Source organism: Pinus tabuliformis, chromosome 5_1 (assembly GCF_031772625.1).
Source record: "Pinus tabuliformis cultivar Carrire ecotype Pingquan chromosome 5_1, CPIR1, whole genome shotgun sequence".
Classification (NCBI taxonomy): Eukaryota; Viridiplantae; Streptophyta; class Pinopsida; order Pinales; family Pinaceae; genus Pinus; species Pinus tabuliformis.
This window is the reverse complement of record NC_142305.1, coordinates 23,694,827-23,766,915: the sequence shown is the minus strand read 5'-3', so window position 1 is coordinate 23,766,915 and position 72,089 is coordinate 23,694,827. Positions and strand designations below refer to the sequence as shown.

Genomic DNA, 72,089 nt, shown 5'->3' with positions numbered 1-72,089 from the left:
TGTACATTAATGTACCATAGTTTATGTGTAACAATTTTTAGCAGTTTTTGCAATTTTTTGCTACTTCTCCTGCTTATCTTCTGTTACACTTGATTTGCAGATGTCGACATTCCATCAGACTTACATTGGCTTCACTAATGGCGTTAGTCAAGTACTCAATTCATCTTCCGCGGCCTGGGTCATTTATTCGCCCACATATGAGTTAGTTTTTATTCATGGGATATGCCTTGGTCAAACAACGAACAATATTGCAGATTATAGCATAGTGATTGAGATATTATATGATGCCATTGCATTTGAAGTCCGTTCGTTGATCGTTAGGTTAGATTCACAACTCATGGTATTACATTTGAAAGGTGTTTATTGAGTTAGAAATGCTTCCATGTTAAGGATATTTTTGCGGCTTTGTCTCTTGGAACGATAATTTGATTATATTGAGTATCAACATATTTCAAGAAATTTAAACACATTAACATATGCATTAGCTAATTATGGGTTAAATTGGCACTTGTAAAACATTTTTAAAGAAATCAATGCAATATTCATTCACATATTGTACAAGATAGTCAAAAATAAAAGTAGTATATTTTTCATTACATAAAAGTCTGTAAAAAAGTGTGGTTTTACAAAAAATGTCATCCAATGACATGAGGCCCTGTGACATTTATTTTATGAGCATGTCGATACATCATCAAAACTAAAAAATGTAGCCCTCAGACTAGTCACTACGCATGACGATGATCATGGTATCATACAATAGCACAGGCTACTTGTGGTAGCAAATGACTAATAGGACCGAAAACTCCTACAATATGCCTCTGGTAACGGAGAGGCAAATCATCTATAGTGGCATCTAGAATGTCCAGAGTCAACCTCTCAAGGTTGTTCTCTATCTCTGTCAGTGTCTATGCCACATCCAGGTTTTGTATTATGAGAGCAACTGGCTACTCACCATGTCAGTCATATCTACGTAATCCAGTTGGTCTCACTGGGGCCACATCTACATGATCATTTTGGATAATTAGTTGGATGCCAAAAATAACAAAAAAAATGAAAATATCAAAATCAACCAAAATGTGAAGTTTTACCTATAGCACCCCACTGCATCCTAGGAGGCAGTGGCATATCTGGATCTCCTGTGTAGTCCATCCCTACATACAAAAATTCCTCGATCATGATGATCTAGCTTTCTAGCCACTCGAAGAAGTCAGGAGTAAATTTGTCTGTTGGTCCTTCACCACCTCCATGGTGTGCCATAAGTGTACCCCATTTTAGTATGCGAGGCTCACGAGGCCATCCCCTCTCTACAAATACCTGTGGAGCTGAAGAGGAATCCGCTCCAAAGAAAAAGAAATAATGAAGGTTCTATACCCAAAGTTTTTGAGTTCTCCTATTCTGACCGAGTCAGTTGCCCTTCCAAGTTGGTAACTACAACCTCACTCTAGTTAAATATGGTACCATGAAAACAATCCACAACAGTCTGCATCTGATCCTTTGTGAGAAAATGTAAAGTTGCACTACCACACAACCATGCAATAGTAAACCCGATGGCTTTCAAAGGAATTTGAGCTATGGTCTTGATATCAATCCAGCCATCTTTGAGAGTATCCCTCTCACTGCAATCATTTGTATCAAATAGGAAACATTGGTCTTTCCACCACGACTATGGCCATATAGGTTGATTTTCACCCTCTAACTTGGAAGCCCACTCAGGAAGTAAATGTCATCAACATCGATGACAAGTCTGTGGTCTTTGACTATGAAACATTCTTCTTGAACATTCCACTTGCCCACCATCCATTCAAGCAAGTCTAATTGGGCCCTCATGCCCAAAATGGTAAAAAAAAATTATAACCCACAATTTTCGAGGGTTTGTATGGTTGCTAGATCATTTAGAACAACTATATCTTGTTCTTTGTGCTCATGTTCTCTCCATTCTATGTTCATGGTTCAAAATCCTGTAATTAAACATAAAATATCATTAGAATCAATTATGGAGAGATTTAGCAAAAGATTTGGGGCATTTTCATTTCATTTTTCTTTCCTTTGATGTTGTGCATAGACGACTTTGATAGACAATGTGCATGTGCATAATTTATTTCCTTGAAATTGCGCACATAGCATTAAAATTAATGTCAGTGTGTGTAGGCCCAATAGGGGGTACCTGTGCACATCGAGGGTGAAAAACAATTTAAAAAATCTCCCCTAAAAACCAAAATCCACAGTCACGAAAAGCTAAATAAATAACATGAAAATGAAGAGCTTGGATAAACCGTTTACCTGGAGAAAATGGCTCGCGATTTCATCCAATGGTTTGCCAGAAATTAACTTCGGAAGTTTCCGGAAAGAATGACTTATATCTCTCTAAAAAGGGTAAAAATGCAAATGGTGAAAACTTTTTACCTTTTTTTTTTTTAAATTTTTATAAGTTTTTAGGGTTATTTAAATATTATTTTGTACATATTAACTTTTTTAAGTCCGATTTTATAAATGTTTTCATTTTATTTTTGAGTAGAGATAATTATTTTGAGTTTAAGTGTGCAAGTTACAAGATAATTATAGAAACAAATAATTTTGGTACTGAGTACATTTTATCGCTTTTTCAAACTCATTAAAACTTGCGAAAAAAGTGAAAACATGGAGTTTTATTTACGCCCTTTTCAGACTCCTTAAAAAACAAAAAGATCGTTGAATACTTGATTGTTAGAACTCGTAAAAGTAAATGAACAATCGTCCATTCAGTATATGTTTACCCCTTTTACGGACTGAACTAGACTATTTATGAAAAAGGTATACGTTGACTAATCATGGTCAATAGAGTTCTCTCTTGCATTATTTTTTCCTTTTTCGGGTTTGAGAGACTAAGCTTACGAAAAAGCACATTGTGGAGTTTACTTATGTTTTTCTTCTGACTCCCTAAAACTGAAAAACATCGAGCTTTACTTTCTCCGAGCTCGCTAAAATTTTACAGTAAAAGAACTGAATGAGTTTCCTTCTCATGTATTTTCAAACTCTTTAAACATGAAAACGACATCAAGTTACCCCTTTACTGGACTCGTTAAAATTAAATAATACAGGACTTGTTAAGCATAACTAGACCAAACCACTACTTATTAGGGTTCGTTAAAAATACTTTGGAGGAATTGTCCCAAGGATGAGCTTATAGGACAAGCATATGTTATCCTCCTTCAGCTTGTAAAAAATAAATAGGTACTTGTTAGTAATGGTGGGGGAAAAGTGAGAAAGAATCTTTGTTTTGTCTTTGTAAAAGACAATATGTCACTCTTGAACATGACACTCCGTCACTTTTGTGTTCGGCTTGGGAAATCCATTTGCCTCTCAGTTGACCATACCTCATTTGAAAGTCTTTAGTTGGTTTGGATTTTATTTTTGAGTCAAACGATGCCAAGTCATCATGTCGTGTCTCTGATATGTTCGAGAGAAGTTAAACCTTAGTCAAAATTAATTTGTCAGTCTTATCTTTCAATTGCATCGACTATCCCTGAGTCAGTCTTTGGTTACTCCAAATTATTGTTCTTCAAAAATTGACATGAGTTTTGTGGTGTAGGCCTTCCCATGATGGGTCACTTCCTATCGACTTCAGTTCATTATCTAGTAAGTTGATTTAGAAACCTTCAGTACCTTGAGGCCTGCATGCCTTAATGGCAAGTTTCTCGCCTTCGACGACATGTTCTCATCATTGTCCTTCGATCGAATGATTCTATGAGTGTTCAACATCAAATCATCTATTCAAACTTCATAGGTTGTACTGGAAGTACCTTGAGAGCCATTGTCATTATTGGTGGTTTCTATTGCACTTGTTAACGGTTCACATCTTTGACCGGTAATCAAGTGGTTTCTACCATGTTCGACTTTGAGACATTCACTTACAACGTTAGATTCGTACTACAGATCGAGAGATGGAGATCAAGACCTTGGATCTAGTTTGATCCATCCAAGTTGCGTGGAGTTATTAAATATTTATGATTGTAAACATAGATCCATTGATGGCTACATCCATATTATGTCATCTTTTGACATGGATCTTCAGATGTATTTTTGTACTATGCTTTGAGACATGTATGTTATATGTATGGGAATGCCTGTACCTCAGTGATGATTTTATATATTGCGTTGTAACATTTGTTTGATTGTTTCAGGTCTCCAACTACAGTCTCTAACTGAAACCTTTGCATGATAAAGCACTTCAGTCATCAAAATATTTCTTCTAACTTTGTACTTTAGGGGGAAATTTGTTACACGTCATTTTGTCACATTAGGAGAATGACCATTGGTTTGGATTTATTTCCATCCAAAAATGTGTCCCGAACTACTCCCTTGGGAAGTTTAAAGCTAAATTATCCCAAAGAAAGTGGAATTTCTAGATCCTATGGTACAAAACCCTGATTTTGGCTATATTCACAGTTTCCTAGCCGATTCCTACACATACGCCGGGAGGACCATTATATGCATAAGTATGCAATGTCTTGCACTTAGATGACATGCGAACATGACTTGAAGTACGTAAAAATAAAAAGTAAAGTCTAGAAGCATTGGTTGTTGCATCTATCCCAACCAACAAGCTTCGAATGAGTTCCTATTCAATACCGATCCCTCGCATCATGGAGTAATTCCCATTCCTTTGTGGTGCCTCTATCCTAGTAATATTGGATCTTATCCCTTGGAGAGTGGATCCATAACTTCCCATCCTTGGCCTATAAAGCTAATATAGGTTTGAGGATTGAAAGAGGACTGTTAGAAGTAGGTTTATGTTGTTGAGACTAGGTAGGAAGGCTTTCCTTGCAAGGGGGAGGGTTGGAGATTGCAAAATGGGCTTGAAACATCAAGGCTACATGGTTGTAAGGATTTTCTCCAGTTTTATGAATATAAGCAATTGTTCTTTCTCAGTTACATCTCCATTGATTTAATTTGTAGGATTCCTTGATCACCTACATGAGTTTTGGTTGCATAATTAATCATTTCACATGTATAATTGGTTAATTAGTTCATTTATCTCTTTGATTATATGTTGTATGCTTTGATCTCTTGTTTTTCTCTGTCTTTGCAGATCTCTTTCAGGATATTGCAAAGAAGTTGTTGAGAACGAAGCAAGGACACTTAGAGCATCAAAGAATGAGTGATCAAAAGCTTTGAGGGACTTCATCAATCAGTTCGCTAAACCAGTAAGAGGCCTCTTTCATTCTATTTGCTTTCAAATGATCAGAACTTAGAGAAAAGTAGCAGTTATTGTGTGTTTTTTACTAGGGCTATTTGAAGTCTAAGGAGACTGCCCTTGTCGTAAGAGGGATTTGTCCACATAACAACATGGTTTTCATATGCATGATGATTATGATAATTCCAGTTAAGATATTGATGTTATTATGTATCGTGCTAATCTATATTGGCATGTGGAGATGGTTATGGTTATCATATTTAGGTATGAGTCAATATATTTGTGATATTGTGTCGTACTAATATGGACTGACTTTTGCAGATGTGAGGGCCTCCACTGAAATACACTGAGGTATTTGTTTGATTGTGTCTTCTATTTGGTTTATCTAACATGTTATGTTTACAGGTTGTCTTAATGTTTGATTAATTAAATGATGTTAGTATGTGTTTATAAGATTGCATGAAGGAATGATCTTGTTTTAAGACAATTGTACTAACACAATATGCATTGAGACAATTGATATGCACTTGAATGTAAGTGGGTTCTAGTTGTAGTATTATGATTAATGATTGTGAGTTGATTATGACATGGTTGTTAGTCTTGGTAAAGGTTGATTTCAAATTAATAGACATGATGTCTTGATATTTGGAACATGTGACTGACATGTGTGAGCAGTTGCAAAGGCAATATGTTTGTTATTAGCATGAGAAGGTAACAATTGATTTTTTTAGATAAGTAACAGTGGGTTATGTGATAGAACCTAATAAGACTCAATTGCAGCAAGGTAAAAGGTAAAAGAAAGGAATTGGGTGAGAATTCCTTTGGCTATGTTTGGGAACTACAATTCCAAATGAATGAGTACCTTGCATGAATACATGAAGTCTTCTCAACCTTGATTTTGTCTGACATTATGTGGGTATGTTCTATATTCATGAACATGTATTTGATAGTTATATTAGATAGTTTCTAGTTATAGTTGGATCTGTCGAGGAATTGGAGTCCCTTCAGAAATGATATGTGTATGTGTTCAATTACAAGGCAGTGTGCTTGACACAACAAGTTAAGGTAACCCATATGTTTTAATATTTATTTATGCATTGACATTTTTTTGTTTATGACAGTATGATGCAGGGGATTACATGGAAAAAGAGAGTGCCATGAAATCTTGAAGAAGGCTCGGGTTGAGCTTTTCCCTTGGAAGCATTGGGAACCCATGGGGATTTAGTCATGGTGTTGAAAGTTTTGTGCTTTCGATGTTTTGTGATTTATTTGTGCTTGATTTACAACTTTGATTGTGTCTAGTGCATGGCCATGCGAATTTGCTTGTGGTGTCGTATTGTTATTGATTTTTCATGGTTTTCTCCTATTTTTCTTGGTCTTGCCTTTTATGTTTTGAGGGTCTCAGGAATTGGTTGAAAAAGGAGGAAATTTAATGCAGCTCGGGAAGAGCTAGATGAAATCCAATAGATGGTGTAAGACTCAGATGAAGCCAATGCATGTATAAGGTAGCTGAAGGAAAGAATACAACAGTCAACTAGATTTGGTTTGTCCATTGGAATAAATGGATGGTGGCAGGACAATCATGAGAAAGGTAATGAGGAAGGGTAAACTGAATGGATTTTAGGCATCGGATGCCTTGGCTAAATCCAGCTAAATCATGAATCGTTGTTCTTAATGTTATGCATGTGATGCACAGATAAAGGGAGTTATCTTCACTTTGACCTTATGATATTCGGTAATTATGTTGTGATCATGATTATGTTGATATATATATATATATATATATATATATATATATATATATATAGATATATTATATATATATAGTTGTATGACAAGGTCATCAAAGATGATAATTGCTTTATGCTAATGTTATATGTATATATGCATGTATGTATGTCATTGTTTGATAGGGTTGTCAGGGATCATTCTCATGGAGGAATGATTGCTTATGCAGGTGAATGACATAAATAGGTTCATGGTTTATGAGGAATCAAGTGGGAAGAGTAGCCCTAACAAATATATGAGGTTAGCATCATGTGGATATGAATTGATATTATGTGATTATACTATGTCTATGTTTATGTTATTGATAGGTAATGCTAAGGGATACATCAACGAAATGAAAGCAGTGTGATCTGCAGCATGCTGGGACAAACATGGATAGTGGAAAAGACACTAGAAGCAAGGTTTCTTGGTAGAGTTAGTGTGTGGTCTCTATATGTACAATACTATTGTTGTGTATCTGCTGTACATGTTGTACCTATAGTGTTGTATGCATGTTGCATATGTGGTACTGTGTATATAGGGTGTTGTGTGCATGTTGTATGTGTGGTATTGTGTACATATAATGTTGTGTGCATGTTGATATGCAATACTATGTACATATAGTGTTGTATGCATGTTGGATATGAAGTGTTGTGTACATATAGTCTTGTGTGCATGTTCTATGTGCAGTTCTATGTACATGTGGTGTTGTGCGCATGTTGTATATGCGTTGCTGTGAACATATGGTGCGTTGTGCATGTTGTGCATGTGGTGTTGTGTGTATGTGATGATATGTACATGTGGTATATGCGATGCTACATGCATGTGGTGTTGGGTACACATTGTGCAAGTGGTGTTGTGTACATGTCATGCAAGTGGTGTTGTGTACATGTTGTGCAGGTGGTGTTGTGTACACATTGTGTAGGTGGTGATGTGTACACGTCGTGTAGGTGGTGTGGTGTACATGTGGTGTTGTGTACACATTATACATGTGGTGATGTGTACAAGTTGTGTAGGTGGTGTTGTGTACATGTGGTTTTGTGTAGTCGTTGTGAAATAAGTGTTGTGTACATGTGGTATTGTGTACATATCGTACACGCTGTGTAGGTGGTGTTGTGTACACATTGTGAAATAAGTGTTGTGTACATGTGGTACCGTGTACATATCGTACACGTTGTGTTGTGTACATGTGGTACTATGTTATGTGTATTATGTAGTCATTGTGTCATGACATGTGTATTCATTGTATTGTATGATGTGTTCGTATATGTATTGCGTTGTACATCAGGTGTAGGTGTATGTATTGTGTTGTGGTGTGCACCAGGTGTAGGTGCATTTGTTGTGTTGTACACCAAGTGTAGGTGTATGTGTTGTGTCGTATACCAGGTGTAGGGTTATGTGTTTTATTTTACACCAGGTGTAGGTGTATTGTGTTGTGATGTACATCGGGTGTAGGTGTATGTATTGTGTTGTGGGGTAAATCGGGTGTAGGTGTATGTGTTGTGTGGTACACCATGTGTGGGTGTATGTGTGATGTACATTTTATGCATGTGTACATGATTGAAGAGAAGCGAAGGCAGTAGGTGCTTGCCGCGTGTGGAAACTGATTCAGTGTGTGTACGGAAAGGATAACAGACAAAGGTAGAAGAAAATAATTATTTGAAGGATAAGTATCCATATTTTCTTTCCAGATTAATTATGCACATGATCTATTATTTTTATTTACGATGGTTGATTTTTGAGCTAACCGGATGTGATATGTTTATTCATGATGATTTGATCAAACAACTAGTTTGACTTGTTGTGACAGGAAGTGAATAGAATTGCAAGTGTACCTTATTGACGAGCCATCAATGAGATATGATTTGAGTTTATTTAAATTCATTTTAAATCTAATGGAAATTATGTGCTTGGTACAGGAAAGCATGGAAATGATAACTTTGGGGGGTTGAAATTGACTGAAATAATTAGAAACAACAACAAACAGAATTGGAATAGGCAACAATATGCTAGAAAAGCACTTAAGGAGCAGGCCATTGTGGTGCATTGGTGGCCAATAGTGTCCATTGATTTCCATGAGCATGCTATGACATGTATGATGGTTTTGAGGGAGGGATATTCTTTGGTTTTTGGACATTCCAGTGCGAGGAGACCTTGCCAAGGGAAGGGTCGCCCGAATTGTGCAGTAAAGAGGGGAATTCCCGCAGAACTTGGAAGGTGTGTGACTGCATGGAAGGTGGTGACCAAATTGACCGAGGGACTGTGTAGCAGAGAAGGGAAATCCAGGGAATGCATTTATTTTGGTCATTAGCATTTCTAGATGGAATCATAAGCACGTTAGGAGTGTGCCCTGGAACAATGAGCCGATAATTGTTTTCTGAGAGGACAAGTGGTGTAGGATTGTAATGCTAGACATTGGATGCAAACTTTGGCTCTGGTAGTTGAGTATGGATTGCTTAGGAAGGAGGTGAATCCTCGTACTACTTTGAGGGTGGAGGTGTGAGCCTTTGGATTCCCTTGTTGATTGATATAGGTATCATATACTTTTATTTACTGGTTGAGAAAATGTGTATATGTATATGTGTATGTTATTGTAAATACCGTAACGAAGTAGATTTATAAAGCTCCATAGACATTATGGTTATTTGTTGGTTGAAGAAAATGTGCATGAGTGTATATGTGGTTGTTATTGTAAATATCGTAATGAGTTCTGTTATAAAGCTCCAATAAGCGATATGATTGTCATGTTTGCAATAGTGGTCATTGTAAATACTACAACGAGTTGTGTTATAAATCTCCATGGGCAGTATGATTTGTTTTCAGCGGTTTGCTAGTCATATGTGTCATTGAACACTGATGATAGTGTTCCCCCAAGGGGGAGGGTTCTATAACAGTGCCTGATTGAATTTCCATGTAAAAAGTATATAATACCAAGTTCATGGGACATGTATTCCAAGTTAAATGTTGGGCAAAAACATCCCGGTGGGTGTCACTCTTGTTTTCTTATGGCTATGGAAATTGGAAAGGCATTGGAAAAGGAAAAGAGGCATTAATTGGCATTTTATTTACGAAATTAATGGAAAATAGGAGAAAAGGAAGGTGAAAGGTCACAAAATTGCATGTGAGTAAAATTAAAGTAAAAATAGAGGAAACTGAAGAAAATGGAGGCCTCGATGATAAAAAGGCTTCTGAGGATCAGTTCATGGCTTTCATCAGTTGGGATTTTTGTCAGTGTTAGCTTTTGTGAGTTCAGTTTTGGAGCTCTCTTCTATTATCTCATTCTCTCACACTTAGAGCATGATTGGAGAATTCTAGTCTCACTCGGATTTGGAGGAAGAAGGAAAGGAAAAGTAGGAAAGCACCAGGGGACAACGAGATCAACAACTATAGTGGGATTTCTTTGTAGATATCGAGTTGCATGTATGTTTTCCTTGCTAGTTGTGGCATGCATGGTACATGCATGTGGTTTCTTGGTTATGATCTATCATAGGCATGGAGGATTGCCTAGATTGACAATGGTTTTGCCTAGCCATGGTGTTATGGGTTGAGTTACTAGTTCCTAGAGCCTTGGTTGGAAAAACACTTTGGAAGCCTTGGAACAACTTGGGTTGAGTTACTAGTCCTGAAAGCCTTGGTTGGACAAACGCTCTAGAGCCCTTAGTGGGTTGAGTTATTAGTCCTAGAGCCTTGGTTGGAAAACGCTTTGGAGACCTGCACAACTATGGGTTGAGTTACTAGTCCTAGAGCCGAGTTGGAACAAACTCTCTGAAGCCCTAGACAACTTGGGTGGAGACTGATTTCATGATGGTTAGTGATGTCTGACCGTGAGGTGCAATCATTGGTTGAGGCTTCAGGTGCTTTGGCCTCTGGAAGCCTTGTTTTGTTTTTTTTCTTGTTATTCCATGAGATCCCACATTCATGCTTGGAATATGACACGAGGGTGATTAGCTGGAAGAAAAATTTGGTTCATCCCAATCTATGGTCAGGTGGTACGTGGAAGTCCATGACTTGGTTGGAATTTCCATATTTTAATAAGAGGTATTATCATATGTATTTATTATGATGGTGATATTATGGTTGAGATTCCATGGTTTATATGTTGGTTATTTGTTGGCTTCTATGCTTGTTATTTGTTGGTTATATGATGTATAATGTCTATGGCTCTTGACATGTTTGATGAACATATGAATGGTTGATTAATGCATGGACTAAAAAATGTTATTGTAGTTATTATGAGTGGGCATTAGACCTTCTTGGTGAATCTCAGATATGTTTTAGACCACTATGTTTAAATATGCATTCATGACCTGTAGATTACATGTCTGCCATATGTTTGATGAAATTTCTGTCATGGTTAGGCTTGGTTAGGTTAAGTACTTGATCAAGTTTTATGTTAGCGTCTTTATATTTGTGTCATTTATTGTTTTGGAAATTCTCATCAAGTTATGGGCAATGATTTGGAGTCTAGCCATGAAAAGGTGGCACAAATTTCACGGTTGCAGGCAAAGAATTGAGAGATTGCAGTTGCTGGCATGCAAGAATATACATATGACTGGAGGCCTACAGTCACATGGATGTAGGATTATGCATGTGTTGGCCCTCGATTTTGATCAATTTTTCTTATTAAAAATCCACTTAACTTCCATCATATTCCACCTTAAATCATCCATATATGCCTTATTTTGACCTTATTATGCATATTCAGGTAAATAAATTATGTTTTTCAATTTTTAGATATTTTTGCAAAAAAATGGTTTTAAGAGTATTTTTGGACAGAACTGGAAATTCTCGTAATAGCTCCATTAAAGTGATATATGCAGGACACTTGGGCTCGATCTGAATACATATTTGGAAAGCTTAGGAACCAAGCATGGATGAAAAACTATTGGCTCGGTCAAAATGAGCAAATACAGGCCCGGTCAATGCTGGTCAAACTTGACCTATCACCGAGAAATCCCTATTAAAAAGGGGCAGTTTTAGGATTTTTTTGATTTTTTCTAGATTTCTTGTAACTAATGGATGGCTTCGACTTGATGAAGTGGGATAACATTAATTATGGTTGTTTCAGACTTTTTAGCTTATATGGTTATCATTTTGCCTATTTAAAGAGAGACACTCATAGTTAGACTATGTAGAAAAGCTTATTATTTTGAGATAATTGAAGACAAAGATTTTGTTTCATAATTTCTTTATGTTTGCTGGAGTGAATGAGTTGTTGTAGCTGAGTATTTTAGCAGTGTACCATCAAGGTTGGAGGGCTTCCATCCAAGCTAAGTACACTTTGTTGTATCATGTTTATATTTGTGCATATGCTAGTTTGATTCTCCATGTTTAATATATTCAATTGTTGTAAATATCTTTAATATGAATTTATTTTATGAAATGTGTTAAGTGAATATTGTTTCCTTTTAGTGATTAGCTTGAATGTGGAAGGACAACCATGTCTCTTTAAAAGAGCCTCTTCTCTGTGAGCTAGGACTAAGACTGAACAAGATTCACTTCTTTCAAGCTTTCTTAGATTAAGTTCTTATTCTTTCATTACATTCTTTTATGCTTACTTAGATATTGGAAATGTCATTATAGAATTGTTGAGGGAGGACAACCAGGTCTCTTTGAAAGAGCCTCTTCCTTGTTTTTCTAAAATAGCCTAATTTCATTGACCAATAATGCATGCTTTTATGGAATAGACTTAGATAGTTTTGCTTAAGTTGTGAGGAGTGATTTATATTTATAATATGTATTTCCATTCTTAGTTATGTAGAATGATTTATATTTGTAATATGCACTTCTGTTCTCATAACTACTTTCTATATTAGTTCTTATCCAAAAATCCATAAATTGTGGTTTGCTTCTAAGATTACCAACCTGGATTGATAGTAAAATACATGTCTTAATTTACACAATAAATTGAGTTGACAGCATGTGAGTAAGAGTTCATGTCAGTGAAAAAGTAGTCTCACTCAGGGTTTGGGCACCTGGAGGGGTTATTTAGCTCTTGTGGGTCATGCAGCTCCTGAGGAAGGTCAGTAAGGTTTTAGTTTGTCAATTCCACTTCCTTAATTGTACTTAGGTGGTTGAGTCATATAATAGTAACTCCACATCACATATTTACCCTGGTGGATTGGTGAACTTGGGTAAGTGTGGGAGGAGGTTGTTACAGTAACACAGTTCAAAGGCATGTTGTTGCCACATCTCTTCTCAGGGATTAGCTACCATCACCTGAGCTAGTTTATTTCTATCCCATATGTAAGCATCTTTCAGTTCTTTGATATTAATGAAATGAAGATTTATTTCTACCACATCTATGTGTTTATGTTTATATATGTATTTTGTTTCATTCCTGCATAAGTCTGGATAATTGTTCCTCTCAACTTTGACATTACTCTCTACTTTATGGTTTTGCATACAACTCCAACTCTAATCTTCTTAACACTCCACAATTATCTTTTTTATATACTTTATAGTTCTACCAATTCCTTTACTCACAATAAGTTTGATTTAATACAAGGATTAATCACTACTCCTCTCACTTATTCAACACTCTATCTTGGTCTTTGTCTCTCCCTTTAATTGATCTCCTACAAATACCTTAGTCTCATTGGTTTTGGCAATTCTCCCTAGGTACTCACTCTCTTCACTATGGAGAGTTTCAACAGTACTTTCAAATGTTTAACTCTATATTTATATATTATTTCCTCTTTTACCATAGGTATTGATCCATGATATTGACCCATGGTACCATGGCTTGTACCATGACTTTTGAGCTTTTTAGCCAAATCAAAATACACAAGAAAACTTTACCAAACACAATCTTTATGTAAGTCTTGATACCTCAGGGTTTTCCATGTCAAGACTTCATGGACCAATTACTGTCTACTACATGTTTCTACTACCAAGTCATCTGCCACATCATTTCTTCAAAGTCATGCGAGATATTGGTCTTGGTAATTCTATACAAAAATGGAATTTGTTGCTCGATACTCATATACCCTAGTACGAGATACATCATTGCTACATAAACTATCATGTCATTTTTTATGACCAAGTAGAGCCTACCACTTGTCTAAGTGGTAACATGTACTTATCATGTGTCACCTTCCAATCATTTAGTTAGGAATCCAAATCGACCAAAATGAGTGCCACATGTCACTCGTTGTTGCTTCCACATCATCAGATCTACCAGATATTATCCACGTACTGCCACATCATAACGATTCCATGTCATGCAAAATACCAAATCGAGTGCATTCCATGCTTTAATCATCACACATATGTGAACCTAATATGGGTCTAGGGCATTGGATCAAGGCATTCTCATCTATTTGATCCATCATGTGCACAAGCACACTTTAAACATCTTGCATGTTATGAGCCTGACATTGATCTAGGAAATTCATCTTTCACAAGAGCGATTGTTATGAAATAAACTAAGTTTCATCCCTTAGAAAAGTATTGTGGGGGTCGAAGGTGGTTTCGAAAAACTACTAGGGGCCCCCTAATATGCTTGAACTGTTGCCATGCATCATGGTGGTTTATTTCTTGGGAGACATCTCATACCCCCTTCTTAGTTAACCAACAAGCATGTTGAAAGCCCCAAGAGCAGAGAAGAGTCATTGATCCCATTCCTCTACCACATTATATCTCAAATTATCAGTTATCTACTTATAATTCTACTCCCCCTGAGCTTGCAATCAAATACATTGCATAACTTGACATCAATAACAACACGCACCACCAACAATCTCTCCCTTTGGAATTAATGGAAACGTTACTAGACATACTCCAGTAATTGATGTATGTTTGTTGAGAAATCCACTTAACTATTAGCTGACTCTTCATATGAATCTTATTTCTCCTTAAGACTACTTATAGAATCTTGTGATTATTATGTCTTCTTCTTTCTTCCCCTTTGACATCAATGGTAAAGGCCAGAATGTGGGTGAAACTATTTGCTTCTCCTTTTTAGTACTACTCCCTCTAGGCATATGCTTCCTTTTTTTGAATATCAACTCGTTGTTTCTTCTAGGCTTGATTTCTCTAATTACTCAATGATACTACCCCTATATGTGATCTCTTTACATGTCTATATACTCTAGGGCCCCTTTAGGGATATGCTACTTGATTACATTAATTTTATCTATAAATATGTCATGAGTAAAAATCAACCCACTATATATACATATATATATATATATATATATATATATATATATATATATATATATATAGATATGATAATGAAAATCTGTTAATCCACAAATAATAATAATAATAATAATAATAAAGGATTAAAAAGTTGAATTAAATCCCATGCTAAGTATCACAAATATTAAGAAATGGCAAACATGTATCAACAAGTATTTTCCTAAAGTTTCATGTAAAATAGAAATTGAATGGGAAACCCCTAGTATGATGCAAACTATAAAATTGCTAAAAAAAGACATTAGGAAAAAAATTGAAGAGTCCCGAAATAATGAAAATATAAATAACATTACAAAACTTTAAGAAAAAGGAGAATTTGTAAAATATAAAGTAGGAGAAGCTTTTACATCTTTGTAGATATGATCCTAAAAAGTTTGGGAAGGAAATTTTATCTCAAAAAATTAAAGAAAATAATATGATTGCTTCGAGGTATTGGAATTTTTACCTTAAGAAGTTTTTTGAATCCCCTGTTGTCATGGAAACATCTAAAGTTGTATTACAAAAAAAAGGTTTTAGTTTGGAACACTTTGAGTTTGGGATTAAACGACTTGCCAAAGGGAAATATAAGGATTTTGAAGTCTATCAATTAGAAATTAAAAAAGTTGGAGTTGTATGTAGGAGATGTCGATTTTGGAGAAGCTTGGACAACTTGTAAAGCACCTTGGAGTGTGTATAGAACCATGTTCTTAGACTACAATACCCAAGAAGGGTTTTTATTTAAAAATCAACAATTTTGCATTCCTCAAGGGTCAATGAGGCTGAATATTGTTAAGTATCTACACGGCGGAGGCCTAGGTGGACATTTTGGCATGGATAAGACCACAACGTTGGTAAAGGAGAGGTATTTTTGGACTAGCATCAACAAGGATGCCAAAAATTTTGTTGAGTGTTTTAGAATTTTCCAACTAACTAAGAGTATAATTCAAAGCACATGTTTTTATACTCCATTGTCAGTACCAGAAAGGCCTTGGGAAGATGTGAGCATGGAATTTATCTTGGGACTTCCAAGGACGCAAAGGAAGAATGATTCAATGATGGTTATTGTAGGAACTTTTTTGAAGATGGAACACCTGATGGCATGCAAGAGGACAAGTGATGCTACTGAAGTGGTTGTTTTATTCTTCAAAGAAGTAGTGAGACTTCATGGGTTTCCAAGAACCATTACTTCAGATGGGGATACAATATTTCCAGGTCACTTTATGGAGGACAATGTGGAAGAAGATAGGATTTGAATTTTTATACAATTCATCATATCATCTACATACAAATGGATAGACTGAAGTGGTGAACATGAGTCTTGGGAATTCGCTGAGAAGCTTGAGTAGTGAAAATCCCAACCAGTGGGATATGGTCTTGGTGTAGGTAAGAGTGAATTTTTGATCGTTTATGAGTGATCATCGAAAGGTGTTGTGGACCTGATATAATTTGAAGATCTAGGGGAAAGGAAGAGTGATAATGCAAGTGATTTTGCAGACAACATACAGTTGATGCACAAACAAGTGAAGAAAATATTATAGCAGAGTAATGAAAGGTATAAGGAAAAATAAGATTTGAAAAGAAGGGAAAATGTTTTCAATGAAGGAGAGCTGGTAATGGTGCATTTGTGGAAAGAGATATTTCCCATGGGTACCTACAACAAATTGAAATATAAGAAAATAGGCCCATGTAGAATTCTTGGAAATTTTTCTAGCAACGTCTACAAGCTAGAGTTGCCGAGAGATTTAGATATATCTCTGGTAATCAATGTGGCTGATTTATATGAGCTCCATGAAGGAAAATGTGAATAGATAGGTATGCCCATTGAGTGGAAGGAACAATTACCAGTTCAACTAGTTGAAGAAGTGGGAGAAATTATAGCCACATGGGTTAGAAAGAAGACCCAATGAAGGGAGTATTTGGGGTATTTGGTCAAGTGGAAAAATAGAGGACCTGAAGATGCATCATGGGTGGTTGAACAAGATATGATATGCCTATGATGGACTTCAATCTCTAAAGGAAATACCACATGAGCGGGTAGCTCATATTTTCTTACCAAGGGTGTCTAATGCAGGAACATCCTTGTCCTCGACCAATCCTCATCAACCATTTTTTTTTTATGTTGAGTCATAATAAGTGTTGTTAATCCCAAGTGTTTAAGTTGTTGATACACCAATTATGTTAGTTGCTGATACATCCAGCTAATGGTTTTTGAGCTAGTCTTGTAGCCACATTTTATCAAAGCAACGACTTCCTTTGAACCGTTGACACTCCTAGGATCATGTGTTGATACTCCTGTTGCATAGAGTCGCTGATACATCTAAAGCTAACAATTATTTAGTTGCGCTGTGAGAATGAGACATAGGTTAAAAATTTGGTTTGTCCACATACTGAGAGGATTTGAATCAACTTAGTTATGGAAGGTGAAGATGTTAGCGACATGGGAAGTGATTCATTTTAGTTGAATACGAAAAGGTCAACAATGTGAGGATAAATGGAAGGAGCATTAAAGAAAAGGGGCTTTTTGATTTTTGTTGTTTCCATTTGATTTCTACGGTTTCACTTCAAGCTCTTGGACTTCTACCTCTTAGACCATTGGCATTGGTTGGGCTATTGCATGATTTTCAAAGAGCACAACCGGTTTTCATATGAGTTAGCGAGGGTGTTTGGTTGTTCTATGTGGTATTGTTGTGTAACAACATGGGGATTTCAAGTACTTTGAGGAATCCACTATCATATTTGTATTCTTATCTATAACAACAAATTTTGAATAAATAGAAATATATTTCAATCCCTTTTTGCATTCTTGTGAGCAGACTCAAATTACCCTCTATTTGTGCTCTACGTTTTAATCCTAGCATTAATTAATATAGTAACCAAATTCCAATGGCCTGCATTGTGTGCTTTGTAATAATGATTCAAATTCTGTAGTTGTTGTGAAAGCTACAGAACCTGGACTGCGTCACTTGGTCTAGTTTGGTGAAATTTTCATTGGAAGAAGCAAGTTTTTCATAATAGAGAAGTGGGTGTAAACTCTATTTTGTGTTGTAAATCATCACACAAAGTTTCAAATGTGAATAATTTTTTGTTGAGCTCATTGTTATTGGTAGCCATGTGGATGGGGGCCCATAAAAAAAGGTTACTAGAGTGGTACCTAGGTGATTAGTGTTTCTTTCTGAGTTTGTTGAGATAGTTTCTTAGTAATGGGGTTGAGTGGGTCAACCAAAATAAGGTTTGGTAGAGAGTGATACCATGATGATCAATGTGACACAAGGATTCAATTGGGATAGGTCCCAAATAATGGTGTGGTAATGACCTAGACTTTCTAAACTCTTACAAAGTTATACTCAAATAATATTGCACTGACATAACTATTAAATTCACAATGCTATAGTTTATATAGGAATTTCATGGATCGGTAGCAAGAATCAATGTTTATAGTATAGGGGACTCACCTTGTTTACCATAAACTTACCAAATTTAGTCATAAACGGGATTTAAAAGGATGAAAAATAGATTTAATATATTGTAGGTTTTTTTCTTTGGGTATGGTTGGGTGGGGGGGGGGGGGGCAGATCTGGGATAGTGGGGGGCTTATAAAAATATGGGGGTATAAAAATGATCCAGGTGGATGTTGGTGGCCACCCACCTATCCCATTTGAATCCCCACAACTGTCTCTTTCAGTTTTTCAGTTTCCTTAATTATAGCGCAGTTTACTATTTTTAGCAGTTTTTCGGGTCCTAAACTTCCGGAGCCGTTTTGAGGCCCTAAACGACATTTTTTGGGAAATCTACCTCCGCGAATTTTTAGGTAAAAAATCATCTTTTTCGTCGTAGTCCTCGGAGAGATCTTTCCAACGGGCTATCATGCGTGTCAAATGGAGATCGTATGCCAAAGTTACGACCCCGGGAAGTTGATGTACCAATTTACCCAAACGGGGCCCATAGTTTGGCGTTTCATCTTCTAGGGTTAGGTTTTGGAATGTTAAGGATTTTCCATTGTTTCTCAATAATAAATAGGCCTTCGAGCCTCATTGTAAACACAGTTCGAAACAGTTCAGAGGCATGTAGCCGACACATCTCTTCTCAGAGATAAGCTACCATCGCCCTAGCTGGGTTATTTCTATTTGTAAGCATATTTCAGTATTCTCCATTAATGAAATGAAGTATTATTTCCGCTGCATCTTTGTTTTTATGGTTATCGCATCTCTGTATTTATGGTTATCTCTGTAATCTATTGCGTTCCTGCTTAAATCCGGATCAGTGGTATCAGAGTGGTCTGCTTTTTCTCTGTTTTTCTTTGCATGTCCCCAACGAGGTCGGGATATAAGGAGTTAGGGCTTGAATTGGTCGAACCTTTGCAAGACCAGCCTCACAAATCTCAACGACCTCCCATGGCGGATGAGAAGAAAGATGAGGGGGCAGGAGATCCTATCAGAATCTTGCTCGAAGAAGCCCTCGAGTGGCAAAGGAACGCGATGATGGATAGCTTTGCGCAGATCCTTCAGCGGCTACCCAGAGGCGACGCATCGACTTCCAACAGCTACTCTGGAAACGCCACACCGTTTAAGGTACAAGTTAATTTTGAAATCCCCATCTTCAAGGGTCAAATAGACGCAGATGCCGTAGATAACTGGTTAAATCTGCTAGATGGGTATTTTTCTGTTCATGAATTTTCAAGTCGGGAAAAGATTGTTTTTGCTCTTCTCAAAGCAGCCCCCCATGTCAAGGACTGATGGGAAACATACTGCGAGCAGAAGGATGAAAGTACAGGCTCACTGTTTTCAGCCGCCCCCACTTGGAATGACTTCCGGGATGCCATCAAGGAGCAGTACTACCCTGTCAAAAGTTATGAGGACAAATACATCAAATGGACCACACTGCGGCAGGGACGAGACCAAGATGCACCAGAGTTCACAAATATTTTTCATACCCTTCGCACACAGTTGGGTATCAAAGATTCTGAGCTGCATCTGGTACTCAAATACTACGGCTGCCTACACAGATACATCCAGGAAGAGATGGAGTTCTTGAACATCTCCTCACTCGGCACAGCATACCGATACGCTGTCAAAATCGAGCAAAAGTTCAAACAGAAGAAGCGATACTTTGGATCTGTAAATCCGAAGCCCAAAGGACAAAGCCAAGGCGGGGTGATGCAAGACAACCCCTCTAAGCTGCAAGAAAAGAACAACACCACGAAGCCGAAGAAGGACACAGGAAAGTGGTGTGAGTTCCACAAGAGTCCCACTCATAACACAAGTGAGTGTCGGACCAAGCAGTCGCTGGTGGCCGAGTTGAAGGCTTCCGAATCAGGTGCATGTTCTGACTCTGAGCCAAAATCCGACAAGGGGGATGGCAAAGGGAAGCAAATCATTGATGCGGATCCTAGTGCCATTGTTGCCACTGCCAAGATCCAGAAGAATGAGCCCGAAGAGCCAGAGGAGGGGGAACGTCTTTTCCACTCACATATGTGGGTGAAGGGTTCGCCGCTGCAATTCATTGTCGATAGTGGCAGCCAAAAGAACCTCGTTTCAGCAGAGGTCGTGAAGCACTTGGGCCTACCAACTACGCCACACCCACAACTGTATAGTATCGGGTGGCTTCACGAAGGACGAGATCTCAAAGTTCACCAGCAGTGCCACCTTCCCTACAGCATCAAGCCCTTCACAGATGAGGTATTGTGTGATGTTACACCTCTGGATGTTTGTGATGTACTATTAGGCCAGCGATACTTATGGAGACGACATGTTGTGTATGAGTCAAGGCCTCGCGCTGTCATTATTTATTTGGATAATTCATTATACAGAATACCAGAGGTAGCTCCACCTACCACCACCTCTTTGATCACTGCTAAGAAAGGCAGCAAGCTCATCTCACAGACTAGGAAATTTATTTTATGTCTGGTTCGCTCCCAAAGTAAGGGGAAGATCGTTGATACATCCATGACCCCCGCAAAGGGTTCCTCCACGCAGCAGCAGCAACATAGGGATACAGTCATGACAGAACACAGGAACAACTTCTCCTTACCCAGAGGGGTACCACATAAGTTTCAGGTGGGCAAAAAAGTTTGGTTACATCTGCAGAGAGAACGCCTTCCCAGAACCCATCAGAAACTTAGACCGCTTCGACATGGTCCTTACACCAGTAACAAGGCTGTGGGCAACAATGCTTTGAAGCACAACATTCCTCCATTCCTTCGCTTCCACCGATTGTTCAATGTGGACCATCGCCGACCATGCTTCCCACCATTTCTGGACACATCAGAGATTGCAGAACAGCTCACTGGAGACCCAGCTCAGCAGAAGCTTCCTCATCTCAAGGAGGAACTCAACGCAATGGGGACCATTGCTTCCTAAGGGGGGAGGAATGATCCAGGTGGATGTTGGTGGCCACCCACCTATCCCATTTGGACCCCCACAACTGTCTCTTTCAGTTTTTCAGTTTCCTTAATTATAGCGCAGTTTACTATTTTTAGCAGTTTTTCGGGTCCTAAACTTCCGGAGCCGTTTTGAGGCCCTAAACGACGTTTTTTGGGAAATCTACCTCCACAATTTTTAGTTAAAAATTTGTCTTTTTTGTCGTAGTCCTCGGAGAGATCTTTCCAACGGGCTATCATGCGCGTCAAACGGAGATCGTATGCCAAAGTTACGACCCCGGGAAGTTGATGTACCAATTTACCCAAACGGGGCCCATAGTTTGGCATTTCATCTTCTAGGGTTAGGTTTTGGAATGTTAAGGGTTTTCCATTGTTCCTCAATAATAAATAGGCCTTCGAGCCTCATTATAAACACAGTTTGAAACAGTTCAGAGGCATGTAGCCGACACATCTCTTCTCAGAGATAAGCTACCATCGCCCTAGCTGGGTTATTTCTATTTGTAAGCATATTTCAGTATTCTCCATTAATGAAATGAAGTATTATTTCTGCTGCATCTCTGTTTTTATGTTAATCGCATCTCTGTATTTATGGTTATCTCTGTAATCTATTGCGTTCCTGCTTAAATCCGGATCAAAAAAGGAGTATTTGGAAAAAATAGGGGATGTTTACTAGAAATATGGTTTTTTTATATTAGAAAGATGTAATGGGAGGGTGTAGCATACCTACGGGGGATATTATAGGGTACAGAGGGAGGTGCCCAAGGGATTAATGTAATAATGTGATGGGCTATATTTAATAAATAAAGGGTTAACCCACATTATGTAAGGGCCCATAAGAAGTTAAGGAACAATGTGATAAGCCCATTGTATTAGATGTATGGTATTGAGAGACCCATGGTATTGTATGTATGAAGCCTATATAGAGGCTAGAGACTCCCCCTCTTTCCCCAAGAAAGTGCTTTGATACCACTTGTAATAGATCTGACCTACAAATATAATAAATTCTTTGATAAAATAAACCCAAAATCCAATACAAGAGCAAAATACAGAAATTTTAGATCTTTATTAATATCAAAACCCCTGAGGTAGGGTAATACCATACAACTACTTCTCAAGGAAGGAGACCACTCCATAAGCCATATGCTTGTCAATACCAACAATACTTGACATCTCTCAATGGGGAGTCTCTAGCCTCTATATAGGTTTCATACATACAATAGCATGGGTCTCTCAATACCATACATCTAATACAATCGGTTTATCACATTAATCCTTAACTGCTTGTGGTCTCTTGCATAATGTGGGTTAACCCTTTTATTTATTAAATATGGCCCATCACATTATTACATTATTTCCTTGGGTACTTGCCACTATACCCCATAATATCCCCCCTTGGTATACTACAGAGGGGGGTTCATCAAAAGGATTTTAGGTGGTTTTTATTAATATCTAGAGAGATTAGAGGTATTCTTAAAATATCCCATGAATGTAAGCACTATGATATAGGTTGACTAAGTGGGGTCCCTGTGATTGCTAAGAATAAGATGTAAAAATATTTAATACAACCAAGTTTTTTCATTACACTTAATGGATTGACAATAAGGGGTGATATTTGGAGAATCTTAAGGAGAAGGGGATGCCAAGTGCTATATCTATCTGCTAGATTTGCAAGATCCAATAGTAGTACTAAACCCAAATTTTCATGGATCTAACAAGAGTCTCAACTATACCCTTATTTATACCACTCAATTACCTAGGTACTAGAAAGTAATCTTCCTAAGTGTTAGTCTTAGTGTCATTATAGCAACAACATGATCAATCAACCTATCTAAACCTAGTTTTGAGAAACTTGGGGCACTTTTAATATAGCATAAGGTACATGAAAGTGGAATTATATATACAAGTTTTGTCTAATGTAGCACTTAGAAGTTAGAAGAGTGTCAAACCACGTGAAACCTTTTGTATTTATTGTGTATATACTTACCCACCAATGGGTTTACGTATTGAATGACAAAATATTGCGTTATTTAGAAACTTTGAACCTCGTCTCTAACCTTAAAAAAAATGATCTGAAATGTATGCGTAAGATAGTGCTTTGATACCACTTGTTGGGTTACTTATTAGTGAATTAAAATATTTGGAACAAAAATAAGAGAAAAAATCACATACTACAACCACAATAGCCAAATAAAGAACTAGATACCACAAATGTTATACCTTTATTGATGGAAGCAATGTTAACTTGCCTCTTTGAGGGGCTAACCTTTGATTGCGTAAAAAAATTAGTTACAAATAAGTTCACAATACATCTCACTACATAGTTTCTACTAATCTTTAATAATATTTTTTATCACCTCGGAACATTGTAGAGAATTTTCATGTAGGTGAAACATTCTATTATTGCTTCTTAAATTTATTGCTTTCACCTTACTACACTAGATTTATTTACTAGAGATGTCCTCCATATATAGAATACATAAAAGCCTATCTATCTATTTAGGGGGTTAAGAAGGTTAGAGCCCTAACAATCTTGCCATCCTATTATCTTATATGGATGTGAAGTTTTATGTAGCAACATATCTAGAGATTCTTGGAGTTAAATTGAGAAAACCCACAAGCATTTTATAATTTCTAATTTTAAAAGAAAAAACAATAAATGCTATCTAGTCCTAAAAAAATAAGTTTGCATTCATTGAATGTATGTCTATCAATAAATACTTAAAATACAAACACAAGATAACTAACATAAAAGTAAGAGAGTTTCTAGAATAACTTCAAATTCTATTGAAAGTCACCTTTTAGAATTGGCATAACGTACTAATTATTTCTTAAATCATTAAAAAATAAAAATGTCACTCTTGTAGAATGTTATTACCATTAAAAAATATTATGACATGTTAATTTAAAGAAAAATTATAATACCATAAAAAAAAATGACATTAAAAATAATATTACATTTAAATTCACTTTTTTATCATACATCACAGAATAAAAAAATAAAAATATTATAAAAAAATTATTAACTTTAATCTATATCAAATTATCATACACCAAAAAATAAAAAAATAAATTATTAATTTTAATCTAGAAATTTTAAAATATATTTTCTATTTAACTAATTTATCAACATTATTAAAATAAAAATAACTATAAACTATAAAATAAAAGAGTTTTACAAATCCTTTAAAAATCATATCAAATTATCATACACCAAAAAAGAAAAGATAAAAAAAGGAAAATATTATAAAAAAATTATTAATTTAAATCTAAAAATTCAAAAGTATATCAACATTATTAAAATAAAAATGACTAAAAAAGGAGTTGTACATTTGTACAAATCGTTTAAAAATCTAAAATCATTGTGATATAATAAAATCTTGTATATATAGTTTTAATAAAAATTCCATATTTTTTATAAATAAAGAACTATTTAAGATATAGGTTGACTTTGACCTACGCTCAGATTCATCTCTCTAAAGAAGATGGAAAAAAAATATTATTTAATTCAAATATTTTCTATAATATAATTTTTTTAATGTGTGGTTTCAAATTTTGAAAAAAAAGATTCCTTCGGATCCTATAGGATATAAATGTTAAATATTAAATAATTTACGACTCATCCTCAATATCATAAGAGAAGCCACTTTGACGTATTCGGTAGTCTTTAAAATCCGGGCCACCAAATTTCAAGTTTCCTCAATGTGAAAGAGGGCTTCAGAAAAGATTTTACTTGTACTCAAACCAAAGGGAGTTGTCTATAATGCGACTTTTTGAAGATTCCGGTGACGGAATCGGCGACGAAATTGAGGTCAAATCTGGATTTCTTGCAGTTAAAATGGTTTTTTAACTGCATATTTGGATTTAGCACCCTGAAAAACCCCTGGGACGCTTTCATTGTGCAGAAATTAGCTATCAAACTTGCGATTCCAATAATTCTTGCCGGATTTCGACCGGAAAAATCCGCCGGAAAGGCTTTCAAAAAGTCGCGTTATAGACAACTCCAAACCAAAGTGTGATAATGATCGGTGGCATGGAGATTCCCTCGACGGTCAGTTTCATATGTGGATGGATTAAGAGAGAGCGTACTCTAAAGAGACCACCATTGAGATAGAAAAATAATAGAAATTTGGGTAAGATTATGATCAAATTCCTCAAATTTTTTTTAAAATTTGGATGAGAGTTTATTAAATTTAAAGATTTTTGGTCTTCCACATGTTTTTTTAATGTTAATCTATTTTTATTATAAAAAAATAATTCAGCATTCTAATTTTTTGATATTTTTTACACCCAATTCCCGCCAAAAATCTACTTAATTAGCACATTTATGGCATCGGTAGACAACGCCGAAAGAAAAGGAGTTGTCTATAGTGCGATTTTTTGGAGATTCCGGTGACGCGGAAAAAATTGAGGTTAAATCTTGATTTGTATTATTTAAAATGGGTTTTTAACTGCATATTCGGATTCAGCACACTGAAAAACTCCTAGGACGATTTGATTGTGTAGAAATTACCTATCAAACTTGCGATTTCAATAAATCGCTGCCGGAAAAACCCACCTGAAAAGCTTCCAAAAAATCTCACTAAAAACTACTCTGAAAGAAAATCCTACGGAAACGTGATAAATTTAATGGTTGGTCGACTAGGAGCTTTGTTTTGACTAAAAAGGAGCACCATCCATTAACTTGAATAACCTAACCTTCTTGCACTCCCCATTCTCTTTATTCCGCATGGTAGCCATGCCATTGAAGTTCAGATAGCGTGGAGCCCACCTGCTATCCTCTCCAACCTCTCTTTTGTCGAATATATATAGAGCGTTTATCTGTGTGCAGACATCGAATACAGAGATTGCATAAGGAGCAAGATGGGTAACGTGCTGCTGCGAAGTGGAATCAATCGTCGTCGTCCAATAAAGATCATGAAAGCCGATGGATCGGTAATGAAGCTACAGAGTCCTGTTTGTGTGAAGGAAATACTCATCGATTATCCAAATCATGGGATATTTGAGGCCCCCGCTGGTCCTCCACTTCGGATAGGAAGTTTCACTCACCCTCTTCCTGAGAGGACAGAACTTGCAGGTGTTCATCCTCTCTCATTTCCAGAGGCTCAACTCATCAATTACAATAGCAATAGCAATAGAGAGCCCTTTGTAAAAGTTTCTTCTCGTAGCGTCCCAGACGCCAGTTGCAGGTTACAGCGACTGTCCCGTGCAGGTGTAAATGTGTTAGAAAACCTGCACAGATGAATCTAGCTAGTAAAGGTTGAACACACAGCTTTGCAGAGCAAAAACACTAAAAGAAAATCGAAAGAAGAAAAGAATGATTCAATAGAAAATTATGTTACAATGCTCATGATATAGCATTACTGGGTGAAGATCCCAAGGTAATGACTATAGTGGTGATCAATGAGAAGACTCAACACCTACAACAAGTTCCGGAGATAACTAGTCAGTTGCGGAGTTAAAGAAGGAGCAAATCAAGGAGTAAATCAAGGAGTAAATCATGCAAAAGGAATTTTGCATGCAATCCCATGCTCTAACTAAAAGTCCGCATGTAGATGTGTAGTAGTTCCAACATGCAAATGGAATCTTGCATGCAGTCACATGCTCTAACTAAGAGTCTGCATGTAGGTGTGTAGTAGTTCCAACACCCCCCCTGAACACCACTATGGGGAAAAATAGAAAATGGGCCCTGGCAACTAAGGCCAAAGGTCACCCAAAATACAGTGCAACTTGTATGAAAATTGAGGAAAGAGGGAAAACCTCGTGGGAAAAACCCTCCCTCAAAATACAATGTAATCAAAATAGAAGAGGAAGAAAAATACAGTTGCTAAGCAATCATGTCCTTCACTCCAAGACGATCACGCAAAGAGCGAAACTTTTGCTCAGTGAATGTCTTAGTGAAGATGTCTGCAGTCTGTTCTGCTGAAGGACAGAACTGCAAATCAATGACCCGATCATGTACTAAGTCTCTGATGTAGTGCATATGGATCTCTATGTGCTTCGTCCGCTGCCGCTGTACTGGATCCCTGCAAAATTTGAGAGTGCTCTGGTTGTCACACCAGATGACAATGGGCTGGTGGAACTGGATGCCCAACTCAGTGAGGAAGTGTTGTAGCCACAGAGCCTGAATGGTGATGTTGACTACTCCTCTGTACTCAGCCTCAACTGAAGAGAGAGCAATAGCAGCCTGCTTCTTGCTCGACCAACAGATAGGGCCAGATCCTAGACTGAGTGAATATCCGGAGGTGGACTTGCGATCAATGCTGTCTCCCGCCCAATCAAAATCTGTGAAGCCAAGGAGATTCAATGAAGTGCCTGCTGCATAGTGAATGCCGAAGGTGATGGTGCCCTGCACATATCGGAGGATGCGCTTGGCAGCATTCCAGTGTAGCTCATGCGGCTCCTGCATGTATCTGGAAACTGCCCCTACTGCATATGAGAGATCTGGTCTGGAGTGGGTGAGGTACAATAAGCTCCCCACTAGCTGTCGGTAGAGAGTGCTGTCAACTAATGGAGTGTCACCTCCATCCTCAAGGCGGACCCCAGACAGAAAAGGAGTCGGTGCTGGCTTGCAGTCAGTCATGCGAAATCTCTCGAGGAGATCCCGTGCATACTTAGCCTGAGAGAGTTTGATGCCTGTGGCATTCTCGCTGATCTCAAGACCAAGAAAGAAGTGTAATGGACCCACGTCCATCATCAAGAACCTATCATGCAAGGCCCTCTTGACCGTAGCAATGGCTGAAGCCGAGCTACCAGTGATTAGGAGATCATCTACATACAAAACTAAGATAAGAAGAGAATCATGTGTCCTAAGCATGTAAACATTCGGATCAGACTTACATCTTTCAAACTTTTGTGATAAGAGAAAAGAATCCATCTTCGCGTACCAAGCTCTTGGGGTTTGCTTAAGGTCGTAGAGAGATTTCTTCAGTCTGCAGACCAAAGATGAATCCTGAATGAAACCATGTGGCTGCTCCATGTAGATCTCCTCAGATAGGTCTCCGTGAAGAAAGGCATTCTTCACATCCATCTGATGTACTTCCCACCGCTGGGTAGCCGCAATGGCAAGTGTAAGGCGTATGGAATCCATCTTTGCTACTGGAGCAAAGGTCTCGTCATAATCAATGCCATGCACTTGTTGAAAGCCTTTGGCTACTAGCCTTGCTTTCCGTCTGGTGATTTGCCCATCTGCAGCACTCTTGGTCCTGTAGACCCATTTGCATCGGACAAGTTTCCTTCCTGAAGGAAGGGGGACCAGATCCCAAGTCTGGTTCTCCAGGAGGGAGTTATACTCCTCCTCCATGGCGGACTCCCAAGATGGATGCACAGCAGCCTCAGCATAAGACTGTGGATCAGAAGACTGAACCAAATGACAATGCCAGGAGGGCGATGGTTCAGTGGCAGTGAGGACAAGAGGAGGCTCAATAAACTCTGAGCTAGTCCTCTGTAGATCAGAATTATCCCCCACAAGACCATTTCTAGCAGCTGGTTGGTCTTGTGCATATATCTCACGTAAGCTCTTTGTTCTCTGATTTATGACAGGGGAATATGATTCACTGCTGGAAGCCCGATCTGGGCTTGGATGTGGATCATCATTTGCATGCACTAGATTTGTATCTGAAGACTCTGTCTTTGCATCTGCATGCTCTTCCTCGGCATCTGCATGATCTGTATCGGCATCTGAATGCACTGAGTCATCATCTCGGACATGAGGTAGATAAAAAGTGTCTGCATACGGCGCTTGAGGTGCATGCGAGAGACTTTCCTCAAATTTGACACTTCGCTCAATGATGAGCTTGTCCGTAGAGGGAATCAGGAGTCGATATCCCTTCACACCATCAGGTTATCCAACAAATATGCACTCAATGCTCTGTGGATCAAGAGCTTTCCTCTTTTCAGAGGGAATCCGGGCCCATGCTCGAGAGCCGAAAACACGGAGGTGAGTGACGTCTGGTTTAGTGTCGCTCCAAGCCTCAAAGGGGGTCTGGTCCTTGACAGACCTATGAGGAGATCTGTTCTGGATGTAGTTAGCACAATTAAGTGCTTCGGCCCAAAGCTTATGAGGCAGTGACTTGGCATGCAACATGCAGGAAGCCATCTCTTTGAGAGATCGATTCTTTCTCTCAGCAACTCCGTTCTGCTGCGGAGTGTATGGAACTGTATACTGCAACTGTATGTCGGACTGAAGGCAAAGGTTCTGAAGTGCTGTGTTAACATATTCCCCCCCATTGTCTGTACGGAGGGCTTTGATCTTTCTCTCTGACTGTGTCTCAACTAGTGCTTTGAAATCTTCAAAGTGCTCAAAAACTTCAGATTTGTTCCTGAGAAGATACACCCAAGTATACCGTGAGAAATCATCAATAAATGTAAGCACATACCTTGCTTTGTTGATGGAAGGATGAGGAAAAGGCCCCATGAGATCACTATGGATCAGATCTAGAGGAGAGGATGCTCTGTGAGTCTTGCCGGTGTCAAACATTTCTCTGGGATGTTTGCCAAGAACACACCCTTCACAAACTCCTTTGGAGAAACTGATATTTGGCAAGCCTTCCACCATCTCATTCTTGCTTAGCTGCTGCATATACCTGTAATTTAAGTGACCAAACCTCTCGTGCCAAAGCCTACTACTATCATCAGCATGTGTAAGCAATAAGGAGGATTCAGATTCAATAAATTCAGAAAATGTATACAGTCTGACCCCATTGTTTACCTCACCAATTGCAATTTTGGCATTGCTATGTAGATCATATATGTTCACTGCATCTGGAGTGAATTCCACTCTCTTTCCGGTGCCGGAATGAGTGATCTGATAAATTGAAAGCAGGTTTACCGAAAGTTTTGGAACATGAAGCACATCTTCAAAGCTTCCGTGTAAAAGTTCCACTCTACCTTTTCCGGTGACCTCAATAGGTGAGTCATATCCCATGAGGATGGGAGGTCCTTTGCATGCATCCAAAGAGGAATAGACTTCCTTTGCAGCAGCCATATGATGTGATGCACCAGAATCTATAATCCATGCACCAGGAGAAGAATTAATTGCAACTAAAGCATGAAAATTGTTACCTTTCCCGTGTGGCGGATCCTCAGTTTTCTTCTTGGCGCCCTGAGGGATGTGGTCCCCAAGGTTGTGCTTCTGAAGGATTTCTGCCATTTGGTCAATTTGTTTCTTCATGCAAGAGGATTATGGATGGAATCCTCTTTGACAGTAGGTGCATCTATTTCCTTTCTTCCCTTTCTCATTTCTCGAGCTGGAGGAGTCATTGAAGGGCTTGGTGTACCCTTCCTTCTTTGGATGGGAATGTGCTTTTCCTTTGTCTTTTTGCTGCTGATTTTTCTGATTTGAATCAGATCTGTGATTTTTATTGTGGCTGCCATCATGCACAGCAAGTGCATGTGCTTTTGGAGGTTTGGTTTTCCCCATGCCAATGAGTTTATCTTGCTCAAAAATAAGAGACTCCATAAATTCTTTGAGAGAAGGCATAGTGTAGGATTTACCTGTTGCGAGCCTTACTGAATGAAATGTAGACACAAAGACGGAGTATTCCGGTCCGAGCTTTGACATAATAGAGAGAACTTGGCGACTCTCCTCCTTGGATTTGTCAATTCCACAACCCTTGAGTTGCAGCAATAAATCATTATATTTGGTGAAGAAATCTTGAATTTTGTCATAGTTCCGTGGATGCAATGATAGCAGCTCCACTTCGAGCAGATGTCCTTTCATCTCATCCTGTTTCCCGTAGAGCTCTTCAACCTTTTTCCAAATCTCATTGGGAGTATTGCAGGCAGATAGATGAAACTGCAACTCTGGAGAGATGCACATGCATATGGATCCGTGGGCCTCATCCATACGGTTGAGGTACTTGGATTTCTCTATGGCTGAAGTGGGTTCCACTTCTGTAGCCATGGTAATCCTGTACAACCCTTTATGACGAAGGTATCGAGCCATTTGGTCCTTCCATTCATGATAGTTGTACGGTGTTAGGATCGATGCTTTGGGAAACTCCATTTTTCTGTCAATCTTCGATCTCCAAGCTGTAATACTTGCAAAATAAAGTACTGGTGCGCCTTTTATCTAGCAACCTATGGGCTCTGATACCATGTAAATGTGTTAGAAAACCTGCACAGATGAATCTAGCTAGTAAAGGTTGAACACACAGCTTTGCAGAGCAAAAACACTAAAAGAAAATCGAAAGAAGAAAAGAATGATTCAATAGAAAATTATGTTACAATGCTCACGATATAGCATTACTGGGTGAAGATCCCAAGGTAATGACTATAGCGGTGATCAATGAGAAGACTCAACACCTACAACAAGTTCCGGAGATAACTAGTCAGTTGCGGAGTTAAAGAAGGAGCAAATCAAGGAGTAAATCAAGGAGTAAATCATGCAAAAGGAATTTTGCATGCAATCCCATGCTCTAACTAAAAGTCCGCATGTAGATGTGTAGTAGTTCCAACATGCAAAAGGAATCTTGCATGCAGTCACATGCTCTAACTAAGAGTCTGCATGTAGGTGTGTAGTAGTTCCAACAGCAGGGACAGCCACAAATTCAAGAAAACAAGAGGAAGAAGCAGATCCTGTGGTCAATAAGATTAATAGGCGCGGCTTGAGGGTTTTTTCTTCTTCTTACTCCGCCAATGGATCGACCGTGCGTACTGTGAAGCTTCGACTCAGAAAAGAAGAGGTTGCTTCCTTTCTTTCAGCCAATAACCTACTCATCCAAAATGTGGTGGTGCCTACCACAATTCAGCGAGCCACAAGAAAATCGGCTTTGTCCCCATGGAAGCCCAGTCTGGACAGCATCGCTGAACTCCAGAACCCACTTTCAGACTCATAAAAATCTAGAGATCAATATCTTGCGCTCTGAGATTGACAGCAGCGAAGTTTGTACAAAATTACTAAGCATTCTATCGCTGGAAGGCTACACAGTTTCTTTGTATTTATTCACCACATGAATATTGTGCAGAGGTTTGAAAGAGTGTTTGTATACGGCACTCATCTAAAATAGCATTGCTTGTGATAGGACAATTGGAAATTTAGTCTGTCCTCGACACATGTTGATGTAAAAAAATTTTAATTTCGTGGAATCCAACCCGTGTTTGTATTATTACTGTTATTTTATCTATACAATCAGATCCAACATTTGAACTTCTGACTCATGTCCAAGCGTTTCTTGAAATTAAATTTTTGTTTCTAAATTAGTATTGTACCATTTGTCCTCTCCTTAAATCGAGATTCGTTTGTTCGTAAGAATTATTGCATTTGTATTATTTATTTGGTTACTCATACTGTACAATACAATCCTTCTCGGGCCGTTCTAATTTTATTTGGGAGTGAGATAACATTGCCATGGCCATGACACATTACGAGGTAGGCCCTTGTAAAACAAACTAGTTATAGAAAATATCACAAACAATTGTATCACAAGGAGTTACCTCAACATTTTCAAGCACTAGTCAGATGCATATAAGTTATCGGCAGATTTTGATAGTCAGGTGCATATAAGTCATCCGCAGATTTTGACAGTAAAGGCACAGGATAAAAATAAAGAAACCATGCGCAGAACTAATAAAACAGATTTCACGGGACAGTAAAGCCACAAAATTACGCGCAGTAAAAGACATAGTTAAGGAAAGGTTCAAATAAAACAAGACAGGGTAAAATAGAGTAATGCTCAGTAATAAGAAGGTTGAATTTCCAAATGAAGGGTGCAGGGAAAATACCTCATTGTATAGTCATGAAGACATAATACATTTACAAACTAAAGACCCGAAGCTTCAGCTCCATTTACCATAGTGAAATTAAGATTTTACAGAGATTTACAATTCTCTGTTTTGGCACAATAAAACTAGCTTTTTAACCGCCCACCTGTTTTCTCTCTAGACATTCCAACTTCTAGTCTTCCAAAAAACGAAACTTCATATCTCATGGAATAACTAAAAAAAACATACATTGATGCATTAATTTTATGACACAACAAACATTAAACCAAAGACATGGCTCCCATACACAATTAATTTTCTAGTACACACTCATTGCAGAGTACACCCTGACATTTACAAGTCACCAACTCCGTGTAGGTATTAACACTGAATGTGATTTGACGGATGATGATTTGTCTTGTACTTTGAATTTGCTACTTAAGCCTAAAGGTAAATTTGAAATGTGATTTGTCTTGTACTTTCAAGTATGGCGCACACACTGCATTCAATTTCAGTATTTGGGATTAATTTCCTACCCTCCTTGATCACAACTACTGCGCAAGTTGTCTTTTAGGCGAACAATTTTTTTTGTCTAATAGTTTGGTGAAAATGTTTACAAAATGCTCTTGCAACTTGCAATGGTGCAAAATAATTTCTCCATTATTAATCATTTTTCTGTCAATGGTTTGGTGAAAATGTCTACAAAATGCTCTTGCAACCTGTAACACTACAAAACAATTTCTCCATTATTAATCAACTCCCACATGAAATGATACTTTGTGTCAATGTGATTGCAAAATTGTTGTCACAATAAATTGTTGTTGTTCTTTCTTGTTCATGCCATAAATCCTTCACCATTCTTCTCATCCAAATTGTTTGACATGTTGCTCTTGTTTCTTCGACATATTCAACTTCAGTTCTATCAACATTGAAACTATTTCTTGTTTCTTGGAAGCCAATGAAATGGCTTCCGAACCCATATGAAAAACATAGTCTGATATGCTCTTTCTATCATCGACACTTCTTGCCTAATCACTATCAGTGTATCCAACCAACCTAAAATCACTTCATGGATTATACAAAATGCCATATCTTTTAGTTCCATTAATGTAACTTAGAATTCGTTTAGTTGCTTTCCAAGGTGTATCCTTTGGTGTCTCCATGAATCTTGAAACCGAACTCACAACATACAATATATCAGGTCCAGTTGCAGTAGAAAACATCAAACTTCCAGCCATACTTTTGTATAGTGTTGAATTTACATTGTGGCTACAATCTTCTTTACTCAATTTCAAACCTCTCAGGCCAGGAGGTAACTCCTCCAAAACAAATTATGTTTATTCATTAAGATTACTCATGGTTATATACATGAGGGAGTGACTCTTGGGCTTCACATCCTGATGGCTCTTTATTTTCCATTATTTACTATTTACAAGTGTTCACCCAATCCCAATGATTAGGTGTCAACATCCCCCCTTGATCTGAAGGGATGTTGGTGAGTCCAAGCATCGTTCTAAATCTTTCAAACTTTTCTCTTCCAAGTGCTTTGGTGAAGATGTCTGCAATCTTCTCATTAGTGGAACAATGTCATAGATGGATTGTCTTGGCCTGAACATGATGTCGAATGAGATGGTATTTTGTATTGATGTGCTTCGCTCCATCATGGAACTTTGGGTTCTTGGCCAACTTTATTGCAGAGGTGTTGTCAATCATAAGTGGAGTTGAATGTACTTGTTTTACCTACAAATCTTCCAGAATTTTCCTGAGCCACACAATTTCTTTTTTGCCTCAGCTGCTGCCACATATTCTACCTTTGTTGTGGAATCTACTGGAACTGATTGTTTGGGTGATCTACAGGAAACAACTCCTAATCCAAGACTCATAGCATAACCTGAAGTAGATACCCCAGGGTCTTTGTCTACATCAAAGTCTAAATCAGAGTATCCAATCAAGCTGAAGTCACCCACCTATGTATATTTAAGTCCAAAGTCTTGGGCTCCCTTCAAGTACTTTAGAACTCTTTTTGCAGCAGACCAATGTCCCTCACAAGGCTTTTTCATAAACTTGGAGAGGATTCCAACGGCAAACAAAATGTATGGTCTGGTCGTAGTCAGGTAGTTGAGACTTCCTACAAGCTGACTATACTTTGTTGCATCCTCAAATTATTTTCCTTCAATGGATGTGAGCTTTAAGTTTTGTTCCATTGGAGTAGTGAGAGGATTTCACCCAGTCATGCCAAACCTATTCAACAGATTTTTGGGAGAGGAATATAGACTCGGATGTTGAGTTACTTCAATACAAAGATTGTAGTGAACATAGCCCAAGTCAGTCATTTCAAAACCTTTCCTCAATTCCTTCTTTATGGATGCAATGTCGCTCTCATTGTTCCCTATATATACAACAATATACCACAATATATACAACTGTTTTTCCAACTTTCTTGACAAACAAAGTTGCATCATCAAGATCATAATGTTTGAAGTTGAGTTTCAGGAGATGCTCAGTTAACTTTTCATACCAGGCTCGCGGTGCTTGCTTGAGGCCATACAAGGATTTCACAAGTTTGCATACTTTATGTTCATGTCCCTTCACAACAAATCCTTCAGGCTGGGACATAAAACATTCTCTTTCAAATCTCCATTCAAGAAAGCAGGTTTTACATGCATTTGATGGACTTTCCAACCGTTCTAAGCTGCTAAGGCAAAGAATGTTCGGATGGTAGTCCATTTTGTTATCGGGCAAAAATCTCTTCATAATCGACCCCTTCCTTTTGTGCAAAACCTTTTGCCACAAGCCTATCTTTGTGCTTGTCAAGGGAGCCATCAACTTTATACTTATTCTTATGGACCCACTTGCAGCAAATTGGTTTGGTTCCCAATGGAGGATCAACCAACTTCCAATTTCCATTCTTTATCAAGGCATCATACTCCTTTTGCATCGCTTCTTTCCATTCATCATGAGAAGCAGCTTCTTTGAAGGAAGTTGGTTCAAAATATGTAAATAAATTCAGTTCACAATCATAAGAAACATCCATATCAACAGGGGAATCAGGATCATCTACATCACCTCCGTTTTGCCTGGTTGAATTTCTTGTTCCTATCTTTCCAACCTCATCAGGATGAACACTTTCAAGTGTCTTTGTCAAACACTTTGGGGGAACTTTTTGAGATGGTCTAGCCACTTTGGAGGACCTTTCTGAGATGGTCCAAGCTACTCAGTTGACTAAGTTGGGATTGAATCAAGATTGATTCTCCCAATTCTGTCAATTACATCACTCAAAGTATCATCAGTGGTTGGAGTTTCATGTGGGGGAGAGAGTGCTTCAGAAGAAGATTCCACAAATTGATCTAGTGTATGAATCCCCACTTCAAGATGTGGAATCTGATTATCAAATTCTTGAAATTATTTTTCATGTCTGAATCTATCCAAGCGATCAAGTTGTCGCTCAACAACATTGTTAGCTTTGGAAGATTCAAGAAAAATTACATCTCTAGATACAACAAACTTTTTATTAACTTCATCATAGAGACAATATGCTTTGGAAGTATTTGAATACCCCAAGAAGATGCACTTATGACTCCTTGCGCCAAGTTTGTTTCTATGTACCTTTGGTATCAAGGCATAATAGGTGGAACCAAAGACCCTAAGATGTTTTACCGAAGGAATACGGCCATAACACATTTCATAAGGAGTCTTGTTTCTAATGGCATTAGATGGACATCTATTCTTTACATATACAACACATAGAACTGCATCAGCCCAAAACATCAATTTTACATTCTTGAAAAACATCATGGAACGTACCATATTTAAGATCGTCCTATTCATTCTTTCAGCTACTCCGTTCTGTTGGAGATTATAAGGCATAGTTGTTTGATGTTTGATCCCATGCTGGTGAAGGTAGTTTTCAAATTCATTTGAAGTGTATTCTTTTCCATTATCAGTGTAAATAAATCGAATATGAGATTGTGCATCATTTTCAATCCATGTATGGAAGTTCTTGAATCTTTGAAAAACATCATATTTGTCCTTCAATAAATAAACCCAACACATTCTGGTGTAATCATCAATAAATGTCATCATAAATTTATTTTCATTTGCAGAAGGAACGGGCATTGGACCACATAAATCTGAATGAATGAGTCCAAGTTTTTTATGTTATCTGGAATGGGAATCATGAAAAGACTGTTTTCTATGCTTTCCTAGAATGCAAGCATCACATTGCTTAAGTTTCCTAGGAATTCTAGGCAAACCAGTAACACCATTTTTATTCAACAAGTGAAGGTTGTCATAGTTAAAATGTCCAAATATAGCATGTCATAAAAGACTTGATGGCAATGTACCTTCATCATAATTTGAACTATATGAGAAATTTTGTGCACAAGCAGAGGTACCTTGTAGCTTGAGAAGTCTTTCTTCTTCTATCCCTGTCATGAAAAGTGAATGATCTGATGCTTTTCTCACCTCAACCTTTCGATCAAACATATGAATGGAGTGTCCTTGCTGGTGGATGTGGACCAATGACAACAAGTTTCTCCTCAGCTATGGGAGATATAAAATATCATGCGGAACAAAGTTTGGAAGACCAGGCAATTTGAGCTTGATTCTGCCAAGCCCTAGTGGCTTCAGTCTTGATTTGTCTCTAGCGTACACTGCTCCATAAACATTGTCAGTAAATTCTTAAAAAAATCTCTTCTAAAATTCATTTGGCAAGTTGCTCTTGAATCAAGCAACCAATCATTCTTCCAAGAAGCAAGTGAAGCATTAAATAAGTCTTCATATATTGTAATACTACAATGTGCCACAACATAGTGAGCAGATTCGGGTGCTTTACCTTTCTCTTTGTCATTGGTTTTACCTTTGGATTGATTTCTTTCTTGCTCACTTTTGACCCAAGGAAACTTGCATGTGGATGCATCATGTCATTCATCTCTATTGCAACGTATGCAATGGAGATTAGACTTTTCTCCCTGAGAGTGTCTGCCCCACCTGCCTCTGAAATTTCTTCTTCCTCTTCCTCTTCGACCACCTCTTCATCTGGAAGAATCTTGAACATGATTCTTCTCAATATGTGCAAGACACATAACTTCTTCAGAAGACTAAGGAGTTGTCTTCTTCCCAAAAGCTTTCTTTCTCTCAACAAATTTATTCACAAGGGAGTCAAAGGTAATCTCTTTGAGGTTTCCATTTGCTTGCAATGACTCAAGATAATTTGAATAAGTGGGATAAAGTGCCTTGATAAAAGATATCATAGGAATGTCTAGTTCAACATTAGTGACTTTGATATCATGCATAATAGATTTTACTTCTGATGCTAGAGCAAGAGGATCATCATTTTGTAATTCAAGACTGGACAATTTAATCATCAATTGGACAACTTCAAGCGCACAGTGTGAGTGATAGAGTTCCTTCAACTTTTGTAAGGCTTCAAAAGCATTTGAAAATGGTGAAATATGGTGACTCACCTCTTCATTTACAGATGCTGAAATCAAGGCATAGGACTTGTTGTTTTTGTTTTCCCAAATGGTGAATTCCTTGTCTGAGGTAGGGTTTGTAGGTTCATTATCTTCTTCTCCTACACAAAATCCTTTCCACATCGCATTGAAAATAAGAGTGTGTTTGATCTTCCGATACCACTCAGGATAGTTGTCCTTCCCGGTGAGAACCACTCCCACAATAGATATCAATGAATGCATTTTAAAATCCGTTACTGTAAAAAACAATACTTCTGCTGCCAACAGACTATAAGAAATTGCACCTTTCCTAATAATATACTGTGAAAAATTTCACTTCTATTCTGGTGTATTTTTATTTATATTTTTTGATAGAGGTATTATGTTGGGGAGGGCTATATGGGGAAGGGAATATATGGGGAGGTATTAATGGGGGGAGGTTTATATGGGGAAGGGCATTCAACATAGGGAGCAGATAGCATATAACATACAACATCTATTAAACAACGGGAGTGGGAGCGGTGTATATTAAACACATGTATTAAACACACATCACACATGTATTAAACACATAGAAGTATACTAAAACAAAAATCAGGCATACAGTGTGCAGTGGTATGGAGCAGTAGCGTATGGAGCGCGGTGGTATGGAGCATATGCATTTGGAAGTAACAACACTGTGGTATGGAGCATATGTGTTTAACACAATGGGTATGCCATGGAGAGACAACTGTGTAGGAGGGAGGGCTGACTGTGCAGGAGGGAGGGAGGGTCGATTGTGCAGGAGGAGCCGACTGTGCAGGAGGGAGGGCTGACTATACAAGAAGGAGGGAGGGTCGATTGTGGAGGAGGGGTCAGTTACCACACTGCATTTTCTTTATAAATGTGGTAATATTTTGGATCGGAGGAGAGCAAAGAGATAGTGTATGAAGAGATAGAGATATGTGTGACTGTGGTACGAATATGTGGGATGTGAGGCAACACCAAACAACAGTTTTATATGAGGTATGGAGCGTTCACTATAAAAAAAATCGACATACCAGTATATCACCTCAACAAAAAATATCTTGCACGCATAGCCCATTATTTGAACGCAGATATCATATTCAACAACAATGCCATTACATGATCTCCAAGCATAGTATTCACGATTTTGAAATGGAAAATTCCTAGTATAGCATAGAAGAACTTAATTTTGCAGAGAATATGGCAAAGAACAGAGGGACAAAATATGGCAGAGAAATCTGACAGGAGTTACACCACAGAAAACTAATTTGGGACCTGTGCTCTGATACCATGTCAGGCCAGGAGGTAACTCCTCAAATGAATTGTGTTTATTCATTAAGATTACTTATGGTTATATACATGAGGGAGTGACTCTTGGGATTCACCTCTTGATGGCTCTTTATTTTCCATTATTTACTATTTACATTATTTACAAGTGTTCACCCAATCCCAATGATTAGGTGTCAACAAAACCCATGGTTGTCTATTTTTCGATACCATGCGCATGGTGCTTGCTTCAACCCATAAAGGGCTTTCTTCAGTCTATACGCTTTGTCTTATTTCCCTTGAACTTCAAAACTAGGTGATTGCACCCCACACACTTCCTCTTTCAACACTCCATTCAACAAGGTTGATTTCATGTCCATTTGATATATCTTCCATTTATGTTGCACGACAATTGCTAAGATTGTCCTCACTCTCTCCATTCTTGCAACCGACACAAATGTTTCTGCATAATTTCTTCTGTGTTGTTGCTTCTATCCCTTAATGACCAACCTATATTTATGCCTTTCAATCCTTCCTTCAACATTTCTTTTGTTGTTATAGACTCACTTCACACCTATGACTTCTTTTCCTTATGGAAGACTTACTAACTCCCTTGTATCATTCTTTTCTATTGTATATATTTCTTCATACATTGCTACTACTCATTTTTCCTCCTTAATTACATCTTCAAAATGAATTGAATCATCTACATGACAAAATAAAGAAAATAGAGAATCCAAACCTATGCTACTTTCTACACCATTTTTCTCATATATCTCACTCAAATTTCTGATTTTTTTCCTTCTCATGCCTACTAAATATGGATTTGATGTGTCACTTGATGTTGAACTTGGATAAGATGTTGATTTGGGGTAGCATCGAATGTGCTCTAGCCATGAAAATTGGTTGAGAGGCTAAAGCACATGAGATCTCCAAGACCGAGAAATGGTTTGGGCAGATTCTAACTGGTTTGGGAGATATTAAAATAATTAATATTTCTAATGGAGTTCCTAAGTCTAAACTTAGGAAAAATAAAATATTAATGGGTATTAATATAAAACTGGGTTAGAAGGTTCCAAAAGTCATGGATCAATCCAAATATAATATTATCTGTTGATTAGAGATTTAGTTTCAGTCATTGATGGACCAATTAGAAAAGTATAAGAGGAGGTTTGAGGGTCAGTGGGAGAACACACCAGAGTGATTGGTCATTCATTTTGCTAGAGCGAGGTTTCTAAGCAAAAGTGAATCGGTGTTCAGCAGTGAGGGGCAGTGAATACATTGCAGAGAGGAAGATTTTGTATTAGAGAGATAGTATAGATCCTGGAGAGGTTGACACAAAGGCAGTTGGGTGCTTCACAGAGGCAGTTGGGAGCTACGGAGAGCCAAAAGAGGCCAGTGTGGGTGACAAAGAGTGTCTACGGGCTGATGTAGAAGATTCAATAGCTGTGCAAAGGCTAGCAGAGCTGACACAGGGCTAAGAGGCAACATTTGGAGGATTTTTCGTGGGGTAGACTAGGTACTAGTGAGCTGGATATGGTAACGCAGTCCCTGCTAGAGTGACGCAGAGCAGTGGAAGTTGCAATTGTTGTTGTGGGATTGTTCATCTGGTGATTATTCAGTTGGAATATTAGTCTCCAAGGAGAGGTACAACTGTAGAGGGAATTCTCTATTGGGTGAGCTATTTCTGACACCCTAGTTGTATTGTGAAAACTGCATAATAATAAAACTCCTATGAATAGCAGCGTTGATTTTCCTACATTGGGTTTTTCCAGGGATATTGGTCCAAAAATAACAGTGTCACTTGTGTGGTTGTTTTCTTTCAATTGATGATCTGTAAATGTTGATACTATACTTGTGTTTATTTTCATTATTTACATTGTAAATAACTTGTTAAGTAATTAAAACAAGTAGGAAAAAATAAACTAGATAGTACAATAAGAATTTCTAATGGGTTAAATTTAGAAATTCCAATAGAAGATGGAGTTGTTATCTTTTTTTCACACTTGAAGGATTTTTTGCTTGAATACATGACATTATCCTAGTTCTTGTTAACAATGTCACTTGAGGACTGCTTTGTTGAGTTTGAATAGGTGTAGGAGGAGTCACCATTGTAGAGTTACCCATTGTTGCTAATTCATCTTTATCTTCTTGTGGTAGACTTGCTTTTACGTTAATTGGCTTCTCCAAACTTCCATCACATGCTTCCTTTTCTATGAACTATACATCTCTGTTGATTATGACCTTCTTGGTTATTGCATTATAGAGCTTATATGCCTTGGATTCATCACTATATCCCACAAATATTCATTTCTCCCCCTTTATGTCCAACGTATTTCTTAATTTATCCAAGACATGTGCATAAGCCACACATCCAAACACTCTCATGTGAGTGACACTATGTTTTCTTCCACTCCATGCTTCTTCATGAACAATGTTTCTTACACTTTTGGTTAGACATCTATTTATAATATATTTTGTGCAAGCTACAACTTCATCCCAGTAATCATTTGGAAAATGATTTTCCTTTAACATACTCATTTCCATAATTGTTCTATTATTCCTCCGCAGGGTGCATGGAATAATAGAACAATTTGGAAAACGGAAAGGAGTAGAACAATTTGAATAATATAACCATGCACCCTGCGAAAGGAATTTGGAAAATGATTTTCCTTTAACATACTCCTTTCCATTTCCACAATTGTTCTATTATTCCATGCACCATTTTGTTGAGGTGTGTACCTTGTTGTAAATTGTTTCCATATTCCATGCACCCTACGAAAATGTAGGAAGTTATTTGAGATGTATTCACCACCTCTACCAGTTCTCAAAATTTTGATGTAGTGCCCACTTTTCTTTTCAACAAGAGATATATATTGATAGAAGCGCTTAAACACTTCACATTTTTGTCTTAGAAAGTAGACCCATCTATTTCTTGTGTAGTCATCTATGAATATCAAGAAATAATAACATCCTCCAATTGATGGTGTATTCGTTGGTCCACATAAATTTGAATGGATAATTTCCAAAGGTGTCTTTTCCATTATTGACTTTCTCGCCAGAAATGATTCTCTATATTGTTTTCCCAAGATGCATCCTTCACACAATCTCTTTGGTTTTTCTATTGATGGAAAACCCTTTATCGTGCATTTCCTATGGAGCAAATTTAGACCTCCAAAGTTGAGATGCCCAAATTGTAGTAACTATATACAAAAGCTGCATGGTAAATGGTTTACATTTCTTATCTATATATGATTAATTATGTGTATGTGTGCCATGTATTCAATTTCATGTTTGTCCTGCTATAAAATTAATTCATCAATGTATGCTTTTTAGTTATGTCATGAGATATGAAGTTTAGTTTTCTGGCAGCCTGGAAGTTCGAATGTCTAGAGTGAAAATGGGTGGGTGCATAAAAATATTAGTTTTATTGTGTAAAAACAGAGAGTTGTAAATTAATTCATAAAATCAGCTTTAATGCTGCTTCAGGGTTTCCAATATATTATTCAACAAGTCCTGATAATATCTCCAAGATCACCTTCAATAATGGCCTCAAATAGTCTCCAAAATACTTAGTTCATCAACGTCAAATTTAGTAACCATAGTAGGTGTCTCCAAGATTCTTCATGTCACCCAAACAATTTTCTCCAATGTTACTCCATGAGGGCTTCAATCATGCATCACAAGATTAATGATGTCTCCAAGAATGACCCCAAGATATTCTTATAAAAATATCTTCAACGGGTCTTCAACAATGCTTCCCAACAATATGTCTTCAATATACTACTCCAAGATACTTTTGAAGATGGTCTTCAAAGACTTATATAAATTCACTTCAAGACCTGATCCTATGCCTACCCCAAAAAGCTTCAAGATAACCTCAAAAATGTTGCTTCAAGAGGATGCTTCAACTCAGTTATACCATAGATCGGTCTTCAAAATTATCTAAGATTGAAAATGCTCCAAGTATCTTCAAATGTTCAATTCTTGTGTACTACACAGGCGAACTTACTTCCTCCAAAAATTTTCTCACACTTCAAGTCCTAGTTCTAGAACAATGCTGGTTCAAGGGTCTTCAAGGAGGTTGTTCAAAGATGTCAAGGATCAGCTCAATGTTTGCATTGTTCCTTTCAACAAGAGAAGATCAAAAGACCAAATTTCTGCTCAAAACGTTGTTTAAGGTTAGCTTCATAAGGTGGTCAAGGTGTGCAACTTACAAAGGGGGCAAGTCTGTAACTTTTCTAAGTATGTCGAGATTTGCAACTAAAAGGAACAAGTTCGAGTTAATTTCTTGCATAGGTCTAAGGTCTATTCTTTAATAAGGTCAAGGTTTGCGATTTCCCTGAGATGGACGAAGTTTACTCTCTAAGATGACCGAGATATATTCTGAAATGGTCAAGGTTTGTAATTTCCCTAAGATGGCCAATATTAACTCCCTCAAATGGCTAAGGTTTGTTCCTGAAAGACATAGGTTTGTTCCTTATATGGTTGACATCTTTTCTTGAAATGGTCCATGTTTGTAACTAGAATAAACAATCAATCTGCAACAAATAACCCTTATCCAAAGAAGAAACCAAGCCCCATAAATTAATCTCAATTGCACAACAATATTCTTCAATCTTCATTCTCTTTAGATCTTTGTGAACCCTCTGCCTTAGATCCAAATTTATGTCATTGTTCCTGACTGAATTGATGAAGAATTAGAGTACAGGATGGAATTTATACATGTCCATATGTTTGAAAAGACATGACTATTAGGATAGCCAACATAAGGAGACCGACTTGTGTAGGCTCAAGTAGGATTGCCAAATTGATGTTGTTTTCTCTTCAAAAATTAAATTTTCCTTAACTACAAGGAGGTAGGGGTCATGTGAGTACTCATTGGAAAGATCTTGTAATCCTATACAAGTTAATGTAATTATCTTCCCAAGATATTATCTCTATTGATGACAATATTAATCTTCTTTCCATGATATGATTATTTTCCATAACAACCTTATTTAAGGGTTTCTTCTATGAGGGTTTACATTGCATATTCATCATGTTTCAAGGTTTTCTATTGGTTCCTTCATTTTTGTTGACACCTAATCATTGGGATTGGGTGAACACTTGTAAATAATGTAAATAGTAAATAATGGAAAATGAAGAGTCATCGAGAGGTGAAGCCTAAGAGTCACTCCCTCATGTATATAACCATGAGTAATCTTAATGAATAAACACAATTAGTTTTGAGGAGTTACCTCCTAGCCTGACATGGTATCAGAGCACAGGTCCCAGCCACTATTTTTGGCTTCCTTCCTACTCTTGTAACTCCTTCCTATCTTTGTTCTGCATTTCTGCAGACTGACATATCCTTGCCAAATTTTATGCATTCTATTCTTACTGTTGAAGAGTCGATTTGCTGCATTGAGACATTTTTTTTCCTCCTATAAGACTGAAGCGAGAACTGCTATGTCGAATGGTGTGTTGTGGCTGGTGCATTGAAGCCGAAGGTGTTGTGGTGCGTCTACACAAATGCTATTGTGTAAGAACACTGGTATATTGTGATATCGTGATTGTATATCATCCAACTGTGTGTATACCATGATTGTATTATCCAATGGTAGATAACCACCTTGGCCTCACACCTTTCACTATGAGTGCCATACTCGGTCTTCATACACTACCATACCATACCACCAAAGTCTCCTCCATACTTCTCTACACAATTAATACCGCTGACTCCTCCATGCTATATAACAAGCACAGTTTTCATGGCTCTGCTTGAACCGGTTTTTTTGTCCCACCTTACCAAACTCCAAACAAACTCATATAATATCGCTGCTTAGACTCCCAATTTCCATGGCTCCTAGTTGCGACTCCCAGTCATAACATAAAACCTTGCTCCCATTCCACAGTTAACACCGCACCTCCAGTTATATATCTTTGCCACTCTGCTGCCTCCATATCACAGGTAATAGCGCTTTGCGTTAACACCATACCATTGATGCTCTCGGCCTTTAATACCACCACTGGTACCATACAACCCCATTTATAAAACCGCTCTCGTTTTGTTTAACTATGAAATATGCATGCGCAGTTTTGTTAATAATGTCTCATACCGTAAGTCATAATCGTCATGCCCAAACTCATATAAAACATCCCCCATATAACCCCTCCCATATATAAATATCCCTCCTTCATATACTCCCTTCCTTATATAATACCTCTGCTACATATTTATATCAGAATTGTAATTTGTTTTTTACAAAACTACCATCGGAAGTGAAATTTCTTACAGCAAATTGGCATCAGAATAACATTTTTTTTACAGTACACATGTTTAAAATGCATTCATTTCTATAGTTGGAGTAGTTCTCTCTGGGAAAGAGAACTATCCAGAATGGTCAAGGAAGATTAAACACACTCTCATTTTTAATGAGCTATGGAAAGGAGTTTGTGTAGGAGAAGGAGATAATGAACTTGAAAAGCCTACCTCAGACAAGGAATTCACCATTTGGTAAAACAAGAACAACAAGCCCTATGCCTTGATTACAACATATGTAAATGAAGAGGTGAGTCACCATATTTCACCATTTTCAAATGCTTTTGAAGCCTTACAGAAGTTGAAGGAACTCTATAACTCACACTCTACACTTGAAGACGTCCAATTGATGATTAAATTGTTCAGTCTTGAATTACAAAATTATGATCCTCTTGCTCTAGCATCAGAAGTAAAATCTATTATGCATGATATCAAAGTCACTAATGTTGAACTAGACATTCCTCTGATAGATTTTTTCAAATAAGTTTATCCCACTTATTCAAATTACCTTGAGCCATTGCAAGCAAATGGAAACCTCAAAGAGATTACCTTTGACTCCCTTGTGAATAAATTTGTTGAGAGAGAGAAAGCTTTTGGGAAGAAGACAACTCCTCAGTCTTATGAAGAAGCTGTGTGTCTTGCACATAGAGAGAAGAATCATGCTCAAGATTCTTCCAGAGGAAGAGGTAGTCAAAGAGGAAGAGGAAGAAGAAATTTCAAAGGGAGGGGGGGCAGACACTTTCAAGGGGAAAAATTTGATCTTGATTGCATACGTTGCAATTGATATGGATCACATGATGCATCCACATGCAAGTTTCCTTGGGACAAAATTGAGCAAGAAATAAATCAAGCCAAAGGTAAAACCAATGACAAAGAGAAAGTTAAAACACCTGAATCCGCTCACTATGTTGCGGCACATTTTAATATTGGGCATAAATGAAGACTTGTTTAATGCTTCACTTGCTTCTTGGAAAAGTGATTGGTTGCTTGATTCAAGAGAAACTTGCCACATGAATTTTAGAAGAGATTTTTTTGAAGAATTTACTGACATTTTGATGGAGCAATATACTTTGTAGACAAATCAAAACTCAAGCCATCAGGGCTTGAAACAATCAGGTCCAAATTGCCTAGTCTTCTAGAATTTCTTTTGCATGATGTTTTATATCTCCCATCACTGAGGAGAAACTTGTAGTCCTTGGTCCACATCCACCAGCAAGGACACTCCATTCATATGTTTTATGGCAATTTTGAAGTGAGAAAAGCATCAAATCACTCACTTGTCATGACGGGGATAGAAGAAGAAATACTTCTCAAGCTGCAAGGTACCTCTGCTCGTGCACAAAATTTCTCATATAGTTCTCATTATGAGGAAGGTACATTTCCATCCAATCTTTTATGGCATGCTATATTTGGACACTTGAACTACGACAACCTTTGCTTGTTGAAGAAAAATGGTGTTACAGGTTTGCCTACAATTCCTAGGAAACTTAAGCAACGTGATGCTTTCATTCTAGGAAAGCATAGAAAACAGTGTTTTCATGATTCACATTCCAGAGCACATAGAAATCTTGAACTCATTCATTCAGATTTATGTTGTCCAATGCCTATTTCTTCTGCAAATGGAAATAAATATATGATGACATTTACTGATGACTACACCAGAATGTATTGGGTTTATTTATTGAAGAACAAATCTGATTCTTTTCAAATATTCAATAACTTTCATACATGGATTGAAAATGATGCACAATATCATATTGGATCTATTCTCACTAATAACTGAAAAGAATACACTTCAAATGAATTTGGAAAATATCTTGGCCAACATGGGATCAAATGTCAAACAACTATTCCTTATAATCCCCAACAGAACAGAGTAGCTAAAAGAATGAATAGGACACTCTTAAATATGGTACATTCCATGATGCTTTTCAAGAATGTAAAATTTATGTTTTGTGTTGATGCAGTTCTGTGTGTTGTATATGTAAAGAATAGATTTCCATCTAATGCTATTAGAAACAAGACTCCTTATGAATTGTGGTATGGCCACATTCCTTTAGTAAAGCATCTCAGGGTCTTTGGTTCCACCTGTTATTCCTTGATACCAAAGGTACAAAGAAACAAACTTAGTGAAAGGAAGCGTAAGTGTATCTTCTTGGGGTATTCTAATACCCATTTAGTCAATTTAGTGTCCTAAATTTCTTGCATGAATTATCAACAGAGGTTTGTACACTGATGAAGTGTGATGCACTATATGTGCTTAGTTAACTTTTCTCTTACTTCGTTGTTTTGTATTTGTATGTTTGTTTTGGGGGTTTCTGTAAGAATATACAATCTATGAGAGATTTACATGGATCTAATGAGTTTTAAAGGAAAGGAAAGGTTCCTAAGTTATTCTAATCTCCTAAAAATGAACCAAGAACCTTTTAACTAGTTAGAACCTAATAAGGCAAAAAAAAGAACGGAGCATCTACCTTATCCTACCATTTAGTCCTAATCCATGGATCTAATTCTTAAAAACAAAAAAGTGATGTTGATGCAAAAGGTAATTCAATAATTTCATTCATTTAGCCATTCAACCATTCAATTTTGGGATATGATAGAATCAATCTCCTTGAAATGCTTTTTTGGAATGTCAAGTGATGCAACTAAATAATGACCTAAAAACAAAAAAGAAAAGATGACAATATGTAAAACTAACAATGTGCCGAGTAAGCTCAATCACTGCATGAATTAGATATTTAACCATTTAAGTTAGAATTATCATCATTTCGAAATGGTTTTGAGAACATCTATTAATACAGCTAATTGACAGTTCTATGCTAAGAAAAACAGTAAGAAGCTAAGCAACTGTGTATTCTCATAACTTCATTTTTCATTTAGTCATTTCTCATACAATATCTAAGAAGAATAAGACTTGCACAGTTGTGATTTTATCCTTACACTATTTGTTACAAACTGAAATGAAACAAAATTAGAGAAAACAGAGTAATAGAAATTAAACTGAAAACAACAAGTGAAAAACCTCCTTCAATGCAGGGGCCCTCTGCAACTAATGTGGCTAGATGATAGCTAATTAAAGATGCACTTTTAAACCACCATTGACAAAAAAGAGTTTGTATTATCAACAAAACGAAGTCTGAACAGAGTATTTAACAAAAGCCTGTAATTCCTTCTAGCTTCTAACTACTTCTTGGTTTCATTCAACTGATATTTATAGAAAAATAACATAGTTGTCTAAGAGAAAATCTTGTTACAGGTGGCTAATCCGAATCTATCATGACTGTTTATAAGAAAGCATGCTACAAGTGGCTTAATTTGAATTGTAATGAGATTGTTAAACTTCTGATCAGCTATTGGTGGCTTGATCTGCATTAACTCCTCAACTTCTGATCAGCTACACGTGGCTTAGTCCACATTAACTCTTCAACAGAACTGTTAGACTCTTGATTAGCTATGAAAGAGAAAATCAAGAGTCCTACTGCTACTAGATAACGTATTTGACTCTATATTTGACCATGACTTTAGGCATGCTTTTCTGTTGATCTGGACCGAGTGAGTAGGATAGAATCCATGTGGAGATGATTCTAGAAATGCTCACATGGCCCAGTTCTTCATTTGACACCGGTAACCTACCAAACCACGAGAGTAGCTACGGAACCCACAATTAGCTGCAAAATAGCCTACGTTCTGTAGCTAATTTGCAAAATTCTATTAAAATCTCAAGAACATGAAAATATAATATCGTGATCATTTTAATGCTTTCCTAAGACAAAATCTAGCATTTATCATTGATTGGATCTGTAGTCTTATGAGAAATCAAGAGAAAAAGGTGAGAACAAATGTCAAGGGGAAAGTAATTCTGAGGTTCAACATACCCCCACTGCAAAGTCATTGCATGTCCTCATGCAATTTACCAAAAATGTGAGTTCTTCTTCTCTAATGCATTTGCTCAGACAATTCTACTAGTACATCCAATTTTCTTCTTTTGATCTTCTTTGAATTGACTGTCATTCTGGGTTTCCTCATAAGAAGCCTGTATTGGAGGTTTATGACTATTCTGTTCAGACTTTTATTCTTTCTTTTCAACTTCCTATTTTTCTTATACCACAGTCATAGATGCAGAATGGTATCATCATGAATTTCCTTGTCCAATTTACTTTGTTCCTTCAAGGTTTCATTCTCCTTTTTGATATGTCTTTTCAATATTTCTAATTCATAAATTTCCTGTTTAAGAGAGTCAATTAGAGGTTCTTGTGGATTGACAGAGGGTACCGGATTCATTGAGGCACTTTTCTTCTCCATTGATTCTATATAATCATATATTTGTTGTTGCACTAGGTTTATGCCTGGAGATCTTTTGCTTGGGCTACCTTCAAAATGATGGTCATGAGAATTTTGAGGACTGTGTACATAAAAGATGTTAACAAGATAAGTTTCTAGGGTTTCCTCTTCTAAGTTTATGAGCTCTGTGTTATGAAACCAGCTCAAGAAAAGATAGAAAATATAGATCAACGCCTTAGAATTTAGCCTCTTCGAGCGGGCAACCTCCTTTACATTACATAAATGAACAATTCTTGGATGATTCAAATGACAAAACCTCCTTTCTATATATAGGACTCTAAGGAGTCACAATATAATCCAGCCGACCTAACAATAATAATATAAAGCCACAAAAATAACAATAGAGGGATTCTATGGGGCACAGAAATAACAATATGGGGGTAATAGGGGCACAACAATATAAATAAGGGGTATAACTACAATAGTAATGGGGTAATCACTAGTATTATAGGGACCCAACATGCCCCTCTCCTTCAAAAAAGTGTTGTCCTCAACGCTTGAGTAGTTCTGGATACTTCTGCATAAAATTCTCATCCTCCCATGTGGAATCTTCAGCGGATAAGTTCTTCCACTTGATAAGATACTCTGAAATTGATCGATTTCGTAGCTGTCGAGTTCTTGTTTCTGTGACTGCTTCCGGTTCCAATATAATTTTTCCTTCCTCGTCAAGTTCTGGCAATATTGTTTGAACTGGGAGCTTGTCACCTATAACCTTCTTTAAACATGAAACATGGAAAACTGGGTGCAATCGAGAAGCTGCAGGAAGCTCCAATTTGTATGCCATAGTACCAATCTTTTGCAACACCTTGTACGGACCATAATACTTTGGTGATAATTTATTATCCTTCTTAGCTTGCTTTAGGGACATTTGCTTATATGGTTGTAGCCGTAGGAATACCCAATCACCTACATCAAAACTTCTTTCACTGCGATGTTGATCTGCCTGTTGTTTCATTCTATTTTGTGCCAACACGAGGTTATCCTTTAAGAGTTGGAGGACTTGTTGTTGATGTTCGATGTGATGTTCCACTGCCTGAACCTTAGAATTTTCTCTTAAATATGATGTGATGGATGGTGGTTGATACCCATAAAGTGCCATAAATGGGGTCATTTTTGTTGCTGTATGGAAGGAAGTGTTATACCACCATTCAGCCAGAGGCAACCATTTGACCCATTGTGTCTGTTTATCAGATACAAAGCAACGAAGATATCCTTCCAAACATTTGTTTACTATCTCAGTTTGCCCATCAGATTGAGGATGATAAGATGAGCTATGAGCTAACTGAGTACCAAGACAAGAAAATAATTCTGTCCAAAAATTTCCAGTGAAAATGGGATCTCTGTCACTTACAATAATCTTTGGGTTTCCATGTAGCTTTTGAATTGTTTCCATAAATGCAGTAGAAACTGTACTGGCTTTAAATGGATGTGATAATGCACAAAAGTGTGCATACTTGGTAAGTCTGTCAACTACCACCATGATGACACTCTTTCCCTCAGACTTGGGTAAACCTGTGATAAAATCCATTGAAACCTCCTCCCAACGTTGGCTTGGAATGGATAAAGGTTGTAATAGACCCGGTGTCTTAATTGTTTCAACTTTATTTTGTTGGCAAACCAAACATTCCGCCACAAACTTTTGAATATCTGATTTAAGGCCATCCCAAAAAAATTCCTTCTTAACCCTGTGGTAAGTTTTTAAAAATCCTGAGTGCCCTCCTAAGGGAGAAGTGTGCAATTCCATAAGAATCTTTTGTTTTAGCTGGGAATTCTTACAGAGGTATAAGCGATCTTTGTACCATAACGAATCATTTTGCCAGCTAAATGTATCAGACGTACTGGAATCTTGTTGTAGCTTTCGAATAAGTGCCCACACTTCTTCGTCATTCTTCCATTCCTCCCTTGCTTCGTTTATCCAATCTGGTTGGATAATAGAAATGGCGCACAACAATGCTTCCACATCCTCATCCTTTCTTGAGAGTGCATCTGCCACCACATTTTGCTTCCCTTTTTTGTAGATGATTTCAAAGTCATAACCCAACATCTTTGTGACCCACTTTTGTTGCTCTTCAGAGGATAATCTTTGTTCTAAAAAGTATTTAAGGCTATCATGATCCGTTTTTACCTTGAAGTGTCTTCCCATTAGGTAGGGTCGCCATTTCTTAAGTGCATGGAGTATTGCCAACATTTCCTTCTCATAAATAGCTTTGCTTAAAAACTTTCCCTTGATTGGACGACTTTCAAAAGCAATGGGTCTTTCATCTTGCATTAGAACAGCACCAATTCCATTTCCTGAAGCATCACATTCCACAATAAAGGTTTTTGTGAAGTCCGGTGTAGCTAAGACCGGTGCTTGGCACATTGCCTCTTTAAGATGTTCAAAGGCCTTTGTTGCTTCCGGAGTCCATGAAAATGCATCTTTCTTCAATAATGTTGTTAGAGGTGCTGCTATTCTCCCATAATTCTTAACAAACTTGCGATAATACCCTGTCAACCCAAGAAATCCTCGCAGATGCTTTATGGATGTGGGGATTTTCCATTCCTTAATGGCTTTAATTTTGCTAGGGTCTACCTTAACTCCTTCATGAGATACAATATGACCCAAATATTCCACCTCCTGGACTCCAAAGAAACATTTGGATCTTTTTGCATATAATTGTTTCTCCTCCAATAGTTGTAGCACCCTGTCAACATGTTCAACATGATCCTTCCAAGACTTGCTGTAGATTAGTATATCATCAAAAAATACTAACACAAATTTTCTAAGGAATGGTTTGAAAATTGAATTCATCAAACCTTGAAATGTTGAAGGTGCATTGGTAAGGCCAAAAGGCATGACCAAAAATTCATAATGACCCTCATGAGTTCTAAATGCCGTTTTCGGAATGTCTTCAATCTTCATTCTGATTTGATGATATCCCGAACGAAGATCCAACTTGGTGAAGTAAATTGATCCATGCAATTCATCCAGTAATTCATCAATGACAGGAATGGGGAACTTATCTTTAATAGTGAGCTTGTTGAGCTCCCTATAATCCGGACACATGCGCCATGATCCATCCTTCTTGTGCACCAATACTACTGGAGCTGAGAAAGAACTTTGACTCGGTTGAATTATACCAGCCTCTAGCATTTCTGCAACCATACGTTCAATTTCACTTTTTTGGACATAGGGATATCTGTACGGCCTGATGTTTGGAGGAACACTTCCTGGAATCAGATGAATAGCATGATCATGATCACGCATAGGTGGGAGACCTTTGGGAGTCTCAAATACCTTGGAATGATTGTCCAGGACTTTTTGGAGATCTGGAGAAATAGATGATTCCAATGTGGAAACATCTAGCGAACATAATTGTGCAATTACACCTCTTTGCTCCTTTTTTAGAAGCTTTGTCATACCATTAGAGCTGATTATCTTTCCTGGTTTCCCTGCAATACCCCTTAATTCAACTTCCTTTCCTTCCATAGAAAATTTGATGAAAAGTTCTTGAAAATTAAAAGCTATTGTACCCAAGGATTGTAGCCATTGGACTCCTAGTACAACATCAGCACCTCCCATTGGAATGGAAAGCATTGGGCTAGTCAATACATATTCTCCCATGGATAGCTTGATATTATGGCACTTTCCAGAGCAATTTATTGTTCCTCCATTTGCAATCATCACTTGACACTCTGGTGCTGGATATAGGAAGCAATTCAATTCTTTTGCTACCCTACAATGAATAAAATTGTGGGTGCTTCCTGAATCAATCAACACTATTACCTTTTTCTTCTTGATTTGTCCTTCTATCTTGATGGTTTGAGGAGTGGTAATTCCCGCCAATGCATTACAAGATATGGTCGGATTTATTTGTTCTTCATCTAGGCTTTGTTCCTGGAGTATATCCTCTTCTTTTGACCTTTCTTGCTCCTTTTCTTCTTCCTCTTCACAATCTATGTAGAATAATTTCTTCTCAGCACACTTATGACCTTTAGTGTATTTGCTATCACAACTGTAACAAAGCCCTTTTGCTCTTTTTTCTTCCAATTGTTGTGGTGTCAACCTTATAGGTTGTGGAAGACTAGGGGCAACAACACTTCCGTCTTTATAGTTGTGAGTGGTATGCTTCCTGGTTGCCATAATTTTGCTTTCCATTTTTCTTGCTAACCTGAATGCCTTCTCTAATGAATCAGGTTCCCAAAGGCGAACATCATGTTGGATATTATCCTTTAAAGACCCTATGAACACATCAATCCTATGCTCCTCTGGAATATCTTTTACCCTTATGTTCAATTTTTGGAACTCCTCAATGTGCTCCATTATTGAACCCTTTTGTTTGAGACTTATCAATTGGCTAAAAAAAGTGTTGCTTTTTGTATCCTCATAATGTGCTATCAATTCTTCCGTAAAAATTGCCCAAGTGATAAATTGTTTACGAGAGCAAAGCCATTGATACCATACAAACTGATTTGGTTCCAAATATAAAGTTGCCATACGTACCTTTTGTGTGTTTTGCACATTATTGAGATCGAAGAATTGCTCCATCTGTAATATCCATGTGGCGGGATCCTTGCCATCAAACTTCCTCATATCGATTTTTGGAATATGGTGGGTCTTCGATCCAACATTAGAGTCTATGGAATCATGATTAACATTTCTTTTGTTCTCATCATGAGTTTCCTTTACTACCTTTTCACCATTAGTAAGTATTTCTTGTAGAACATTTGTCAAATCTGTCTTCAAATCTGCCATGTCTGTCTTCAAATCTGCCATGTCTCTCTTCAAATCTGTCTTCGAATCATCCATCTTAGCTTCCATGCCCTTTATCTTAGATTCCACACCATTTATCTTAGATTCCACGCCATTTATCTTAGCTTCTGTTAGCTTTTGTGAGCGTGACATTTGTTGCACTTGTTCTTGTAATTTTGATATATCATGTAGCATTTCTTCCTCTTCTTCATGAGTCATGCTAGAGCTTTCAGGTTCCTTACTAGGTGTTTGCATTTTCTTTCCTCGGGGCATCAGTTACCGATAATAATGCTTTACTATGCCCTTTGAATTCCGTTAAACCAAGCTTACGCAAAAATTAAAAAAAAAACTACACACCTTTTTTCACTTTATAGAAGCCTGATATTGAATCTGATGTATCTCTGTAATTTCGGATCATCCAGTTCTGAAATTGTGACCTGTAGTAGCCTTCTGCGTCCTCTTTCCAATGCCACAAGTCTGACCCAAATTGGATTCTCCAAGGAAGAGTTATGTGAAATCTCCCACAGTGACTTGCTTATAGACTAGTTCAGTAGAGCGAACTTGTACGACGTGCCACGAGTCACTGTTTCAACCTTTGGATCTGAAACTTGCACAAAAAAAACTACAGTCCGTCCTCTTTCTGTACCTTCTTACGAAATTTCAATCCGATCCTCAGAGAGAAAGTTATGACGATTTTCCCCAGGTCACCTGTTTTGAATGTAATTCAGGAGTCTGCAAAAAGACCAACTTCCTCAGATCATATCTCCGCAAATATCGCGCAAAAGCTCTGAAATTCGGACCCAAGGTTCAGCGCGATTTCTTCTCAAATGGGGTTTTTTTGCGACTTCTGAAACGTCACAGAAAAAAAGTTATAGCGAAAATTCCACGATGACCTGTTTGGAGCAGCGAAACCCTAGAATCCAAAGCTCTGATACCAAATGTTATGAAACCAGCTCAAGAAAAGATAGAAAAGATAGATCAACGCCTTAGAATTCAGCCTCTTCGAGGGGCAACCTCCTTTACATTACATAAATGAACAATTCTTGGATGATTCAAATGACAAAACCTCCTTTCTATATATAGGAGTCTAAGGAGTCACAATATAATCCAGCCGACCTAACAATAATAATATAAAGCCACAAAAATAACAATAGAGGGATTCTATGGGGCACAGAAATAACAATATGGGGGTAATAGGGGCACAACAATATAAATAAGGGGTATAACTACAATAGTAATGGGGTAATCACTAGTATTATAGGGACCCAACACTCTGTCCCTTTTGACGGTGTTTTCTTTGCCAACCCTCAGAGTCTAGAGCTTTTTCTAGGTTGTGGATGAATTACATTCTCTTTCTCTGTGACCATTTTCTCCTTTCTTATCTTTCATCTTGCTCTGATTTGTTTCCTGATTTCTGCCAGTTCTCTAGATATTAATTTTTCATCGTCTTTTCGTGATGGAGACTTAGGTCTGTCTTTAATGGTTATACCAATCTTCTTTCTTCTGCTTTTTCTAACATTATCATTTTCTGGTGCTTCTTGAAAATGATTTCTAATGAGGAAATCCTCCCAGGTATCTCCTATGCATTTTAAATGAAACTCAATCAGTATCTTTATCAACCCATGATGTTACATGGTTGTATCTATGAACTCTATTTTCTTTTGCACATTTGAGGCCATCCTTCTTAAACTATTTAGCAGGAAGAAAGGAAGATTGATTTCTCTATTTTCTAGGAAATTCATTAGTAAACGTATATGGTAGACATACATGCAACCGAATCTCCCCTCACAGGTGATAAATTTCTGTAATATCAAAAGCAAGCTCCTCCATTTACTTTTAAGAGCTGAAATGGGAATTCCTTTTCTAAAAATAGAGACATCCATGCCTGGGTTCCTGAGTATTACTTTCCATGATTCACTATATAATTCCTTGTTTCTGAACCATCTTTCACCATGTATTGGAAGTTCTGTAGCCTCGGTTATGAACGACTCTGTTACTGCAAGCTCAATATTTCCAATTTCTACCTCTGTACCATCAAAAGATCTAGAAAAATATTTTGTGATCTCTTTATGAAAACCATCAAATTTTTCGATGAATTTAAGCCATCCAGCCTTTTGCAACATTTCCTTGAGCTGTGGGTATCCCTCGATATACTTTGTTCCTAAAGGTTCTGACCTAACAATGAGTCCCATGCCTTTTGCTATGCAAAATTCCTTAACCTTCAGAATTACCCTTCCTGGTTTATGAAATGGATTGACAGCAAATATGATGAAAAGAACTGCGGGTTTGCACGAAATAAGTAGATGGTAAGGGTTTTGGAGAAACGTGGACAAGTATGTCATGTCGTAGTCATGACCGTTAAAAGCAATGAGGGAGTTAACTATAGACTCTTATTTGACGGAATATGGAAGATGTGGCGGATATGCAGTACGATAGAGATTGCAATAAAATCAAATGATGATTTGTCATGGAAACATATGAATGCCCATATTATACATACTCTATGGTCTAAACTTGTTATTTTAAATTTTTTTTGCACTTTTACCTCTTGGAACTTAACCTTCTTGTTTGTTGCTTTTCTTTGATGTTGATCCACAGATACCCTTCTTAGGATATCAGTCTTCAAAAAAAATATTCTTCAATTCCCTGCAATCAACATTTGTTTGGAACAGAGCTACGTAATGAGATATGGCTACAGAATCAAATTGGCTGCGAAATGGAATTAGCTGCAGAACATGATAAATATGAAATATGGCTATGGAACATGAATGTGAAATGAAATGAAAATGGAGTGTTATGAAAGGAAAATGGAATATAACAGTGAAAGGGAATTAAAGTGAAGTGAGATGAAATGAACAAAAATGAATTTGTAGATTAGGCACTACAAATGAATGTAGCTTTATGTCACTACTTATTACAGAAAGAAAATAGGAAACATAAGATGTCAGAAATCTTTGATTTTCACCCTGTATTTCCTGTATAAGTAAGCCAATGAACAATTGGTTTTCAGAAATTTACATTATATATATATATATATATATATATATATATATATATATATATAGATATATATATATATATATATATATATACAGGAAAAGCTAAGTTAGCGGAGAAGAATAATTCTTCTTCACTAACTTCATCTCAGTGTTATCTTGGAAAATTACGACAAAATCCTCCCTTGAAATTGGCTTATGATATATCTTTAACCAATTACCATTTACAAGAAGAGGTACATTTATCTCATCTACTGTCCTTAGTCTCACTGCTTCATTATTAAAGACTTCTTCAATCTCATATGGCCCAAGCCAATGAGTCTGAAACTTCTCTTGAAAATCTTTGAATTTTGAATCAAACAAAAGTGCCCAATCTCCTGCTTGAAACTTCTTCTCCTTGATATACTTATCATGCCATTTATCCCTTTGTTGTTGGAATAAACTAGTTCTTTGAATTGCATCTTGCTTGATTTCATCAAGCTCATTGAGTTGCTCCAATCTATGTTTCTGTGCTTCTGATAAATCCAGTCCCAATTACACTGCCATCTTGAAGGTTCTGATTTGAAACTCTATAGGGAGCAGGACTTGCTTGCCATAAATAAGCTCATAGGGAGTATGTCCTGTTGTGTTCCTCCATGTAGTTCTATAGGCCTATAAGGTTTCAGAAAGCCTTTCTGCCCAATCTCTTCTGTGTAGATGTACAGTCTTAGTGAGAATTCCTTTAATCACCTTATTGGTAGATTCAACTTAACCGTTTTCTTGTGGATGGTAAGGAGTAGACTTCCTATGTTTTATCTTGTATTCTTCCACAAGTCTTTCCACCATTTTATATGTAAATTAAGATCCTTGATCTGTCACTATTTCTCTTGGAACACCAAAATGAGTGAAGATGTCCTCAAAAAGAAAATTTACTACAGATTTCTCATTAGCAAAAGGTAATGCTTTAGCCTCTACCCATTTGGTGACATAATCAGTGCATGCCAAAATATACTTCTTTTGTTCAAATGGAGGATTAATTGGTCCAATGAAATCCAAGGCCCATTTTTCAAAAGGTTCAATGAGTACCTGAGTTTGTAGTGGCATTTCATCTGGAGGAGCAGGTTTCCATACCCTTTGACAACTGTCACACCTTTTGACATATTCTTTGGAGGGCCAATAATATCCTAAATGAAGGATTTTATAGGCTCTCCTCTTGTCAGCAAAGTGTCCACCACAAGGTTCATCATGGCATGCCTTAAGAATTTCAGGCATTTCATCTTCTCGAACACATCTTCTAATCATGAGATCTGGACCTATTTTATACAATTCATTAGTAATCCATGAGTAATTTTCACTTGTTTGAATGATTTTTCTTTTATCCTTAGGAAACAAATGTGAAGGTACTTTTCCTATGACTAAGTAATTAGCAATATCTGCAAACCAATGCGTTTGAGTAGTTACTGCAAAGAGATATTCATTAGGAAATTTATCTTCAACTGGAGTGTCATCTTTGATATTTTGAATTCTAGACAAGAAATCAACAACTGTGTTTTGTTTTCTAGGTCTGTCTAAAATATTGATGTTTAACTCTTGTAGGAATAATAACCATCTTGTAACTCTGCCATTAGTAATCGGTTTATTCATTGAGTACCTAATTGCAGAGTGATTTGTATGAACAAAGGTTTCATATCCTATTATATAATGTCTAAACTTGTTGATAACATGAACAACAACTAAGAATTCATTTTCAGTTACAGTGTAATTTAACTTAGTGGGAGTCAAATTCTTGCTTGTGTAATAGATGGCAAAAGGGATCAAATCGTTTTGTCCTAATACAACTCCCAGAACTGTATCTGAAGCATCTGTTGAAATATGAAAAGGTAGTTTCCAATTTGGACCTCTTAATATGGGTGCCTCAGAAATTTTTTCTTTTAAAGTCTCAAATGCCAACTGGAAATCAAGATTCCAATTGAATTCACAATCTTTGGTGAGTAATTTGAAGAGTGGTGATGCTAGTTTAGTGAAATTTTCTATGAACCTTCTATAATATCCTATGAATCCTAGAAAAATTCTAACATCCTTTTGACAACTTGGAATTGATAATTTAGAGATGACTTCAAATTTAGATTTATCAACCTTAATTCCATCTCCTGAAATGTGATGTCCTAAAAAAATCCCTTATGTAAACATCATAAAACATTTTTCATGGCTTAGTAAAAGGTTTGCTTCCTTACATCTTTTAAGAACTTTTTCCAAGTTTTTTAATGCTTCCTCAAATGTATTCCCATAAACTGTAAATTCATCCACATATACCTCTACACAATCATGTATTAGATCATAAAAAATTCCTAGCACTGATCATTGGAATGTTGCAGGTGCATTGCATAATCCAAAAGGGAGTACTTGGTAGGCATAAGTTCCCCATGGGTAGGTGAATTTGGTTTTATCTTGATCTTCAGGTGTTACCTAAATTTGATTATAACCACTAAAACCAACCAAAAATGAGAAGTACTTCTTGCATGCTAATGTATCTAACACTTGATCTATAAAGGGCAAAGGAAAATGATCTTTTAGGGTAGCTTTCTTCAATTCTCGATTATCAATACATACCCTCCATTTACCATTCTTTTTAAGCACAATCAGTAGAGGAGAAACCCATTGGCTGTCTGGAATTGGGTAAATAAAATTTACATTCAACAATTTTTGCAACCTTCTTTCACAATTTCCCTAAGACTTGGATTCATCCTTCTTTGATGTTGTCTGATAGGTTTACAATTTTCCTTAATGTAGATTTGATGTACACAATTCTTAGGACTAATTCCTTTCATGTCAGTGCATTCCCATGCATATGCAAAAGAATGTTGTTGTAAAGTTTTGATTAGTTTTTCCTGTTGTAATTTTTCCAAGTTATTATCTATTTTCAATGTTTTCCCTGGAAAGATCTCAACTATAGAGCTATCAAATTCTTCCATAGAATAAAGAGACATCTATCTAGATGAAAAATATTCAATATTATATTTTTCTTGAAACTGCTCATGTTCATATTCTGGAGATGATTCAAAATTTTCCATTGTATTTAAGATTTGACTATCTTCACTAATGGTTGAAATAGTAAAGAGAGGTTGAATATCATTTTCATCATCAATCCATTCTTTGTCATCTATCTATGTGATTGTTCTTGTTGGAGGATATAGAGTTAATTTCTTAGTTGAATTATCATCAACGATATACATATCACGAGATCTACAACTAATGAAAGCATCAATTGTAGCTAGCCAAGGTCTTCCTAATATAAGTGGATGTCCTCCTAGATTGCTATTTGGGGTTAGGATAATAAAATCAATAGGGTACTCCCAAGAGTCTAAGGACATTGAAATATCTTCTAACACACCATATGGCTTGATTACAGATCTATCTGCCAATTGCAGTAATGTAGGTGTATAAAGAATATAGGGAAGTTTGAGTTGTTCCATGGTTTGTTGGATCATGGTGTTTATTGCTGCTCCTAAGTCAATCATTGTATTTGGGATTTCAATTCCATTGATATGTGTTTTTATAATGGACTTCCTGGATCTACATATTTTTGTATGGCAATTTTTCCCATCATTATGTCTGCTATTTTTCCTGCTAGCTGAATTATTTTTACTTCTTTTGTTTTTCTTCCTGGTTTCTTCATGCTCAATTCATTTATTGTTATAGCTAGAATTGGATCTCCTTAATGGCTTATAACAAAGGGATTTTGATATAGACATTTTTCAATTCATCTAGAAAATCATTATTAGGTAGCATAATATGCTTTTATACCCCTCTATCAACTTGTAACGTTTCTGGAAAAGGAGGTGTAGAAGTGAATATTGGTTGTTGCTCTATGATAGGAGTTGAGTTTATTGGTTCTTTTTGTCTTTCATTTTCAGTATTCTAGTTTTGAGTAGATGTTACTTCAAAAAATTTATTTTGCTGTAGAGAATCTTCCTAAGAATTGTCTCATTCTTGAATAACTACAAAAGGCTTTTTCTTTTCTAATATCCTACTAGATCTCAATTGGACATCATTGAGATCTAATGGAGTGATCATGCAAGTTGGAAATCACTGTCCTTCCACCATATAGGTATTCTAAGGATTTTTATTGTTGGGGTTAGGTAATGGTTGGGTAGGTAAATAATTTGGTCTCTGTGGAAATGACAGTGAAAGTTGAGGGTTTTTGTTTTGAAGTTCGGGTTGTTGATTTTGTTGAGGAATTTGTTGCGGAGGATAGTTTGGATATGATGGAGGATATTGATAGTATGGAGAGAATATTCCATAAGGATTCTACATTCCTTGAGCCCAAGGTTGAGTTTGAGATTGAGATTGAGGCCAAGGTTGTTGCCAAGAATTCCAATTTTGAGGGGGTTGCATATACATTTGGTTGTTAAAACCCTGATTTTGTTGCCTTTGCCAAGGTATTCTAGAGACAAAGAAAAGAGACTCTATTGGATTTGAAATTATTTCCTCTTGAAAAATAACCTTAAGACTAGGGATTGAAGGACGACTTTTGGTCTCATGGTTTTCTGAAAAAATCACACAAGTCTCTATGACTTTTGCATCTAAAGGGCATTCTCTTAAAGCATGCTTCTTTATGCATTTGGGACAGAAAATAGCCAAAGCATCAGTCTCGGTTTTCTGCTTGTTTTGTAACTTAAGGGTGTCTATCTGTTCACTAAGGCTCCCTAGAATATCTGTTTCAAATTCATCAAGCATGTTTCCAATTTCTTCCCTACTCACTAATCCAGTTGCAGATTTATTCACCCTAACAAGAGAAGGATCTCTTGGACCTTTCCCAGTTTTGGATTTTCCTCTTGAGAGATGAACATATAATTCTCCAATTTTGCTTAATGGGAGTTGAGAGATATCTCCTTTCCCCATCATGTTAAGTATATCTATCCACTCGTCTCTAATGGATTTTAATAAAAGATCTTTTAAAGTATCTTGATCTAAGTTATCCATTTTTGCTCTTTTAAAGTTATAGTTGAATCTCTCAATTAAATCCTCTAAATTTTCATCCTCTCCTTGCATCATTTTTAACACTTCATCCTTGTGATTGATAGGCATGTAATAATCCAAATACCTATCCAAAAACACTTTCTTCATGCCATTCCATGTTCTAATGGACTGAGTGACCAATCCCATGAACCATCCTAAAGAAACTACTTTCAATGTTGAAGGGAACAATTTGAGTCTTTGAGAGTCTTGCAAATAATTGTAAGTTCTACAGAAGACTTCAAATTCAAATAAGAAGGTTTCATGGTCTTCACTTTTTAATCCATGAAAAATTTTGAGGACAGAAGGTGAGATATTTTTCATTGTGGCATCTATTTCTTCATCAATTATAGGGAATCCAAAAGAATTATCAACTTCCTTATTTCCTCTACCTCTTCCATTATTTCCTCTGCCTTCTCCATTATTTCCTTTACCTCTTCCTCTACCTCCTCCTCCTCCAAACAGTGAGAATTCTCCATCCTCTCCTTCTTCTGCCATTATAGTTTGTTCAGAGTTAATATAAGATTCAACTTGCAAGGTCAATTGCTCTTCCTCTGGTTCCTCTATCAATGGTATGTGGAAGAGAGGTTTTATTTCTTCTTATCCACTATGTATTCTTAATTCTTCAACTAAAATATGCTCCCCTATAGAGGTGAAAAAGGTTACTCCTTCTGTTGGAGATCCAAGATTTTCCTCCTCTAGGACTGCCTCAGTAAATGAAGTAGGAGATCCCCTTGATTGAATTTCTGACCTTAGAACTTTAGGAGGTCTATGGCTAGGAATATGAGCTTGAGATGGAGGTGTATCTCTTCTTAGTCTTGGTGGAGTAGGTGGTGTTATAGGAATTGAACTCCTACCTCTAGCTATGAATCCACCCCTAGAGTCTCTTTCTCTACACATATCATTTCTCTTTTTGAATTTAAGAGATAAGGTTACCTAATTACAATTCCTCGACAACGATGCCAAAATATTTAGTCAATATAGTGTCCTAAATTTCTTGCATGAATTATCAACCGAGGTTTGTAGACCGATGAAGTGTGATGCACCATATGTGCTTAGTTAACTTTTCTCTTACTTCATTGTTTTGTATTTGTATGTTTGTTTTGGGGGTTTCTGTTCTTTGATGTTTAAGAATATACAATCTATGAGAGATTTACATGGATCTAATGAGTTTTAAAGGAAAGGAAAGGTTCCTAAGTTAGCTTAATCTCCTAAAAATGAACCAAGAACCTTTTAACTAGTTAGAACCTAATAAGGGAAAAAAAAGAACGGAGCATCTACCTTATCCTACATTTAGTCCTAATCCATGGATCTAATTATTAAAAACAAAAAAGTGATGTTGATGCAGAAGGTAATTCAATAATTGCGTTCATTTAGCCATTCAACCATTCAATTTTTGGATATGATAGAATCAATCTCCTTGAAATGCTTTTTTGGAATGTCAAGTGATGCAACTAAATAATGACCTAAAAACATAAAAGAAAAGATGACGGTATGTAAAACTAACAATGTGCTGAGTAAGACCAATCACTGCATGAATTAGATATTTAACCATTTAAGTTAGAATTATCATCATTTATAAATGGTTTTGTGAACATCTATTAATACAGCGAATTGACAGTTCTATGCTAAGAAAAACAGTAAGAAGCTAAGAAACTGTGTATTCTCATTACTTGATTTTCAATTCAGTCATTTCTCATACAATATCTCAGAAGAATAAGACTTGCACAATTGTGATTTTATCCTTACACTATTGGTTACAAACTGAAATGAAACAAAATTAGAGAAAACAGACTTGTAGAAAACAGAGTAATAGAAATTAAACAGAACAAGTGAAAAACCTCCTTTAGTGCAGGGGCCCTCTGCAACTGATGTGGCTGGATGATAGATAATTAAAGATGCACTTTTAAATCACCATTGACAAAATAGAGTTTGTATTATCAATAAAACGAAGTCTGAACAGAGTATTTAAGAAAAGCCTATAATTCCTTCTAGCTTCTAACTACTTCTCGGTTTCATTCAATCGATATTTATAGAAAAATAACATAACTGTATAAGAGGAAATCTTGTTATAGGTGGCTAATCTGAATTTGTCATGAATGTTTATAAGAAAACATGCTACAAGTGGCTTAATTCGAATTGTAATGAGTCTATTAAACTTCTGATCAGCTATAGGTGGCTTGATCCGCATTAACTCCTCAACTTCTGATCAACTACAAGTGGCTTAGCCCGCATTAACTCTTCAACAGAACTGTTAGACTCTTGATTAGCTACGAAAGAGAAAATTAGTAGTCCTACTGCTACTAAATAACGCACTTGACTCTATCTTTGACCATGACTTTAGGCGTGATTTTATGTCGATCTAGACCGAGTGAGTACGATAGAATGCATGTGGAGATGATTCTAGAAATGCCCATGTGGCCCGGTTCTTCATTTGACACCTGTAACCTGCCAAACCATGAAAGTAGCTATGGAACTCACAATTAGCTACAAAATAGGCTGCGTTCTGTAGCTAATTTCAAAACTCTATTAAAATAGCAAGAACATGAAAATATTATATGGTGATCATTTTAATGCTTTCCTAAGACAAAATCTAGCATTTATCATTGATTGGACCTGTAGTCTTGTGAGAAATCAAGAGAAAAAGGTGAGAACAAATGTCAAGGGGAATGTAATTCTGAGGTTCAATCTATGGAACCTTCTTTTGAAGCACTCTCTACCCGACATGAAAATCCAACCAATGATGATACTTTGAGTGATGTCATTGAAAAAATTGGGAGAATCAATCTTGATTCAATCCCAAATCAATCAATTGAGCAGCTTGGATCATCATAGAAATGTCCCCCAAAGTGGCTAACATAGACACTTGAAAGTGTTCATCCTGATGAGTTTGGAAAGATAGGAACAAGAAATTCAACCAGGAAAAATGGAGGTGATGTAGATGATTCTGATTCACCTATTGATATGGATGTTTCTTATGATTGTGAACTGAATTTGTCTACAGATTTTGAACCAAATTCCTTCAAAGAATCTGCTTCTCATGATGAATGTAAAGAAGCGATGCAAAATGAGTATGACGCCTTGATAAAGAATGGAACTTGGAAGCTAGTTGATCCTCCATTGGGAACCAAACCAATTGGTTGCAAGTGGGTCTATAGAAACAAGTATAAATCTCATGGCTCACTTGACAAGCACAAAGCTAGGCTTGTGGCAAAAGTTTTTCACAGAAGGAAGGGGTCGATTATGAGGAGAATTTTTCCCCCACAACAAAATGGGATACCATTCGGACACCCTTTGCCTTAGCAGGTCAGAACGGTTGGAAAGTCCATCAAATGGATGTAAAAAATACTTTCTTGAATGGAGATTTGAAAGAGAATGTTTTTATGTCCCAGCTTGAGGGATTTGCTGTGAAGGGACATGAACATAATGTATGCAAACTTGTGAAATCCTTGTATGGTCTCAAGCAAGCATTGCGAGCTTGGTATGAAAAGTTAATTGAGCATCTTCTGAAACTCAACTTAAAACATTATGATCTTGATGATGCAACTTTATTTTTCAAGAAGGTTGGAAAAATAGTTGTATATCTTGTGGTATATGTAGATGATATTTTGATGACAAGGAACAATGAGAGCTACATTGCATCCATAAAGAAGGAATTGAGGAAAGGCTTTGAAATGACTGACTTGGGCTATGTTCACTACTATCTTGGTATTGAAGTAATTGAACATTCGAAGTCTATATTCCTCTCTCAAAAGAAGTACATTGGAGATCTTTTGAACATGTTTGGAATGAATGAGTGCAATTGTCTGACTACTCCAATGGAATAAAACCTAAAACTCATATCCATTGGAGGAAAAGAATTTGAGGATGCAACAAAGTATAGACAACTTGTAGGAAGTCTCAACTACTAGACTACTACCAAACTAGACATTTTGTTTGTTGTTGGAATCCTCTCCAAGTTTATGAAAAATCCTTGTGAGGCACATTGGTCTGCTACAAAAGGAGTTCTAAAGTAATTGAAGGGAACTCAAGACTTTGGACTCAAGTATACACAGGTGGGTGACTTCGGCTTGATTGGATACTCTGATTTAGACTTTGATGTAGACAAAGAAAATAGGGTATCTACGTTAGGTTATGCAATGAGTCTTGGATCAAGAGCTGTCTCCTAGAGATCACACAAACAATCAGTTCGAGCAGTTTCCACAATAGAGTTAGAAGATGTGGTAGAAGATGAGGCAACAAAAGAAATTTTGTGGCTCAGGAAAATTTTGGAAGATTTGCAGGTAAAAAAAGTACATTCAACTCCACTCCTGATTGACAACACCTCTGCCATAAATTTGGCCAAGAACCCAAAGTTCCAGGATCAAACGAAGCACGTCAATACAAAATACCATCTGATTCGACATAATGTTGAGGTCAAGGCAATCCATCTATGCCATTGTTCCACTAATGAGTAGATTGCAGACATCTTCACCAAATCTCTTGGAAGAGAAAAGTTTGAAAGATTCAAAATGATGCTTGGACTCACCAACATCCCTTCAGATTAAGGGGGGAATGTTGACACATAATCATTGGAATTGGGTGAACACTTGTAAATAATGTAAATTGTAAATAATGGAAAATGAAGATTCATCGGGAGGTGAAGCCCAAGAGTCACTCCCTCATGTATATAACCATGAGTAATCTTAATGAATAAAGGAGTTACCTCCTGGCCTGACAGTTTTGGAGACAAGTTTTTTATATGTTTTGACGGCTGACAATATTTTGACCAATGGTGGCTAATGGGAATCTAAGATTTGACATCTTGGATTCAATTCACTTCATTGATCTGGTAGATCTGGGTTTCTCTCTGTGGAGAAGGAAACCGAGGAAGGATAAGGAATATGTAGAAATTTGGCAGTTGCGGAAGATCAACCAGAGAAATTAGGGAACATGTAGTCACAATTGGGATAGAATGTTTGTTGACAGCCGAAGGAGCAGCCACAGTCGAGCAACAGAGACAGCCGAAAAGGTAGAGTAGAGCATCCGAGGAGGAAAAAAATAGTCCAAGCCAGCAGAGTGCTTAAAAGGCTGAGGCAAAAGCTAGAAAAGGAGAGAGGAAGTGTACTAAAATGTTGTAGTGGAGCCTATTGAGCCCGTAAGACTTTGTATTTACCTGGTCGTGTATTAGCTCATGTTTCTAGTCTCTAATTTGTCAAGGAGGCTGTTATATACCTAGGGGAGGATAATATGGGATACCAAGGGAGGTACCCAAGGTAATAATGTAATAATGGGATGGGTCATAGTAATAAATAAGGTGGTTAACCCATGTCATGTAAGGGACCACAAGTAGTTAATAATAATGTAATGGGCCCATGGTATTAGTTGATGGTATGAGGAAACCATGGTAATGATACATGATATTGTATGTATGAGGCCTATATAGAGGCTAGAGACTCCACATGGAGGGATATGAAGAGAAATATTATTGTATGAACATGCATATGGCTTGTGGAGTGTTCTCCTTCCTTAAGGAGTGAATGTATGGTGTTGCCCTACCTTAAGGGTTTTGATCAATAAAGATTTCTATATTGTTATTCTTGAGTTATTTCTATTCTCATATATCTTTGGATCAGATCTACAACAATTGGTATCAGAGCACTTTCTTGGGCAAACCGTGGAGAATTTTTTTTTTTTTTTTTGCAAAGGTTTCGGGGGCGGCGAGTTTGCAGATCAGATCTGTAAGTTTTGGTGCAAGATCTATAAATTCTAATTGCAGATCTGGATTCTATGTGAAAATATACCTGATTTCAAAAAAAAAATCGGTCGAATCGGAGTCCGGATGAAGGAGATATCACTGATCTAAAAATCAGTGGGGTTGTAGACAATTTTCAGGGCAGCGATTTTGCGGCACAGATCTAGACGTCTGGGTACAAGATCTGCAAAATATAATTGCAGATCTGGATTCTTTGGGAAAAAATACCCAATTTCAAAAAAAAAAATCAGTCGAATCGGAGTCCGGATGAGGGAGATATCGCTGATTTAAAATTAGCTCTTTTTTGCAGAAATTTTGGTGACGGCGAGAGAGTAGCAGCATAGATCTGAAATTCCAAGTGCCTGGATCAAGATTTCTACCACATCGACAGATGTAGAATGATTGTTCCATTTCTAAAAACAGGTTATAATAGAGATTCTGAGCAATATTGATGAAACTGTGACAATTTCAAATTTTCGCCAAAGTAAGTGAATTTTTTTTCAAACCCTCTTCATGGAATATTTTGCTGGAAAAGATGATAGCCCTACTATTGAAGAATTCATACAAAGCCTAAAGAAAATATATAAAGAGGAGAACTGGAGGTTTATGGTACGACTTTTTTTGAAAGACGAGGCCGCCATATGGTGGAACTCACTGGGCAGTATAGCCTTGACCAAAATCTCGAATGAAGAAATGGAAAAACTCCTTATGGACAAATGGTCTCAGACTAGAAAACAAGATAAGGGGAAACATGTGGGGTTATTTCCTACTGGTATATCCTTATTGCAGGTTCATGGATTGATTCAGAAAGAGAAGATCATTGTTTCTATAAATCCTAGTTGCAAGCATAATTTCATCCATGTTAATTTGGCAAAAAAATTGCAAGTTCCTGCCAAAAACATTAAAAACACACAGGTGGAGGATGAGGATGTTCAAGTGTATAAGGATTTGAAGATTTCTATAGATAAGTATGTGTTGCATGGTGATTTTTATACTTCAGAGATGGATAATATGGATGTTGTTTTGGGATATCCTTGGATGGAATCCGTGGGTACTATTAATATTAATGTGCAGAAGAAATTCCTGAAGCTCTGGTATAAAAAGAAGAAAATTACAGTGCATGATATTTCCATTAAGACCCAAGCAGAGACTATGGAGGCAGAAGCACAAAGCTCTAATGACACTTACACATCTGATGATGAGCCAGTGATGATCGACAATCAAACACAAACAGAGGCTGCAGAAGAAAAGGTTACAGGTGATGATACATCAGAGGAGGGCTCAGTGGTTGAAGTCATATTGAAAAAGAAGACACCACAACAGGAACCACAGTAGGGTGAAGTCAAGCAAAAGCCATCGTGGGTTAAAACGTCAACATATCATCACCCACATCACCCTGCAAGACAACCATCAAGATGGAAACCAAGTAGTCACATGATGGATAGAAAGGAGAGACGATCCACCTACTACACATCAACACAGAAGAACTGCCACGGTCAACTTCCATCTCAAGCGAGTGAGGCACCAGTGAGATCGAGGGTTCACCTTTCTCTTGGATGGCTAGATGCACGTGCATGGTATCAGTGGACTACTCTTTTGAGTAGATCTTATTATTTGTGTTCTTCCCATGTTTCGGGGACGAAACATGCTTAGGGGGGTGGAATGTTATATACCTAGGGGGGATAATATGGGGTACCAAGGGAGGTACCCAAGGTAATAATGTAATAATGGGATGGGTCATAGTAATAAATAAGGTGGTTAACCCATGTCATGTAAGGGACCACAAGTAGTTAATAATAATGTAATGGGCCCATGGTATTAGTTGATGGTATGAGGAAACCATGGTAATGATGCATGGTATTGTATGTATGAGGCCTATATAGAGGCTAGAGATTCCACATGGAGGGATATGAAGAGAAGTATTATTGTATGAACATGCATATGGCTTGTGGAGTGTTCTCCTTCCTTAAGGAGTGAATGTATGGTGTTGCCCTACCTTAAGGGTCTTGAAATTAATAAAGAAGCATTTATCTATATATTTCTATCTTGTTATTATTGGGTATATTTTTTATTTCTCATATAATTTCTGGGTTAGATCTATTTCTCATATAATTTCTGGGTTAGATCTACAACAATTGGTATCAGAGCACTTTCTTAGGCAAACCGTGGAGAATTTTTTTTTACCTAAAATGTACTAAAATGTTGTAGTGGAGCCTATTGAGCCCATAAGACTTTGTATTTACCTGGTCGTGTATTAGCTCATGTTTCTAGTCTCTAATTTGTCAAGGAGGCTTTTGAGCCGAATGTATTGATGTAATGTTGGCCTAAACTGATGAAAGAAGAGGTTGCAGGGATATTTGATAGTCTTCTTGTGACGATGTTTTGTGTCCCCTTTAAACTTTTATTATGAATGCATGTGTGTATTATATGTCCTTTTGAATACTTAAGTTGTTGTCATCTAAACCAATTGCATGTTTGATGTCTCAGGTCTGAGTTTAACAAGTATTGGTAGTTTTTGTGTGATTTCTCTTAATGCCTCTTTCCATTCCTTTAACTAAGTAAGGTCACGGTGTGCCTCAGGTGAGACACCTTATTTATCTTGAGTAAGGTAAAAATGCCAGCCATATGCTACATTACAACAAACCCTTCTTTGGACCCTATGCCTTAACCCAGGGTCTCAACCTAAACACCATTTTTTGCCAATAGTTTCAATATATTACAAAGGATTTTGTCATCATATTGACATACCTAGGGTTTCATCATGTGGCTTGGACAATGTTAGGGCCTTCATATAAGTTTTTTTTATATACTTATGGTTGATTTCAACAATGCATCTAGGGCTAGCAACATCATATAGAGTTTCATTATCAGCAAAAATTCATTTAGGATATCCTCAATCAACCTTTCTACGGCTTATGCTAAGGCATCATATAGATGCAGTTGCTTCAATAATTTAGGGCTAGGACATATTCTACATAGACCTAGGGTTTCTTGCACATAAGGGTTTCATGCACTATTAGCATACACACTTTGGGCTTCACCCATTTCAGGTTTCATTATTT

At 37.1% G+C, this 72,089-nt stretch overlaps 1 protein-coding gene across 1 annotated transcript; it reads left to right on the top strand.

Annotated features, from left to right (window-relative positions):
• Positions 1-26,357: 26,357 nt before the first annotated feature.
• On the top strand, positions 26,358-32,558 carry LOC149163338 (uncharacterized). Its single transcript, XM_089429092.1, has 2 exons — positions 26,358-26,716; positions 32,008-32,558. The coding sequence occupies exons 1-2, from the start codon at positions 26,358-26,360 to the stop codon at positions 32,330-32,332; spliced, it is 684 nt and encodes a 227-aa protein (XP_089285218.1). The 3' UTR covers positions 32,333-32,558.
• Positions 32,559-72,089: the final 39,531 nt, after the last annotated feature.

Coding starts and splice junctions, on each gene's coding strand:
- LOC149163338 (XM_089429092.1), top strand. CDS start 26,358: ATGGGTAACGTGCTGCTGCGAAGTGGAATCAATCGTCGTCGTCCAATA. Junction 26,717..32,007: donor TCCCGTGCAGGTGTAAATGT/GTTAGAAAACCT, acceptor GTCTGCATGTAG/GTGTGTAGTAGTTCCAACAG.